We start from the raw sequence: 72,089 nt of genomic DNA, 5'->3' as shown, positions 1-72,089 counted from the left end.
TACACTAAAGGTTGTAGAGCCCACAGGGTAAAAAGAGCATCACATCTGGCGGAACATTCTAGAAACTATTACACTTACACCCTGGAAGGTGAATTGCCACATGTTGAAGGCTGCAACCTATCTCTGAAATGGGATTGAAAACTGGCATGGAGGGGTAATGAAGACATTGGAGATGTAAATGGGCAAAATCAACATCATTTGCATCCACATCTAGGAAAATATTACAAGTAAGTTACAACGTCAACAACAACTTGCATTTATATAGTGCCTTTAATGCACTGTCCCAAGCGGCTTCACAGGAGCATAATCAGACAAAAAAATTGACACCGAGCCGAAGAAGGAGACATTAGGACATGTGCCCAAAGGCTTGGTCAAAGAGGTAGGTTTTAAGGAGTGTCTTAAAGGAGGAAGGAGCGACGGAGAGGTTTAGGGAGGGAATTTCAGAGCTTAGGGCCTAGACAGTTGATGGTACGGCCGCCAATGGTGGGGTGAAAGAAGTGGAGAATACACAAGAGGCCAGAATTGAAGGAACGCAGAGTTCTCGGAGGGTTGCAGAGCTGGAGGAGATTACAGAGATAAGGATAGGCAAGGCCATGGAGGGATTTGAACACAAGGACAAGAGGCTTTGGTGGACTGCGAGCCAATGTAGATCAGTGAGCACAGGGGTGATGGGTGAATGGAACATGGTGCGAGTTAGGTTACAGGCAGCAGAATTTTGGGTGAGATCAAGTTTATGGAGGGTGGGCGATGGGCGGCTGGCCAGGAGAGCATTGGAATGGCCACATCTGGAGGTAATAAAAGCATGGATGAGGGTTTCAGCAACAGATGGGCTGAGGCTGAGCCGGAGAGAACTTGTGTTGTAAAACCCAAATATATATCTGTGGTTCTGTTCAGCACAGCCTGTGGTAATACTATATAAAAAAACAAGGCCCATGTTTCCTCTCATAGATATTTGAGGGTTTGGATTGCTTGCTAACAAATGTTTTTTGAACCCAGCTTTTATTAAGTCAGTTTTGTAGCACAACCAGCAGTAGACATAGATTTAAGGACCTGGCTGAAAATTGACATTTTTAGACTTCTCAATTAGCTGACAAGCTGCTTAACTAATACAAAATTCAGAAAATGGTTATTCCAGCTGTGTGGCGAGGAAACTGAGCTTTGATGCAATGGCTGAATGCAATAGATGAAGTGTAGACACTGTTGTAATGTAGGGAAAAGCACAGACAATTTGTGCACAGCAGGGTCCCACAAACAGCAATGAGATAGATGACCAAATATACTGTTTGTTTTAGTGATGTTGGTTGAAAGATAAATATTGCCCAGGACACCAGGGAAATTATGCTGCTCTTCTTCGAATAGTGTCATGGAATCTTTTACATCCACCTGAGAGGATAGATGGGACCACGTTTAACGTTTCATCTGAAAGACGGCACCTGACATCTGATTAATTGACCAGCACCCCTTCTGTTTGCCTCAGAACTCTGATATACATTTTGACAATGCTCTGCTTTCATTTCTGAATCTTGCCAGTCTTTCCATTAATGAATGCCAAATCTCAGTGCACTTTCAAAATGAAAAGTACTTTTATATTGTACTCCAATAGATCAATAATATTTTTCATGACATTTGCTTTTAACAAGATCTTCATAGCCATAAACAAACTGTTAGTGAGGTGTTTCTTTTTCATATTATTTTGGAAATTGTACTTTGAATAGCACTTCAAACCAAATTTGGGGCCTTTCAACAATTAAGTGTAGAATTCCTCAGCACCAGATTCTCTTAAAACTGAGGAAAATCGCGGCCAAGTGGCCCCAAAATTCCAAACCATTTTCAGCATTTCTGGAGTCTAAAATCAGGGCAACTCATGAGACTGACCAGGAAATTGAGACAGAAGCTACATATGCCCCAGAAACAATGCACCTTAATTTTCAAATGCAATCTGTCTACCAGGTCTCCAGTCACTTAATTTAAATATATTAAAATGATGGCCAGCTCTGAATTTCCTGGTAAGTTAGAATGAAAACTATAAAATGCAGCTGTCGCCAGGACCAGCTGAGACTGGCGGAAGTGAGGAAGGCTGCTGAAAGTTTGGTGAGTGATGGCTGCAGCTGGGAATGACTTTTTTTGGAGCGGTTTGTTTTTTGCTTTGAGTTTAGACAGCCTTGGACTTGCTTTTGACTGCCTGTGGGAGTGTGAGATCACTGGAAGATTTTGACCCGCGCCCCACCACCATCGTCAGGACTTCTCGGAAGCAGGTATGACATTCCATATAGGCATACCTTTGTATACCATTATCATGGAGGAGGAAGAGGGGAGGATAGAGGAAAGGACAGCGAGGCATCATTTAAGGAGAATGCACTCGACCAGATATTACCCGACCCCAAAGAAAATACTTGGAGAGCTATGAAACGATAAAAGAAAGTAATAAGAGGTGCAAAAAGGGAATATGAAACAAAAACTTGCAAGGGATATCAAAGCTAACAGCAAAAAATTCATAAATATATTAAGAGAAATAAAGAGGAATATAAGCCCATTAAAGACAGATGCAGGCAAGACTTGTTAAATGAATACTTTGTTCCGTTTCACAATGGAGAATGAAGACAAAATACCAGTGGTACAGGAAACCTAAAAATAAGTCAAGGGGAGGAACTTAATTCATTTAATATAAGTTTAAAAAATGGTAATGGAGAAAATAATGGGACTTAAGATAGACAAGTCTCCAGGGCCTGATGCTTTCTATGGCAGGGTATTAAAAGAAATAGGTAAGAAAATTGCAGATGTGTTAGTCATAATTTTCCAAAGCTCTCTAGATTCAGAAACTGTGCCTTTGGATTGGAAAATTGCAACTATCACTCCATTACTTAAGAAGGGAGAAATCAGGTAACTGCAGACCTGTCAGTTCAACATCAGTTGTGGGGGTGTTACTGGAATCTATTATCAGGGACAAAGTGACTGAGCACTTGGGCAAGTATAAGCTAATCAAAGAGAGTCAGCATGGGTTTGTGAAGGGTAGGTCAAGTCTGACTAATCTAGTTGAATTTTTTGAGGAGGTTACTGGCATGGTGGATAGGAGAGTGTCTATGGCTGTTGTCTATATGGACTTTCAGAAGGAATATCATAAGGTTCCACACAAAAGATTATCAAAAACGAAAGTGCATGGAATTGGAGGTAACCTTGTGATATAGGTTGGTAATTGATTGGGAGGTAGAAGACAGATTGGGAATAAAGGGAATGTTCTCTGATTGGTGGGATTTTATAAGTGATACTCTCCAGGGATCTGAACTGGGACCTCTGCTTTTCACCATATATATTAATGGCCCGAATGAAGGAATGGATATCCAAGCTGTATATCCAAGTTTGCAGATGACCCTAAGTTTGGAAGCACAGTGTAGATGGGAGCAGAAAGTTACAAAGGGACGTGGACAGAGTAAGTGAATGGGAAAAACTATGGCAGATGGAGTTCAATGTGGGGAAGTGTAAGGTTATCCACTGTGGATCTGAGAAAGACAAATTGGAATATTTTCTTAACGGTGAGAAACTAAGTGATGAGCGTCTGCTGCTGTGCCATGGCTGGGTTTGGCAGCAACTCCCCAAGCAGCAGTCTAAACACTGCTACAGTCTACCTCGAAGGAACCTGGTAAGCAGGTGGCACTGCTGTGCTAAGAAATAGGTAGAGGAACACAGGGATGTCAAATGTAGGTATAAAGAATGGTGCTACCGGAATAGGAGGTGGGTGCTGGATTGACTGTGAGACTAATCATTTTATTTCAGGTGGCATGGAGCCGTTGTACGGTCAGGAAGATGGGGAGTTTCCTACATTGATTAAGAAAAGATGTGTTTGTGGCTCAAGAGATGGTGGGTGAATTACTTCAGCAACTGTCAAGGGTGTTTTTGGTTGTTACCCTCGTCTGGTCCCCAAATAAGCCAAAGCCACATCACAACAGGCAGATGGCACAGCACTGAACACTGCCTCCCTCACTAAGCGTAAAATACTAAAAGCATTCTGTAGCAAGCACAGACGCAGCAAAACCATTTCTTAATCAAAAGACAAATACCAGCCTCTCCCTTAAGACAGATAGCACCTAAATGGCAGCTCTGGAATCAGTAATGCCATGTTTTTTCTGAGACCAGTTTGAGTGCAGACGTCTCCGATATTCACTTGCATGTAATTTACATTGCTGCCTCCTTTTCAGGTGCAGACACCAGAAAAGCCATAGAGAAAGTTTGTGCGCAGCACTTGTCAGGATCAAAATGGGAGTGAAGGATTAGTGTCCATTTTATCTCTAGTTTGCACCTATTTTGGGGCACCATTTGGGTCCAGGGCAGACAAAAATTGGTCCTCTTGAATTGAATCAGTTATTGTGGCCAACTTTGACAAGCAGAAATGAATTACAACTAAATGGCAGCCACCAGCTCACAGTCCTGTGACACTAAAGTCTGGCCCACCTTCAATTGAAGATAATCAGGATGAAGCTGAACAACGGTTGGATTTTCACTGCCGCTCTGTACGGAGTGTCACAGATCTCCATTGGCTTTTCTATATGAACAAACCACTTTGACAATATTTTTAATAAAGTTTGCCTGAACTGTACCTGGGAGCAGAGTTCGGCTGGTAATGGGAAGCTGATACAAGTTAAGCATTCTACCAGCGAGCAGCTATATAATCCATTGGTTCGGTAACACTGAGTATTGAAGTACCTGGAGCGTCTTTTCACAGACTCCTGAGGCCCATACTCCCAGCTTAAAGCATTTAAAAGAGAGAATCTTGCCCTGACATAAAACCTGAAAGGTGTTATTGTATATACTATATTGCACGGCCAGAATATTTGTTTCCGTTATGAAAGTAGAGGACTGCCAACTGAGTTGATCATGATGGCAAAACTACGGGATTTTTCCAAAGAGTGGCAACATTTCAAGGAGTGATGTGTGCCCCAGCTGCCATTCACATCGTGAGAACCAGTGATGCTAACTTTCAAGAGTTAATAAGTTCAAGTAATTTGAAGGAAAGCGCCCTTTAATGCTGTTGGCATCTGTCTCAATAATCCCAAAGGACTGCTGGGATCAATCTGCTTAAACCCAGAGAGCTGCTCAGATAGGTGGAATGAACCCAGGGCCTGAATCCGTGCTCCCTTGCACTGGTGATGCAGAGGGAGCAGAAAATGGGAATTTAATCCCTGGACTAGTTCTGTGCCTGCATCCTGGTTTTTTGCTGGTCCTACACCAGAGGCAAAGGGAAGCTTATACTGCTCCATGGCGTAAATCACATACTAATATGCATTAGGGGCCTTCCAGAGGTGTGTTGTGGCTTTGCAGGAAATGGTGCTACTCTGTACCATTGACTTCTCATTCTCTTGCACCATAATAATCTGGAGCAGAGGCCCGGTCTGTCGGTGCAGCAGTTATCGAGAACTCTTAAAAATGAACTTCTTGCCTTTGTATCTGACTTTCCTGAACTTGTTGCTTGTTCTGTGTTTAGCCACTTTTTGGGGCATTCCAAGACATCCAGCCACCTTGCCTATCTGAACCAACCTGAACCTCAAAATCCTTTAAGGATTCCATTGGTTCTTTATGTGATTTAGAGTGAGGAGGAAATGGCACAGCAGCACACAGGCATTGCAAAAGGGTGCAGTGCAGGAGGAATTATTCAAGGACTTGGTTTCCAGAGATGTCACAGGAGCTGTGACTCAGAAGACCCAGGTTTACTGGGGTGGGGGGTGGGGGGGAGTTGCTGAGCTTGGCTGTCTCTTACAGGAAGACTTGCAGACCACCTCCCGAACAGGCACTGCTCTGCTTGTGGTAGCTAAGGTAACAACATCATTGAGTTTTTATTATACTGGCTCCTTTCAAGGTGCCACAGGAGACATCTTTCAAATCAGCCAGTATGTGGTGCACCACTGCATCCATTAGGTCACTCAGGTATGATTAAAGCAGCTACTGACTTCTATAAGGAAGGTCATAAGCAACAGGAGAGAGCCTAGCACTTCCACAGGATGGCAGGAATCCGCCAGGTTCAAGATCTAATCAATGCCACTCATGTGACCGTTTGGGCTCCTTCCATTGATCCAGTGGCATTCACTAGCAGGAAGGGGTTCCACTCAATAAATGTCTAGTTTTCAGAAATGACAGGCAGGTTGATGCCAAATATCTAGAAAGCAGCCATGTCTCTTTCATTATATGAGTCAACAGTACCACCCTTGTTCATGGGGTGGTCAACCATGGAGAGATAGCTTCTGGGAGACCAGTCTAACCACTGGAGCTGCTGCCACCTATGCAAAACCCACAAACACCAGCAAAAAGAAGATTCAATAAGGCCCACTCTGCCACTAGGCCCAAACTGAGCATACCATCAGCCCTACATATATAGCTCAGCTACTTATTCCCCCTTTTTTACTGCAGCCAGATACAGCTAGTTTCTTAGATTTATGCACAATAATCCCTATTGTTCCATTGAACACATACTTACTTCCTTTTAATTCCTTGACCTCACACTAATTATTTTATACTAGTCTGGAAATCCATGCTGATGAAAGTGCTTACTTTGGTGCGAATTGCGTGAACATATGCCAAAAAATCATGAGTTTATGAACTTGCTCCCTTTCAACTCGCACTGGTTGCCTGCCAGCTGTGCCCTCTCTTGCACGGAATTCTATTTTGTGAGAGACTCATTAAACATTTAAATCCCAGGACAGAAAATGCTGCCTTGGTATAGTGATGAGGTCGGCTCATTTAAATGATAGCCGTCCGCTCCTAATGCACAGAGTACGTGATGCGCTGGGAGTGCAAACGGGCTAGAGGGTAGGATTTCAGGGAACAGCATCTCTTAAACCTCTTCTGCAAATGAAGTGGAGCAGAAATAGTAGCAACACCCCAAGCAATGTGACAGAGTTCTGTGCGCCCCGGAAACATCTGGAATGTACACATCTGGAGCGCTCAACAGGCCTCGGGTTTCAGCACCCCAAAATGTGAGCAGCAGGCACAGGCGGTATAGAGGTGCTATGGGCACCAAGGACTGAATGATTGCCCCCACCATGCAAAGCAGATATTAATTGGGGAGTCGGTAGTTTCTCTGAATTCTTGTACCACACGTGTGCAGTGCGTTAATCTTGCCCATTTCAATGGGTGTTAAAGGCCAATCAGGTTCTCACCTGTTGGGAAGGAGTGCCTCAAAGCTGCTCTGTTATTTTCTTTTTGCTGTTGACAGCCAGCAGCTCAGTTCAATCTCCTGAGAAGAGTTTCAAATAGAAAGGAAGTTTACTTATTGCAAGAAATAAAATTGTTGTAAAATATTGAAAACAAAAGCTGTATGGTGAAAGTAATGAATATGCTGTAGAATTGACCATTTCACGGTCAAATTATATTTGTGCTTTTCACAGAAAATAAACTTACCAGAATAATCTGGATCGCATGCTTTACACCTCACCACCCCATCTAAAAGACTGCTGTGCTGCCATGTTGTACGCAGAGAAGATACTTGCCCCTTGCAGCTGTATAATGCTTGATGGACAGAACCCAGACCAAGCGAAAGACTCTACAGCGAAGTAATGCCAGGACTAGGGATTTGAAGAGGAAAACAGGGCCTAATGTTTTCTTGCTGCATCACGACTTCCGATGTGCAGCAATGTGGCAGAACCATCCACTTGAGGTGTTCTGTGTAGAATGACAAATGCTAAGTTGTGCGAGATCCCAAGTTGGTTTTGCGCCAATATGCACATTAATGTCTGCATCACTTTGGAATTCCAATCCCACCCGGAAGGTGGGATTAGAATGGGCACCTGGTTGTTCTTTGAGCCGGCACGGACATGATGGGCCGAACGGCCCCCTTCTGTGCTGTCTCTTTTCTATGGTTCTACGGTTCTATTGCAAGCCCTAAACCAATGGGACTCTGTACATATCTGTAATGAATCCTAATAATCTCTTTATATCTTTGCCACTTGTGAAAAAATGAGTGACATCATCAGGAAGGTATGCAAATAAGGCCCCGGATTGTAATAATGTGACATGGTGACTGAGTGTCTTGATGTCAGAGGTGTAAAATGACAGGTAGCTTTTATCTACGATTGTGCAGGTTACAAAGATAGAAAGATAGTCAGCCTTATTGCAGCTCAACAAAATAGTTTCCATCTTATTGAGGTTTGAGCTCCTGCTTTGACTTTAACACACTTCAGCTGGGACCTCTGAAACAGCTTGTTATAATGAAAGGTTAACAGATTATTATAATAAGCTTCTTCCGTAAGAGAGCATAGAGCAGTAAAGGAACTTGACTGCGTCTATTATAATACACTTTGTCATTCATGTCCCTGGGGCAATATTTTATCAGTGTGTAATAGAAATGAATAAGCAAAATATCATAAAACAAATATTAGTCATTTGAGATTGGAATAAGATACACATTATGAAATGGATGTTTACTTCAGGCTTGAATCATGACATATGCATGCATAGGCATTGCTGCCAAATCAGGCTCTGGACTTTATATTGTGCAAACCTAGGTACAGCACCAGATATCAGGGACTACAACTTCTTCCAAAGAAAGTCCAGGCACAATTGTATATAATTGTACACAACAGCCTCACTTTTCCGATTGGACACAATCCCAATCGGACTAGGGCAAACCATGAATCATGCCCACATAATATCATGAGCACTAACACTGCTGAAGTCAGCCTGATTTTAATAATTTGGGTGAGTTCTAGGTGCCAGGAATGCCTCTGATGAGCTCACCCACTGCTGCTGCAACAGCTTAAAGGGGCAGGCATCATCGCAATTCCTTTTGTGGCACAGAAGAAATTTGGTTTTCGGGAAATGTTTGTCAGGTTAGCAGGAGGACAGAGATCCACAGATTCTTGGATGCAGCTGCAGAAGTGCTGTTGGAGGAAGTCGGGCTGAGGAAGAAGCTCTGTTTGGCATCAAGTGTCAGAGACCTCCAAAAAGAGATCCCCAGGGGCAGTGGAAGAAGGATTGAGTATAAACTCAACCCACACACCAGTACCCTGTGGCAGAAAATGACTGTACTAAGTTGGCACAGTAAAGAAGCCAGCCACAGCTTCCAAGAATACAATGGAATAAACATTTCAGCCACTTACATTGAACTTCTCATCATGCTTTATTAAGATGTTCAAATTTATTGCCATCAAAGCCCATGAGGCTGTGCAGTCCCTTTTCACCCCTGCCTTCACTTAGAAGTCTTCTTTAGCTCACATTCCTTGTTTACATTCCCCCTACAAAAACCCCGCCGAGTATGTAACTGCCTGTTGCATGCACATGGCATCACACCCATTATGGGCTACATGCTGAGGAATGCATATTACAGAATATCATTTGCCCTTTTAGCATTCCATTTCAAGAACAAGATAGCTCATAACAGCCTGGAGAGAGCTGCAACATGTGGTGGACCCCAAACCTCTTCTCTCTCACTCCTTATGAGGAGGTAGCGCTCTAAATATTGGGGAGGGAGGCCATAGAGGGTGTTGTAGATGAGGGAGTTGGAGGTAATGTGGAAGTTATAGGTTCATGATGGCAATTGGCTTCTCTTCTTTCTCATTTGATTGTGCCCCACAGTGAACCATATCATAAAATCCTCCATTTATTCCTTCTACTGTAAGTGATCCGTGATCTCCATTCTTCAGGAAACCGCTCTATCCTGTCTTCCTCTTTCCCTCCTCTAAATGTGCCGGAGAAAGAAGCATCCAGTATTTCCAGCATTTCTCAGCACACACCATCCCTCGCTCTATCCATCCCAAGCAGCAGCTCAGTGATATCCACCCATAGGAGCTAGAGAGGAGTAGATTGGGTGACACATGCAACACAAGTGAGCGGGAGCAGCTGCTGGTGACACATGAAGAGGAAGATGTTGTTATACAGAGGTCAGGAGGTGTCAGCTCTCAGCTGAATAGGCTACGGATCTAGATTTCACCAGTCCTGCATTTAAAAGAACAATCCTTGTGTTAATATCTGGTGCAGGTTTCACTTTATATTAATATCTGGTGTACGTTTTGCTTTATGTTACTATTTATGTATGCTTTTTCTTCTATTATTCTCTAGTGTACAGTTTGCTTTGTATTCTTTGATGTGCGCTTGCCGTTGTAGTAATATCTCTTTTATACTTGGGTTTATATTAATATCTGGTATATACTTAATTTTCTATTAATATTCATGTTTCTTTTGCTATTAATATCTGGTGTATGTTTCGCTTTATATTAACATTTGGTGTATCCTTCTCTTGCTTTTAATATCTGGTGTATGCTTCACTTCCTATTAACATCTGGTGTATCCTTCATGTTATATTAAAAGGAGAAAAGACTTGAAAAATTGGGTCTTTTTTCATTAGAACAATGCGGGTTATGGAGTGATATAATAGAAGTGTTTAATGTTATGAAAGGATGGGACAGGGTTGATAGTATTAGACTGTTTCCAGTAGTTGAAGGATCAAGAACAAGATTAAATGTAAAAGATTTAGAACAGAGGGCTGGAGAAACCTCTTTATACAGAGTTGTGAGGCTGTGGAATTCACTTCCAGGGTTGGTGGTTGAGGCAGAAACTATGTCAACATTCAAGATTAAATTGCATAAGTGGATGAAAGAGAAGGCAATGAAGGGATATGGGAACAGGGTGGGTAAATGCGATTAGAACTATTTGCTCGCAAGGAGGGTAAATGGACTGGTTGGACTGAATGGCCTGTTTCCATGTTGTAACTTCCATTTGCCTGACCATAATCAGGCATACCTAGAGCTGTAAACAGAGGAAAATCGGGTAGAAGGACCCAATATCAGGTCTTCACCGCAAAAACCTCCAGATGCATTTTTCTCCAACCCCGCTGGGGGTGGACATCTTGGACCACTGCATCCCTGCCTCGCTGTATGTAAATGGCAGCGGGTGGGTGGGATTTCCCTCAGTTACCACCCGTTGCTGCTGGCATTGGAGAATGAGTCAGGGGACAAGCATTGGTGGCTGCTTGTTGCTGGCCAGAGGAATTCCAAACCTGAAGCCATAGGGACACAGTAGGTAAATTTCTCATTAGTATTGTTCAAAGTTGGTTTTAATTATTTTAAGTTTTGAAATTTTTTTAAGCTTTCTTTAGAATTTCTTCAAGTATTTTTAAAGTATCTATAAGGATTGTTAAATTATTTTAAGTATTTTTACCATATTTGAAAGTTTAACGGTTGCTGACTGGCTGGAGGAATCAATGGGGTTTTTCTGTGCGCCCCTTGTTCTCCTCTGTGTTCCACCTCGAGGGAATTACGTTCATGACCCTAGCTCAAAGTCATGAATGATAGTCTATGTGACTGTGACCATTGTAACCTTCTCATCTTCCTCAATCTATCTGCAGCCTTAGGCAGGGTTGACCATATCATCCTCCTCTAACAACTCTCCTCCAATATGCAGTTCAGTGGGACTGCCCTAGATTGGTTCCACACTTACTAATCTGATCCTGGCCAGAGCATCTTAGTCAATGGCTTCTCTTCCCACTGCTGCACTGTCACCTTGGGAGACCCCTGAGGAACCATCCTTGGCCCTTCCTCTTCCTCATCTACATGCTGAACCTCCATGACACACCTGCAGATGAAATGCCTGCCATGGAGATCAGCAGGCTCCAGGCCATTCAACAGCCCCTAGCACATCTATTTGCCAATTATGCAGAACAACTACTTTAGATTGCTATAGGTCAGCAGGACAGAGCTTAGTCATCTCCAGCAAGGACACCAGCAGCAAACTTGCAAAATAGAGATGCTACTACCAGTGACTAGCAAGATCAGCATTTCCCACAATTGTTAGTGCCAGCCTTGGCTCTGTGGTAGAACACTTGCCTCTGAGTCCAAAGGTTGTGGGTTCAAGCCCCACTCCATGAGACTTGAGCACATAATCTAGGCTGGCACATCTGCTCTTTACTGAGGGAGTGCTGTCTTTCAGATGAGATGTTAAATAGACCCCTGGTCTATCTTCTCAGATGGATGTAAAAGATCCCATGGCACTATTTGAAGTAAAAGCAGGGAAGTTCTCCCAGTATCCTGGCCAACATTTATCCCTCAACCAACACCTAAAACAGATGATCTGGTCATTTATTTCATTGCTGTTTGAGGGTTCTTGATGTGCACCAACTGGCTGCCCCATTTCCCTACACTTCAAAAGTACTTTATTGGCTGAAAAGCACTTCGGGACTTGTCAAATCACAAAGTGTGCCACCTTCTCATCCAGATACAGTAGACAGCGTTGAGCTGGCTGCAAACTTTTACCAGGCATGACATACTGGTAAGTACTGGGCACAACTTGGGTGGGGGGGGAGGATTCTGCTACAAGGCCTTCTCACTCCACTGGGGGAACTCAGGGCCTTTACTGCTGCTTGCTGGGCGGGGCCTACCACCACTTTCCACATGGTGGCCTCAGGAAGTGGCAGTAAATGGGGTGAATGTGAGGGAAATCCGCCAGATACCTAGGCCCCATCACCAATTACATGTGGCAGGAAGGGAAGAAGTGACCAGCAGCGGTACCAGTGGGGGCGAGGGGAGGGAAATCCTGATCCCACCCAATTTCAAGGGCGATTGCAAAGGAGAATTTCCCCCAACAATTTTAGCAAGAAAGTTGTGACAGAACTGGGCCATCTCCTCCAGACAACATCCAACATTGGCAGACAAATGGGAAAGGAGCATTATTATCATTTCATTCTGATTACCCTACATTCTTTTGCTACTGTATAACCAACATAAAAAAACAGATTATCTGGTCATTTCATATTGCTGTTTGTGGGACCTTGCTGTACGCAAATTGGCTGCCGCGCTCCCTACATTACAACGGTGACTACACTTCAAAAGTATTTCATTGGCTGTAAAGCGCTTTGGGACTGCCTAAGGTCATTAAAGGTGCTATATAAATGCAAGTCTTTCTTTCTTTCTGCAATTAATTTGTAGTACACAAAGCCAAGCCAGAAAAATTACACAAACCCATCATTTTGATTTTTGATCTATTAAAACAGGTGAAATATGAACAATTAACACTTTATTCACCAAAAGAAAATAGCACCCTTAACTGTCCGTTCAAATTGCACCCTTCAATGAAATGCTTACACACATATAACCGGCCATTACACCAATCACTCTGGAGATTTGGATTTGGCATAATTCAACTTTATGAATTGTACTCTGAAAGACGTGCTCTGTATCAACTTCCAATAAGGTTTGGGGCTGACAAGTTGCGCTGCTGTTGGAATTACTTTCTGTTCCCTGATTTTCCAGTTCTTGGCTTTCTCCAACTGAAAGAATGAAACTCAGCTGCAGCAGTGAAACTAAATACGTAGAATGAAAGTACAGCTGACAGCGCAGCCTTCTAGTTCAAATATTCCTGAATCGTTAAGTGAAACAAATCGCTGAGATTGGGTCCAGAAACCTCATGATATTAAACAGTAGCATCATTGATCACTTTTTATCACTTTCATTAGGAACCCAACCATTCGAGTTTTAGCAAATGAATCCAAGTTTATTTTGTTCTTACCTCACATTATGTACTTGCCCCTCCCCCATCTTCAGCTATTGTCTAGTGCTGTGAATCTCCTCCCTCAGTTGACCAGGTCTACAACCACTATTGAGGCAACTGAGGCAGCCACCTCAGTAACTTTTTTTCTGTAACTTCCAACAGATCTATGTCCCGTTTGTACCCTCTACTCTTCTGACTCTTAACTACTGTACGCCACTGTCTCTCTCTGCTCCACCATCAGTGGCAGATCAGGAGACAGATATAGAACAGGAAAGAGAACAGATAGAGAACAGGAGACAGAGTGGATATAGCATAGGAGACGGAGCACAGAAGATACAGCACAGGAGATGGAAGAACATCCAGGTAGAGACAGACTGTGGATGGAGGCAGCGATGCTTCCTGACCTGCTGAGTATTTCCAGCACTTTCTGTTTTTATTATAGCAGTGATGATCAGTCTAATTACAGATTCCTGCTAGATGCCTTTTTTTGTTAAATGTTGAGTTTGAGCCTCCCAGCCCCATCAGCAATAACAAATGCATGTTGTGGTGCTGAGCCATACAGTGGCACAATCCTAGGTTTAATCCTGGTTTGTGCCATGTCATCTGATTTCAGCTGGGCCAATAATATTGGCTTCACCACCAATGGGGGGAGGAAGGAGATAAATCAGCTTAAGTTTGCACTGCTGATTGAGTGATCCCTACTGGATATTGTGCATGTGTAGCTGTTTGGTGAGGATAGGGCTGGGCTGAACTGTGAATTCTTTCTCCCAACACTGAATGTCAAAGTTCACACATGAAGAATGGCCACTTGGGTGAGGTATCAGAGGGTTGTCAGCTCTTGTGGAACCATAACCCAGCAAGATTCAGTGCCTTCAGGAGAGGAAAGAAGAATGTGGGAAAAATGTAGATTTACTCTGTATTTTTTTCATTGTAGTTTTGATAAACCTTGAGAAGTCCACGCTGTTGAATTAAGCAATGCAACTAATAGTGATTTTAACACGAACCAGACTAAATCAGATTTGTTCTGATTTTATTACACGTTGAATTTTATTTTGTTTAAGGTAAACAAGTACTGAAACATTCCTAAAATTCTGTGAGCTTCGTATAAGTGCTTCCAGAACATTGAATCATGTAGCACCTGGGCTTAATAATGGTTCTCTCTATACCCCCTCAACAATCTCATTTCCTGTTTCTTAGTCAGGCACAGGTCTGACGGCAAATAATGATCTCTGAGAGCTTTCCACCCCATATGACACATATTGCACATGCGTATCGGCAACCTGTGGGGAAAACTTGGGGAACAGTGAAAACATATTTTTGTTGAGAAACCAAGAAGAGCCAAGGCCCTTAGTACAGGACAATCATAAAGTTGAGAAGAGTAAAAGCGAATACAAGATACATCAGATTGTAGGAGGAAGGAGAGATTGAGGAAGGGAAACAATTCCGCAGTTTTGAAGTTCTGAGAAAGAATGAGTGGCAGACTGTGGAATGAGCATTGCCTTCAACAGAGTGCGGAAGGAAAGGGACGTATTGAGTGCCATATTTGCATCATGGGAGGAACAGAATAAGAAAGTTCAAAGGAGCACTGACTGCGCTAGTATGATCCTGAACGACCAGTTAGAAACAGACTTCCTATACGGTCCACAGAATGTTCAGGCTGTGATACAGTGATATTTACCTGACCAATCAGTAACCTTAGACAAAAGTACCTTTGTCAGTTGTACTTTTGTTCCATAATTGCTGGTTCTTCAAATGTCTGAAAGAAGTAAGAGACCAGAAATTTCCAACTGAAGCAAGGTCGACATGTCATAATGAGATCAAAGATCCAGATCTGGAACTGCATGGCTTGGATGTATTCTTTCAGGTGTTTTGTTGAATTGTTTTTAAGTAAAGTAAGCCTTTCATTACACGTCTAATAGAAGTCTTGAATTTTCTCCCAATGATCCTCCGCTATTCAGTCCCTTTATAGATTGATGCACTGGTAGTAGTGGCAACCCAATGGACATTTTGAAGACACCATTCTAAGGAGATTGGTGGGAGGGGTCACAACTTCACTCTTTTCTTATTACCATGTTTGGATAATGGGCTGGATACCACTGAGCGAGACAAGAGCAGTATACTAAGACAAAGAAACAGATTAACAACCATATAGCACAGAGTACTCGAACACACAAACAGGTTAACAAATCATACAGCAGCAAAGTACTGGAACACACAAACAGGTTAACAACTATATAGAAACAGAGTATGAGAACACACAAACAAGTTAACAACATACAGCAGCAGAGCACTAGAACACACAAACAAGTTAACAACCATATAGCAACAGATTAAGGCTCAAATCAAATAAAACCACTTTAATCAAACAAATCTTAAATTTCACTTGTGGTAATATTTTCAATTACTGGAATCAAACAATTTTGAGAATCTTGCTCAGTGGTCTCTTCAGGCTAGGCAATATTCATCTGTTAACAGTTAGACAAATATTCCTCTAGTGTGAGAAAGAGAGAGACACACTAATGGATCCAGAATCTGACACATTAAGGAAGAGGAGAGGTACTTGGTACATGTAAGGTACATGGATTGCATCTGAAATTACACATCAGGCTGTGCTGTGGTCTGTCAGTCAAAATAAACCAAGGCAGCCCACCATCACCTGGCCTTAGACTGGTTAGCTCCTAGACCCTCGGTGCCACAGTAATTGCTATGCAACAGCCTAATTATGAACCACAGGAACTTGGCTGTCCTCTGTGCTTCAATCCATCAGCAATATTTTCCCTGGCTTTCTCACATGGATAAACAGTCAAATTAATATCACAGTGATAAAATGAGGGTGATTGACATCCAAGTCCAACAGTTTCAGTTTGAAATATCTCTGAATGGTTGAAATCACAATGTGTGATATTATTTTAAACAGAGCAAAGCTTTCTTTAAAATAGCAGACAGAGGAATTTCATACACATGTGTCACCATGTTCATTACTGCGAGATTTCAACCCCTTTATGCTTTACAATCTTTAATATTTTCACCTGTCCTAACGTCTCCTTCTTTGGCTTGGTGTCAATTTTTGTCTGGTCATGCTCCTGTGAAGCACCTTGGAACGTTTAACTATGTTAAAGGCGCTATATAAATGCAAGTTGTTGTTGTTTACTTCACATAACACAATGCAATCTTACAGTTCTTATATTTTTAACTTTCTGAATCACCTAGCTCTCATGTAAATTATGAAATCATGTTTTTAAAAAATGCACTGAAACAAATCAGAATTCAAACCAAAGCCAATCCAGAACAGGATCAGACCCACAATATCTGGGTTTGCAGTTGGGAAGTGGATGGAAGTTGATTGCTGATTGGTCTGTCACTGGCTCGAATCATTACTCATGGTGGAAGAATATGGGGGCAGGTTTCTTCTGTGTGCTGAGTGTTACAAAATCAAGAACCGGTTCTTTATAAACGTGATTCCAGTTTTGTTTCACAGAGGAAGTCTCTGCCAGGTCAGTTTTCACAGAAGCCCACTGAAAAATTGAAGCCCAGAATCAATCAGTAGGGTTAGATCGTCGCTCCCTTGCTTTGATTCCAGGTGTTGCTGCTTAATCCTGAGCCAGCCGGCACTGTTTTACTGAATATCATTTACTGTAACAAAAAAAAACACTGGCTCCTGAAAGAAGGCTTTTATGTGCAATTTTTTGGCTCGATATCTAAAGATAATTTTTATGACATTTTCATTGACCTACACGTGCTTCTGATACAATTCATTCTTAAGAGCTGCTACAGCAGACTGGGCACTCTGAATTAACGACACTAAAGTAATTCAGGATTTCAGAGGCCAACTTTCCTACCCCTCCCCACTCCCCCCCCCACCCCCACCACTTCCATTTTGGCACAAGTAAAGCAGAACACATCTGAAATGCACTCCTCCTGACCTGACCTGAAACCGCTCTATTTGTGGGTGCAGGTCATTCAAATCAGCCCGCTTCTTGGCATAGGCTTGCACCTCAAAACGGGAGTGGAAATGCAACTGCTGCTGCAGGTCTGAGGGGCCTAGACTAATGGTTACCGGCTGTGGGGCTTCTGGCTGCTGTCCAAAATCACCAGCCAGAAAGCCTCCAGTCCCAAAGATAGTTTACGGTGCTCGATAAAAAAAGGTATTTAAATTTTTCCTGGCTACCTTCTTGTTGCCTGCCCCTTATAGGATGTTGTAATCCGAGTGGGGCTGGGCACAGGACCTAACACAGAGGTTCAAGTGTTCTGGTTGCTGCTCCAATTAGGCAACCGCCTGGAATACTGAAAGGTAATTGAGGTAAAAGGAGGCGGTGTTCCCTTCTCACTTAATCCGCATAGGAGCTCCATGCTTCTACCTGCTTCAGGCGGAAGCACTCTGTCCCCCGGGGAAGCTCCAGAACTCCTCCCCTCACTTCACCATCCATTCTCTCTCTCCCCTTGCCATCCATTCTTCCCTCTCCCTTCCCCTCATCTCATTTTCATTTGCTATCCATTTCCTCCTCTGCACTTGCCATCCATTTGCCTGCACCCACTCTTACCTGAGTCCAGTGGCTAAACACACCAGATAGATCAAGCCTCCTCCCAGGGCACTCCCAGCCCTAACAGCTACCTCTGTATACTGTAGGTAGGAATTTACACAAGAGTTCCCACCTACAGTACATACAGCAATCATGGCCATCAGGGCTTGGAGCACACTGAAAGAAGGCAAGGATCTGTCCACTGCATTGAGCCATCAGAGTCAGGAAGAGCAGGATAGGGAAACAGAGAGGTGACCGGTGCCATTTTTGACAGCAATCACTGACCCGCTGACCAGGACCCCAAAACAGTGAAATTCAGCATGAAAGTCCGACGGTCCACAAATATGTTTATGGTCAATTTTGTGCAGCAGAGTCTTCCCTAAGTTGCTTTTATTGTAATTAATTGTTTGCCTTATGAATTGAAATACCATTGAAATCTATTTTATTCTCTCTCCAGAAATGATTCTCCTCTCTCAGTGCTTTCTGTAAATTCTCCTCCCATGATGCCCTCTGCTAATTCTTTTCACTCGATGCTTTCTGTTAATTCTCCTCACACAATGTTCTCTTTTAATTCTCCTCTCTCGCTGCTCTCTGTTAATTCTCCTCTCTCGATGCTCTCTGCTAATTCTCCTCTCTCGGTGCTCTATGCTAATTCTCCTCACTCAATGTTCTCTTTTAATTCTCCTCTCTCGGTGCTCTCTGCTAATTCTCCTCTCTCGCTGCTCTCTGCTAATTCTCCTCTCTCGCTGCTCTCTGCTAATTCTCTTCTCTCGCTGCTCTCTGCTAATTCTCCTCTCTCGCTGCTCTCTGTTAATTCTCCTCTCTCGATGATCTCTTTTAATTCTCCTCTCTCGGTGCTCTCTGCTAATTCTCCTCTCTCGCTGCTCTCTGCTAATTCTCCTCTCTCGCTGCTCTCTGCTAATTCTCCTCTCTCGCTGCTCTCTGCTAATTCTCCTCTCTCGCTGCTCTCTGCTAATTCTCCTCTCTTGATGCTCTCTCTTAATTCTCCTCTCTCAGTGCCCTCTTAATTCTCCTCTCTCGATGCTCTCTGCTAATTCTCCTCACTCGATGCCCTCTGTTAATTCTCTTCACTCAGTGCTCTGTTAATTTTTCTCTCTCGATGCTCTGTTAATTCTCCTTTCTTGGTGTTTTTTAATCCTCTCTCAGTGCTCTCTGCTAATTCTCCTCACTTGGTACTATTTGTTAATCCCCATCTCTCAGTGAACTCTGTTATTCATTTTCTCTCAGTGATATTCTATTAATCCTTTCTATGGCTTCCATTATTCGTCCCAGGTCTATCTGGTTTTGGACTTGAGAAAAGTAGAAATCCTATTCTCTGGGTTTTCTCAATATCTGCACCTGAAACAGATACCGATCTTAGTACAGTCCTGATCAATTGTAGCCATCAGAACTAAATTCCAAAACTCTCAAATTTCATTCATAATACAACTGAATTCCAATAACTCCTGATGATTCTGCCAAGAAATGTTCTGCTCTGATTAAAATTCCTGCAAAATACCTAGAAAAGATTGCCAATTTCATAGTCAAAAGCCAAAACAATACAAAACACTGAACAAACACAAAGATTTGATACAAAGTGGTTCAGTTTCTGATATAGGCTGTGTGATGATAACATTTGGCGGCCGATCAGTGGGCTGAGAGTAACAAACACCAGTCTATTCCGGAAAATTTCCTCCTTGGGTCAGGATTTTGTATTTCAATATTATGCTTGGATCAAGGATTCTTTAGAAGGGGATCAATGGGAAGTGATATGGTCCCTCGGAATTAGCACTTGGATCAGGTCTTTGTTGATGTGGAGTGGATAAAATTACACTGCTGTCAGCAACTGGCGATGCTCTCACATGGGTTGCTTCAGCGCAACAAAGAAAACCTTGCAACTGCGCTTCTTTTATCTACAATACATTCAGGACTAAGCCTAATCCGCAGTCACTCCAGGCCTAACAGCCTCACTTCCAACACTTTTAATGATTTTGCCTCTACTGTTGCATCTGGCACATTGCTCCACTTATCGCTCTTTTGGTAAACAAATTCTTCCTAACCAGCAGATTTTCTGTGGAGTTGCTCACAGTGAGTTGGAGGATGCACAATTACTCCTTATAATGTACAATATAGTATCAGAACCATTGATTTATGATCACTAAGTTATACACAGAAAATGCCTTTCCCTGCTCTCAGCTTATCTTTTATACTCGATTGTGAATTAATCCTGTGTGGGATTTCTGACTGAATGTTGGCAAATCCTGACTTTTGTGTTAAGTGCCTTATCTGCACACCACTTGACATATGGTCCTGTTGGATGGCCTTAATGTGGGAGTTTTCTTAAGGTCTGCCATTTTCTTCTGCATTTGATCCCAAGTCCAGCAGGTACTGTACCTAGTATTGATCCTGGCTGCCACCTCCTGCCAGGCATGCTGCACTGCTCTCCTCTGGGGAGGTTGCCCTGTAGTACTAAACAGGGCAAACTTCCTTGTACCCCCTTCATGCAACAGCCTCTCCTCTTTACCATCTAACAAACAGAGGTAGGGGGAGCAGTTCCTGCACTGCTCTATCACTTGCTCACAAACTCTGTTTGCTGTCTCCAGTTTTTTGTTACCTCCGCATTTTTTTGATGCTACATGTTTTTCCCTCCAAATGTATTTTGTCCTCCACATTTAAATGTTTGCTTGCCTTTAAATGGCTGCTGAAACTTATAAGTAGCTGTAACAGCTCTGAAAAACTTGAGTAAGTGAATTTTGAGTATTAGAGCCAGTGGGTAAATTGTTGGTTGGGCATATCACCTGGGTAAAGAATAGAGTTGAAAACGTCTAGTGGGCAGGATTGGATGGCCAAACCAGAACCTGCCTGATTGTCCTTTCCTAAATGAATGGGTGAAAAATTGGGAGTGCTCTGTTATGAGCATGCAATCCTCCCCACCCAATTTTCCTCTCTGTGGTCCTTCCAAGCGATATTCTACATCCAGGCAGTACAGAGAATATTTTACCCCAGTGTTTTTGAAGTGCTGCTGGAACACTCCCACAGCAACATTCCTGCTGCCACCGGTTCACCCCTACAAGTGCAAGCAGAGTGGACCATGGACATTCCATTCCACTTGTCAATGGGAGTGTTGGATTTGAAAGAAAAAGAGGAATCCCTGAGGAGGCAAGAGAGGCTGGTGCAATGACATGGCAGATGTCTGCCATTCACCCACCCACAGGAGCCCAGGAAGTACATCGTATGACCCAGGCACTACGTCTTAGTCATGTCAGAAGATATGTCACCAAGTTGTGCCATATACTGGAGCATAGCCTACAGACAACATTCAGCTCAGAGAAACCTGTTGAGGTTAAAGTCACCACTGAACTGAATGTTTATGCAACCAGCTCATTTGAGAGATAAGTTGCAACAAGGGACTGGGAGAACTCTTGTGGAATTTCAGGGCCAATATCTCTATATTTGCACCGATATCCTTCAATCTCAATATGGTTGGAGTAGATCTTTTGCATCGTGTACCTAGGGATGGTGACTCTGTTTCCTTTGAGCAATATCTCATCTTGAGACTTGGGCTGTGTTTTGCAAAGGATGGATTACAGTAAATAAGTAATTACTGGATGACTCTAAAAGGTGAATTTGAAAGAAAGTTTGTATGTTAAAATATGAATAGTTTAAGTCAGCATGGGCTGGGGATTACCATTTCTACAGCTGCCAAGCCCACAATTTTATGTCCTTTCATTTTAATGGGTGGAAGATTGTGGGTCAGGGGCGGAAAACTCTGGAAAAATGTTTGTCCTTTTTTGAAAGGGAAATGTATTGATATTGGGATGATTGTATAATAAAGCAGAGGATAAAGGCCATTATGTTCTGGAATCATTATGTTCTGTCTAGCTGCTAAAATAGGTTATCTACATACATAATCAGTTAGAACCAGTTTTATAGTCAGTGTTTATCCTATTGTTTTGTAAGAAGCGTTATGCAGAAATAAAGATAACACGGAGAATAACCCACTCAGTGATTGAGGGATACCAGAGCCAATGTCTTGATTGAAGAGGAAACTGGTGTACGTTCTCTGCACTTTGGGAGCATCCATGCTGTTTGGCAGCCCATCCATATGAGATTCTGTGGGGTTGGGTTCCAAGCACAGCTGGAGTCTTGCAGTTAGGCCTACAGAAATGGAAGCTCGCAGCTCTAAAGGGATACGGCCACTTAAAGGTAAGAGGTCGAATGAAGGTGGAAAGGGGCAAAATTTCCTGAACCTTTTAGAAGGGATGAAAACAACATAAAAGCATTTGTCAGCCTTTTGGAAGACTGTATGAGGGGAAGAAGTGGCATTTGAAAAGTAAGGCATGGGCGAAGCCAATTTAAAGGCACAAAATAGATTCCATGGGCAACTGACGGAGTGGTACATCTTCTGATCTCCTGTTTGTTGGCTCATGAAGTGTACTGGTGTGAGTGAATAATTGTGTGTGTATCTCCACTTTTTACTAAGGCAGTGTAGGTGGAGATTGACATTGCATCTAACTCATGCAATCTCTGATTATGATGTAGGAATATAAAATGATGTGGAGATGCCGGTGATGGACTGGGGTTGACAAATGTAAGGAATCTTACAACACCAGGTTATAGTCCAACTGTTTTATTTGAAAATCACAAGCTTTCGGAGGCTTTCTCCTTTGTCAGGTGAGTGTGGGACCACACTCACTCACCTGACGAAGGAGAAAGCCTCCAAAAGCTTGTGATTTTCAAATAAAACAGTTGGACTATAAGCTGGTGTTGTAAGATGCCTTACAATATCAAATGGACAGTGTAGTGCAAGCTTTCCCTTTCTTCTAACCTATTCAATAGCTGACCTGGAGTACTTGCTGTGGCAGTGTTGATGCAAGTTTTATTTTGTATCCAATGCAACTCTACCAGACCTAGCAATGCTTGGTAGAACAGTGTTAATGGAACTTTAACCATGGAAGTGATTGGAGGGTCTGATTTTTGGTTGAGGCAGCAGGAATTCTTGTTAAAAGCTTGGTAAGAAGTTATTGAGGTGACAGGTTATTGGGCAAGTACAGAACTTCAGAATTGTCACATTTCAGAATTTTTTATCTTTTTTTTCACGGAAAGATTTGGGAATGAGTTATGTTTAAGTGGTAAAACAAAGTGAATTTGCACAGGTTTAAAAAGCCACAGGCTACAGTCTCTGAGATAGAGGGAAGCTTTGAGGTGTTAATGAGCCAGACATTGTAATAGTTTCCACAACAACTGGGGACATTAAGAAATCTCTCTCAGATAGCCTTAGAAAACATCATATTATGCTGGGGATAATTCTATTCGGTGGGAGCTCAGCACTCAGTGCCTGCAGAGAATATACTCTTGAGAAATGCGGCAGCTGATTTGACTGACAAGCCTACTAGTAAGTCCCTAAATGTAGGAAATGGGTTACTGTACTGCCCCTATACCTCCTGTGAATGCAGGGAGAGAAAAGTGACAAGTGGGCAATCAGTCTGGTATTAAACGGGAGACTGCAAAGGACAGCCTAGGCCTGGAATCTAAGACGCTGGAGGTCAGTTTTTTGCTGTTAAACATTTCCTAGAAATAAAAGTGATGCCAAAATCCAGCAAGTCAGCCCAGGAAAAGGACAGGGCACGTAGTTTATTATTTTCCTCATTTTTGAGGTGAGAAGTGAAATTGAGTGGTGAGGTTTGTCTACGACTGTTACTTTGTATGTTCATTTACTGTCTAAAATATGGCAGCTTAATGATTTGTATCCGGCCTCTTCTCACTAAAATGTTTTGAGTCCACCCATTGAAAGATGGGAGAGGTTCACATGAGAGCAGATGCGAAAGACACAATTTCCAGTTCAGATCACAAGGAGTCCTATTGTTACATCGCTGGGTTATGCTACGCTATAATTAGATAATGGGCAGTATGGCCACACTCCTGCACATAACAAGCTCGGACTATTTACAGCAGTGACCAGCACTGCTGTACCCAAAAGAATATCTAAGGCAGACCCAAAATTTGTAACCAGAACATTCACCAACATACAGTTTGAAATATTGACAGTTCCCAGAATATATTGTTCTGAAAAATCCTCAAATAAATGTAAGTTATTGAGGTGACAGGCACCTCTTTCCCAGTTTGCTCTTTTCTCTGTCTCTCGACTTGTCCATTCGATGGACAAACTGCTGTCTGGCTTCTGCCAATGCTGCTGCGTAAGCAGCCACTGTGAAAAAACCCAGGTCTGATTCACTTACCCACTGGGGGAAATGCCTGGTTCTGTGACTGAGACCAGAAACTCAGTCTGTGGCTTCCCTGGACTCCATTGTGCAACACATTACAACATATAGAGACAGCGGTTTTGTGAGCAAATGAACATTTACAGAAATAAAATTTAGAAATAGAGGAAAGGGAAAAGAAACCTGAGCCAAATAAAATAATATTTAAACCGAAGAAAAGTAAAAGAGAAAAAAATCTAATGACATTTAAAGAAATCCATGGGAACAGAGCAAACAAAATGGTGCAATGAGCTATAGGACTAGAGTGTGAGCGGCATTAACAGGACCAGCAGGAGATCATAGTGGAATGGACCACGATCAGAGTGCAAGAGAATAATAAAATCAATGACTGGCAACTGGATACAAGGAGTCACGCAAACCTGGATGGCAAAGAGAACCCAATATACAATGTCAGAATGTTTACAAAGATTCGTTCATGCAATCCACCACTCTTAATTACAACATTCTGACATGCACTTGGAAGCTAAGGAGAGATGCAGTCAGATGTTGCTTCTCGTAAATGGCCTGTTCTCAGCAAATCCACGAATGACTGAAAAGCAACAATCCCAGGAAACTGTACAATTGCACTTTCCAGCTTCACATCACAGCTGTTATTCAAAGTCCCACCAGCTCTGAGCATCCATCTCAGACCTCACAATCAGATACCAGAATTCAGAGTTGCCCCAACTGTCACTCCCGGTCAGACCACAATGTCTTACACTTTTCAATTGAAGAATGCTGTGTCCTTCCCATTATATCTTTCAGATTAAATCTGTTTTTCTTCAAATGGATCTTGTTTCCAAAATGTTGAATTTTATAATTAGAATATACTGCAGAAATAACAGACTCAAGAACCAATCCTTGACCCACAGAAGATAACCTTTCCCCCCACCCCCCAAACCCAGGAGTCTCACAGATTCCAAAAAGGGGCCTGTTAAATTCTAACAGGCTTATTTGCAGTTTCCATTCACTCCCACGTTCTGTTTACTTTATGCAGCCTGAGGCACTGAGGAGCAGAAGGGTCATTGAAGATGTATTTCTATGGCTGCTCTGAGTGCTGTGCTGTTTTGTTAATAGATGCCAGGAAGCTTTTATAACATATGTATATATACACAAGGCTGTGCACCTCTAATACACTTAACCGTTAGTATGCCTGCCAAAATGTAACTCTACACCCTGACCTTAATTCTCAGTCTCAGCTGTACAATGGTATATGCTTAATGCAAACCAAATACTCCAGACCCGAGGACAAGCTGTAATTTCGATAATGGAATACATACAGTTCTCCATCGTATGCAATTGGTTCCCACTGAGGTGGATTTCAGCTAGTCACGTGACCAGAGGCCTGGTAGTGGGGGGGCTTAGATTATCAGCCTACATGATTCCAGTCTAGCCTACATTTGATCTTAGTCTCCTGGAGGTGAGCTGAATTGTTTTCAGGGCTGCTGATGGCTGCAGGGGACATGGGGAAGCAGTGTAATTCTGCATTGCTTTTGTACATTAACCCTCAACAGGTTTAATTGTTTGTTTTCAACTCCCTCAGGAGATGATTACTTTTCTGCATTTTTACTTGATGGTAGTTTGATCCTCACTGCTATAATCTAATCATTTTGCTTTACTGGAGCTGTTTGTTACGCTGGGATTCCACACAGTTACTGTTTAATATGCTGCACATGCATGTACAAGCATTGCCTTCTTACATCATACACAGCTGTGAAATCTTTTGTATACTCTTCTCACTTGCGTAATAACATGTTGCTTTTAAATGAGTGCAGCATATGAAAAGTCCACCTTCATCACACTGATTCATCTCTGTTCAAATTACAAGTGTAACTTAAACAATTGTTCAGTTTCTATTTGACACATAACCTTTGTGGGGCTGACAATTTGCAATCCGATCGTATTGAGGGGGTTAAAGACCCATGGCATGAAATCACTGCGCACTACACGACCAGGATGTAGGGGATACCACACATTACTGTGAGGGAGGGGGCACAGCTATGTGACTACGGTGTAGGGTATGCCACACATCATAGATGTCAGCTTTGGCTCAGTGGTAGCACTCTCACCTCTGAGTCAGGTGGTTATGGATTTAATCCCCACTCCCAGAGACATGAGCACATAATCTAGGCTGATGCTTCAGTGTAGCAGAGCATTATTGGAGGTGCCATCTTTTATATGAGATACTAAACTGCTCAGGTGCATAACACTATATGATGGGCAGGGGAGTTGTACTGGCCAACATTTGTCCCTCAACCAACACTATCAAAACACATTATCTGCTTATTTATCTCATTGTTGTTTGTGGGACCTTGCTGTGTACAAATTGACTTGTGTTTGCCTACAACAGTGATCACACTTCACAAATATTTCATTGACTGAAGTACTTGGGACGTCGAGAACATGAAAATTCTTTCTTCTGTCATTGTGAAGTCGATAAGAGAGCTGCAGAACCAGGGTTCTAAGGTACACACACATCAATGTGTGGGCATACAGTCTCCACCCATTTTTTAAAAATTATTTTTAGCTCATCTTTGGAACTCTCTCCCTAAACCCTCCACCTTGCTACCTCTATCTGCACCTTCAAAAGCCTCCCTAAAATCTACATCTCATAGAAATTGTTACTGATTCATCAACCAGCGGAAACAATCTTTTCCTATTTATTTTCTCAAAGCAGCTCTTAATTTTGAACCCCCTCCCTTTATCTACTCTATCCCAGTGAAAAAGGGCCAATTTGTCAATTTTTTTTAATAACTATAACTTCTTATTCCTGGTATCAATCTAGTGAATCTTTTCTGTACTCTGTACCATAGCTCTAATATCCTTCCTATAATTGGGTGCCCAGAATTGCATTCAATATTCCATATGAGGCCTAACGAGTGGTGTGCTAATTCAACATCATTTCTTTGCTTTTATATTCAATATCCCCAAGTACGAAACCAGAATCCTGTTACCTTTTTTCAAGAATAACCTTATCTACCTGCACTCACCTTTAAAAATCTGTACTCCCACATTTCCATTTTTCTACTCTTAAGAATGTAACCGTGTAGGGTATACGTCCTTTCACTGTTGTTCTTCCTAAAATGTACTACTTCACATTTCTCTGAATTGAACTGCATCTACCACCTACCTGCCCACACTGCTAAGCTATCTACACCCTCCTGGAATTGTCTACATTTGTTCTGTTTGCCTTGCCCATTAATTTGGTATCATCAGCAAACTTCAATATCATTCCTCTTTTTTCTACGTCCAAGTTATTTATACGAATGGAAGAAGAAAGGTCCTTGATGCACGCCAGTACTCACATCTTGCCAATCTCAAAAACACCCATTTACCTCTACACTTTGCTTTCGTTCCCCTAGTCACCTATCCATGCAGTTACATTCCCCTTAAAACTATATGCCTTAATTTTCAGAACAAGTCTCTAATGTGGCACCTCATCAAATATCTTTAACCATTCCTTCAGTCACTTCCCCCAACGCTTCTGCTACTCTTGGCATCTAGGATGTTTTACATCATAAATGCACATTGTTATTGGGAATGCATCCTTTTGATAGTGACAGGAGTGGAGAACATGCTTCACTCAGCAGCACTGATATCCTTTACCTGGATGATCACAAAAAATACATATTTTTAATCATAGAAAGTCAGAGCAAAGGTTCAGATATATCTAAGGGAGGGAAGCAAAAGGTGGTAAAAAAAAACTTAGCAAGCTCAAGGGTCAGACAATAGAAAACAGAAGGAACCAGACAGGAGGTCAGAGATATTTTGACTATCAATATCCACAGGCTTTGCTCAATAAACTGATCAATAGTAACAAGCTAAGAAGAAATTAGTAATGAAATCCTGTGCTTTTCTTCAAATGAGTAGCTATCACTGATAAACTATTACAAGCAAACTCTTTAGTCAGCAGCGCTACTGTTACCCACACAGCTGTTATTAATGACGGCACGGTATGATGATTTTTTTACCTCTTGGTTTCACGTGAACAGATCATGGCAGTAAATTAGCATGATCTTAGGAAAAACAAACACAATGAGATTCCACACATGTGCCACAGACATCACTCCTCCACCCTGCAGCCTCTGCAAACAATTAGGAGTACTGGCTTGTAACAGGCTTTGGGTGGGGGAGTCAAAAAACCTGACAACATTCAGCAGGCTGAGCTTTGTAAGCTTGTTTTATTTGCTGCAAAACAGGCCTTACCGTCAGGATTACAACTGACAAAATTCCAGGGACAAATGGAAAGAGGCATCTCAATGGTCCAGGAGGTAAAAGCATCAAGCTGGCTGACACTGAGCCATATAAGCAAAGAACATCCCAGGTTTGCTCCCTGCTCTGTGGTAAATTAACTGACCTCTTCAACATCAATCCCAAAGGTGACTCTGAGGTAGCAAATGTAAACAGTAGGGGTCTCTCTCGATCACTATCCAAAGGCCTCTGCTAGAAAGCAGGCGTGAGGAAATTGTCAAACCCAGCATCTTTCTTTCTTCAGTATTTACTATCTAGATTTTTTTCAAGGCCATCTCTGCTCCCTAACACCCCAACCAAGCACACAGCAGCAGAGGCCTACAATCAGGCCTGCCAGTGTGCTTAAACACTTCTTCCCTAAGAGCGGCAGAGATTTGCCTGTTCATGCAAGTGACAAGTAGCTAGATGCAAAATCAATGAGCTGGTATCTTAGGCAGGAATGTTAGATAAGAGGAGACCACGATGAGGAAATTATAATCTTTTTATATATTTAAGTATAATCTTACCTCAAACCTAATTTAAAAAAAGGTTTTGAGACATCAGAGTTTTGAAGTGAATATTCTTCTTGCTTTTTTCAAGATTCTCCCAGCTCATATCATCCCAAACCAGCTGCAAGGAATTCCATACAGCACAGCAAATAACTTTCTCTGTTTTTAATGCACCCCCACACTTTCCCTTTCAAATTGTTGTATCTAGTCAGTTCAGACTCAGTTCATATTGAACTGGATCGATGCCTTCAGGAAGCAGCAGCACAAATGCCCTCTGCTAACTGCAATCTGATTTTTGAGTGTAGCGGTCCCTGGCTTCATATCGATTCACCTATTCATTTGGGCAATCCTGAACACTTCTAGGGTCAGAGCACTTTTTCTATATTTTCGTCAGCCCATTTCACTTTTATGTATACTCCTATAAACCTGGCTGGAGCTCTTAATATCTGGGTGAATAAAGCCTCAGCTTCTGCCAGAATGGACCTATCAAGTCTTATTAGTCATTACAGTAATGCTGGATAAGATCTCTCTGGAAGTGCCAACACTGGAGCTGTTTTACCCATTTACTTCCAAGGCCTAATCCAGTTTTACTTTATGACTTCACTTGACTTTATGGCCCAGAAAATCAACAGAGGATGCAGCTCAGTCCAAGTGCCGAGATGCACCTGCCTGGGACCTCTGTTGCTGACCCCAAAGTTCACAGGGATCAAGGTTCCTTAATTTAAGTGGCAGCGGTGGGTGCTTGTGCTGGTAGATCAGTTCTGAAACTAGGCCAGAAAATCTTTAGCAACCCACTGCAGTCACCTTTGTAGGTGGGTCTATTCTGGAACCAGGCCTCAATCCCAGCCTGATCCCTTGGACCCTCATGTGGTGCCAACTTCCACCCATGGGAGGTAGGTATGTCTGGACCTCTATCAACCATACACCAGGTCCCTTTGAAGCCCTGAGCCACAGGAAATCTCAAGCAGAGGCTCTGCCCCAAACAAGGTCATCCATGTTCTTCAGTACAAGATCTGGAGCTAGTATATCCAGGTCCAGCCAGCCATTCCAGACTCCTGCTGCGGTTATAGCAGGAGCACACTGGAACAGCCATGGATTTTTGCAGCCTAAATTTGGAAAGCACCAGCCACCTTCAATCAAAGATGCAGGCACTGAGCACCTCACCACAATTTTAGCAGCTGCTAAAAGGTCTCACAATAGTCATCAGAAGTCTTTATTATATACATCACTCTAGTACATCTTCACAGTTGGATCCTAGCTATACCCATTTTGGCATTATGGGGAAGCCAGTGAGCCTGTTCACATATTCTGAAGTGATAGCTAGGAAAGCCAAGTCCACATTTGGGATAATTATTAAGTGAAATCTCCTTCAAACTCATTCAGCATAGTCTGGCTGATTCAACCTTCTAAACACTGCTCCACAATGCATTCTTGTTTTGGGGCACGAGAGAATGCTGAAATCCAGATGGCTGTGAAAATTGCCCACTTATTACATAATTACACACATACAGCTAAATTTCCTTAAAGTATGAGCTTTCTTTCTGCGGTTCACCATACACAGCATTCCATCAGCTGTAGACGTAGTTTGGCAATTAGGAACAGGAGTAGGGCATTTAGCCCCTCCAGCCTGTTCCACCATTCAATGAGATCATGGCTAACTCCATATACTTTAGTACCTTTGGTTAACAAACCTATCAATCTCAGATTTAAAATTAACAATTGAGCTAGTATCAACTGCTGTTTGCACAAGAGAGTTCCAAACTTCTACCACCCTTTGTATGTAGAAGTGTTTCCTAACTTCACTCCTGAAAGTCCTGGCTCTAATTTTTAGGCTATGTGCTCTGGTCCTAGACTCCCAAACCTAGAAATAGTTTCTATTTACCCTCAGTTCCCCTTAATAACTTGAAAACTTCAATCAAATCGCCCCTTAATCTTCTAAGTTCCAGGGAATACAAACCTAATTTGTGTAATCTCTCCTCGTACTTTAACCCTTGGAGTCCAGGTATCATTCTAGTAAATCTACGCTGCACTCCCACCACAGCCAATATGTCCTTCCTAAAGGGCAATGCCCAGAACTAAACACAGTACCTCCAGGTGTGGTCTAACCAGGGCTTGGTATAGCCGTAGCATAATTCTACCCCCTTGCACTTTAGACCTCTAGATATAAAGGCCAGTATTCCATTAGCAGGCAAAAACCCAGTAAGGCAGCTGGAAGCATGGTGACAGTCATATCTGCATTCTCCCCCAATCCACTGCAGCCTAGAACAACCTTCGTTGTTTTTTTGTGGACAGAGTACAAACAAGCCACTATTTTACTGTGTTTGACAAGGATTTAAATGCACTAAATTTAAACTTTATGGGGACCATGTATATAAAATTAAATATAGCAATATAATTGACAGCAATTATTGGCTTATTTACAATACATTGTTTCAGAAACAATTTTATGTGCAAATTTTACAGCTGAAAAAATGCTAGCTTCAAAACAAAAAGCAACTAATTTCTAAACAGCATCAAAATAAATATACTGTAGAAGGCTGCAGTTAACCCAACACAACAATCTTTAATAAACACTAATTATCTTCTGTTTGGCTGCTGAAGGGAGATTCTACAACTTGCATTTATAATAACACCTTTAACATAGAAAAATGTCCCAGTCTAGGTGACAGCCCCAGCCCAGCCACTGCCATGAGGGGTCTTAGTTAATAATGCTAAGCCAACAGCATTAGATTTAACCATCAGGTCTTCATACTGTCTAATGCCATGGTCAATGAAACACACAATACATAATCAGCTCACAACTCAAAAGATATCCAAGAGAAAAAAAATCAAAGGGACCGAGAGTGGAAGCGTCATAGCTAGTTTCACTCATTCAAGCGCCTGGGATTCTGCTTTAAATGCAACACTGATATGTACTTGGCTGTATTTGAAGTGACACTGTGCAGCAGAATTTACATTAGTTTTATTGGACAAGGTACATTATATTACAATAGTTTGCTGTGCTTCCGCTGTTTTCAGAGTCTGGGAGGTCCTGATATACGCCAGCCTTCCATCTTGCCCATCTTTGTGAGAGCTGCAAGTATGCCAAGAGACAGGCAGGCTGAGGTGCCAGTCATATAGCTGTGAGCTGTGGAAAAAGACAGTATTCTAGTGTTAAAACAATGACAGTCCAGTTCCCATATTATTGAAACAAATGCTACAGCAGGAAACGTTCAGTACCTGCTCAGGAGAGATTGCCTCATGCCATGAAACACTGTGCCTGCACCACAGTATGGAGATCAACATATACATGAAACCTGTAGCATTCCCATCAAAAATGCTCAGTGCGCATACGAGAGATCATTACATCAACACATAATAGAAGCATTTAGAAAGCACACTGGGACATAGGAATCAGCATGCAGAGTTTCATATGTTACTTGTTAAATCACAAAGCATGTGTAATAAGCTTGTGTGAGGACATTACAATGTGTGGGCCTTAAAGTTTTCATTAAAACTATCTATCTGGTGCTATCTAGTGGACAACACTAGGAACAGCAGCACCCACAATAACTAGTCATTCAACATATCAGGACCCTTCAGAAGCATTAATCAGGATAGACTTGAAGAGGATATAGACAGGCTGGTGACATGGGCATACACATGGCAGATGAAATTTAACGCAGAAAAATGCAAAGTGAGACATTTCGGTACAAAAGGGGTACAGGAGCAAAGAGCGCTGGGGCATGTGTGCACAAATCGTTGAAGGCGGCAGGGCAGGCTGAGAAAGCGGTTAAAAAAGCACACAGAATCCTGGGCTTTAAGTAGCGGCATTCAGTATAAAAGTATGGAAGTCATGATGAACCTTTATAAAACACTGGTTCAGCCACAACTGGAGTATTGTGTCCAGTTCTGGGCACCGCACTTTAGGAAATATGTGAAGGCTTTAGAGAGGGTGCAGAAGAGATTTACTAGAATGATTCCAGGGATGAGTAACTTTAGTTACATGGATAGACTGGAGAAGCTGGTGGTGTTCTCCTTGGAACAGAGACGGTTACGAGGAGATTTGATAGAGGTATTCAAAATCATGAAGGGTCTAGACAGTAGATAGAGAGAAACTGTTCCCATTGGCAGAAGGGTCAAGAATCAGAGGTCATAGATTTAAGGGGATTGGCAAAAGAACCAAAGGTGACGAGGAAAAACTTTTTTTTTAAAAAAAACACAGCGAGTGGTTAGGATCTGGAATGCACTGCCCGAGGGGGTGGTGGAGGCAGATTCAATCATGGCCTTCAAAAGGGAACTGGATAAGTGCTTGAAAAGGAAAAAATTTGCAGGGCTACAGGGATTGGCTGGGAGGGGGGGGGGGGGAAGTGGGACTAGCTGGATTGCTCTTGCATAGAGCCGGCATGGACTTGATGGGCCAAATGACCTCTTTCCATACTGTAACAAAAGAAAAGGATCCTTCAGATGCCACCCAGTCTAGCTCAAGGTACATGGCTCTCAAATCCAAACTGGGGGAGGAGGGTAGGGTAAACTGTTAATTTAGATTTTCTTCTAACTTGTATTACTGGTGACTTTTTAAATAAACCAATGGATTATTGAGGATTATCACAGGAGCTGAGGATCTCCCAATTCCACATCCGTCACTGCATGGAACCTCTGCAATGCATGTTAAAAGTGCCATGATTTCAAGTTATTATTAGAAAATTTGCTACTCTGCTGGCTACTGTATATAAAATTGTTCAAGAACCTCAAGACCCCCTCCACTAGCAACAACCTTAAAAAGGGTAAAATTCTGAGGCCAGTACCTCAAACATGTCAATCAGCCCACAACATCCCCCAATCATTCCAGCAATTCAACTAATGTCTTAGCCAGGAGTATTCAATTAGCTTGACAGGAGGTCCACTTAACAAAATTGTTAGTGAGCCTGGGGACCACAATTCAATTAGTGATCAATATTACTGTAAGTATTAAATCAACATGTTTAATTCTTTCATACATTTAGGCCAAGTGAAATTTGAGTAACCGTCAGAGGCTTGTTCACACACTCAGACATACACTTAAAGAATTAGTTCAATTCAAGCAGAAATATCTATGCTTATTACTGAAAGGGCAGAGTAGACTATTAGTTTCAAAGATCTCACTGCAGATGAATAAACTTGCTTCACTGATTTATTTAATGCAACATCTTGCATACTTGGACGATACTACAAAGATGTGAAAAAATAATTTTAAAGAATTGCTGAGGCCTGGCAGAAAACCAGGCCATCACACTTAAAAGCACTAATGTTTGGCTCCAAGTGGGTGAACAATTGTATTAGCGATGGCAAGGCTTTTTCAGTTATCTTAAAAATCTCAGCAAAGACCATGTTAGTCCAGTGTGGGATGTGTCAGGGAAGATTAGGTACAAAGATAAAAGCAGGGCTGATGAGTTAAAGACCATACATCAGTTTTCACTTCTGAAGACAATGTCACGGTCCCAGTGTTACAGAATGGATGTGGGTCTAAAATTGTTTCATTAGAAGCAACCACAAAATGGTTTTAGCCAAGATTAGCGCACTTTAGACGAACAGTGCTACAGGACCCCAGAGTGCTCGGGAAAATGAGCAGCCAATGACTGATATTCAATAGCTCACTGAGACCCAGGTTCAGACACTAGAAATTATAGGTGAACGAGTTTGACTTTGGTAGTATTAAAGCTGTTGGAAAGCATTAGATGTGCGAGATATATGATCACAGAGCAATCAGTAGTTATTAGCGCTGCCCAACATGACGCTAGGGAACTTGCGTCTTTCTTTGCTGAGTTCTTTGAAGAAGTAGCCAGAATGGTGACTGAAGATAGTTCAGTTTAGGCAATATACCTTGACTCTCAAAGTCTTTGATTAAGTACCAGACAGGTAATTGGAAAAAAATAGATTTCATGGGGCCATAAGACAGTTACTACACTAGGTTGATAGCTGGTTGAAACTATGTAAGCAGAGTGCTGTTGTTAATGGCAGTAGATTGGATTGGGACCCATTTACAAGTGGAGCTCCAATGGACTTTGTATTGGGACCATTGTTGTTCATCACTTTCATTGCCTGTCAACCAGAATACCCTGGAATGCAGATAATTATAGTAGCTTGACTGTCTCCATGTTATCCACAAATGTTTTCCCTAACAGAGTTGCATGCTTATCTGAACTTATCCCACTTGCAGGGGGATGAACTTGGCCAAATGAGCTAATAAGTTATCATCCTCAGAGGATGCAGTGCATGTACATCCATGCCACAGATTTGCAGCTTTTTCGGTACAGTGTTCTGAAAGACCAAAGAAAATTTGCCCGAAATTCAGAAATTGATGTCTATGCATCCTTCCTCTTAGATTGAGAAGTTAAGAACCTCCTCAACATCTTATGAAAGGCACTTGCTTTCACCAATACCAGTTTCAAAGGCAAGTGCCTCAAATTGAAATCGGACACTTGCTACTATGGTTTCAATTCGTATTTCCAATCAAGATGCTCTGCCAACAGCCAGATGAATCAGTATAGCCATATGGAGAGCTTACAGCACAAAAAGAAAAAATATCCAGTCTTGGATGAGTCAGTCAATAAGAGACTAAACGTCATTGGATCTACTGTAACTAGTTGAGGTACCAGGTCCAAAGCAAAGAGCATGCTGGCTGCCAACTATCTGCTTCGAGTAGTGATCCAAGTACTTTACTGATCTGATAAAAGACAGCCATGATGTTGCCTAAAAAGTATGCCAAAAAATTGGCAATCTTTCCACTTCCCACAGTGCAAGGTCCTGACAATAAACACACCTGTGAACATCAGGAGATCCAAGTCGGAGAAAATACCAACTCAGATACAGTGAAGAAGCATAACCGACATCAATAGAGTGTCAATATACCAAGTGATCCACTGTTTTATGTAAATTGAATTTTGTCAGTATTGTGCTTTACAATTCCCCAGATGAAGTTGAGCATTCACAGAATTATCAGGACTGGGTCCTGCAGTGGACCAGCAAAATCTCAATCACTGGATCTAGGGTTCCACTAAGGCTGGATTTCCAAACTTTGAGCTGAAGGGCAGAAACAATGGCAAATCCAGAAAGTGGGTCATATATGATTAGGCAATAATGCAAGCACCACACACAAAAAAGGGAGATTCCCATTCACAGAAAATAAGACTCCCTCCATCCTCCTTTCCCCTCCCCCTCATTTCCCTATTCTCCAAAGTCTGAAAGCTTGGATGCTTTAGCAATTTCAAGTTACCAGGCCTGGAAAACTGCTCCTCGAGTGATGAATTTTCAACAATTAATCTGGGAGTAGCCTTTTCCAGTCATCCAAGCTCAAGAATTTCAGAGTGGAAGTCTAAAACTGTTGAAAGAGCTTGCACACAAGCATAAAAAAGGTGACAAACTGCTTTGCAGTGGATCAAAGGAATATGCAATGCACAGGCTGCTGCTGGGACATCCTGAATTAAGGTAGCTTTACATTACTTTTAACCCATGCTATATCTGAACTGGGAGTGCTTAAGTAGACAGTAGGTGATAAAACTGGAAAAGGGGTTCCATTTCCTAGTGCTGACATCCTTTATCCACAGAAGCATAAATATCACCTTCCCCCAAAAAACACAACCTCCTTATTTCTGTTGCTAACGACAATGAGTTCATTGCAATGGTTAGCTTCCTTTAAGAGAAATATTATTTTTGACTGCAGCTCTTTCTGGAACCTGTACCAGAAATTTCTAGGAGAATTCAAGCACCATCGCACAGCTGTAACGAGCACTCACTTCGCACTCCGAGGAAGACTCCCGAAGCACAACCTCCAATGAAATAATTCAATGGATCATCTTTGGTTCCTCGGATATGCGCAGTTAGGCAGGTGGTTACTCCAAAAATGGCACCAAGTGTAGCTGAAAGGCAAGCAAATGGACACGGGCTCATTACATTCCTCTATACCGAGCCATCAAAATAAAGCAAGATCAAGAACATGAGGTAGCTGCTAATTACCCACAGTGGCTGATTTCAAATCAAATGGCACCTGTAGAAATTAGTCAGATTGATATCTGTTGGGAAGCAAGATTATATACTTAACATAGCCTGATTTCTTTCAGGGGAGGTCAGCGAAGAAAATTAGTGCCCCCTAAAATAGGAGATCCACAGCCAATGTAGGACAGCATTCCATGATAAATAACCGTACAATGACTCTGGCTGAAATGCTTTTTCTCTCTTTGGATTTTATATTTTTAGGTATGTTAGAAAAACCCCATCTGTTGCAACAAAAGTTTTCCCTCCCATCATTGCATCTACTTGTATTTTAAATTATCCCAATGTTTTTGTCTTTATTACTTTGCTTGGTAAACCAATAAGAATATTCATCACACTTTAAAAGTTTCCTGATATTGCCCTAAATGTAATTTACACTCATTTCCATCCATGTCCCTTGATCTTATTTTCTTGGTGGACTTTTAATAACCTTAGTCTACTTTATTTATCTATACCATTTAATAATTGATATACTTAAATGTAGTCCTCCCCTTAACCTGTGGTAGTGATTCCGGGCTCAAATGCATCCTGTTTCTCCAGTTCCCCTCGGGCCTCAACACACATCTCCAACAAAATTGACCACCTGCTCCCCAATCCTCTTCTGTCTCAGCTCCTAATTACAATACTTCACCTCTGCTGTCCCAAACTTTGGCATCAACCGCTGGTCTCTTTCCTGCAGCACTGTCCCCACTTCCTTCAGGGACACCGTCTTCATCTCCTTCGTTCTCATAACAGCATTACTGGTGCATGTCTCCCGATACCTGTTTTAACATTTACCAGTCGTTCCCTTGCTGTCTCACTGCCTAAACCGGCACTCATGTGTCAGCACCACTTTGTAGGCATATGGGAAGTCAGCGAAACTAGTGAAGCTATCAGAAGTGGAGGCCCCATTTATAGGCCACAGTTCAAAAAATGCAGCTTGTATGTAGTCAATGTAGTGCTCCCAGCTCCTTTAATATTTTAACTGTTTATCTTTAACTTCACTACCACTTTTATATTTGAGAGTTAAAACTTTCTCTTTACCTGTTCTTTTATTGTTGTGATACCATAGTGCCCCACAGAAGACCACAATAACCCTAGGATCCAAGCACCACTGACAGGGTCACAATCTCCTAAGGATTCAAGCACCCCAATAAAGCCATATTCCCTTGGGTCGCAAGCATCCAGAGTAGCCACAGTGCAGAAGTAATGGAAGTTCCTATTAAATTGATTCTCCCGAGAAACACGCTGAGCAAAGCAAGTTGCTTTGCAAATAATATCGGACTGGACTGTACCATACACAAAAATGTCCTTACCCATAGTTAAGGTGCCATTGGCTGCTCTCTGCAGGGCATCAACAACTTTAAAAGGTGGAAATGCAACAATATGATAGGCTGAGCCAACAAGGCCTATAAAGAGAAATTACAAGAATAAGATAAATCACAGCAAGGTTTGGTATTCTGTAGAGAATGACTTTCTTTAAGACTATACAAGAGTTTTACCTCCACAGGAATCTAGTTACTATATCCTCTCTGAACAACTTAGAAAATAGAAACAGAATAAAAGGTGGCACACCTGACTGCACAGACCACAACAATGCCCAAATGTTACCCACTAATCTACATGTGATAATATCCACAACACATGATCATTTTGAAGTTTTACCTCCCTTTCAGATGCACATAATCATATGGTTAACTAACCGGTCAATACAATTGGAAATTTAAAAAAAATCAGGAGACAGAGTTCTTCCCTTAGAGAAAATTAGAGGCAATATATCCTGGACCTCCTGGAGGCTAGTTACAAATGGAAATGGTAGGAGCAGCCAACTGGGAAATTGTGTGGGTTATATGCCCTGGGCAAGGGTATAACAATAGCCCAGTTCTGATCCCACAACACTTCACAATTTCTGCCCGATTTCCTCCCAGCTCCAAGCAGAGTCATCACTTTCACGACACTCCCCACCCCCCACCCCACTTCTGCTCTTGAACCCCTCCCAACTCAGCTCATGACCAGTCCACCATTTGACCTAATGGTCAGTGGCATCATCAACTACTCCCTCTCCTCAAGCAATGTTTCATCCCACTTTCCATTTCACACACCAACCAACTTGTGGCCCGAGATTGCTAATTAGTGCCAAATTATGGACAGTTTGGTGGTTAGCCCATGCCCACTCGGAACTAGTACTTTTAATGTTGAAAAATGACCTAAAGCACTTAACAGAGCTGTAATCAAAAAAATGGACACTGACCCAAAGAAGGAGATAAGAACTGACCAAAAGCTTGGTCAAAGAGATACGTTTTGTGGAGTCATAAAAGAGAGGAGAGGAGATGGGGTTTGAGGACAGAATTACAGAGCAAGGGACTTAGGTAGAGAGGGTGGGAGGGGTAAGGCCATGAAAGGATTGAAACAGGAGGATAAGAATTTTAAGTGAGGTGTTGGGGACCAGGAGCCAATGTTGATCAGGGTGATATGCAAGCAGGTCCACAAATGAAATAGGATACAAGGCAGAGTTTTGGATGAGCTAAAGTTTATTGAGAATGGTGGATGGCCAGGAGAGCTCTGGAATAGTTGCATCTGGATGTAACAAAAGGCACAGACATGGGTTTCAGTGGAAGATGGGCTGAGGTCGGCAATGTTACAGAGGAGGAAGTAGACAGCCTTTGTGATGGACAGGATATTGGATCGGAATGAGGTTGGGCTTGAACATGATGCCGAGATTGCAAAGAGTCTGGGTCAGCCTGAGACAGTGGCAGCAGGGGCATGGAATCAGTGGTAAAGGTACAGAGTTTGTGACAGGGCTGAAGGACGATGGCTTCAGCTTCTCAATGTTTAGCTAGAGGAAACAGTGATTCATCCACGACTGGATGTTGGACAAGCAGACGGATAGTACAAAGGCAGCGGAGGGTCGAGAGATCCCACAGAAAGAGCTGGGAGTCATTAGCCAAGAGGCAGCATGTCGACGAGGCAGAGGTCCAAGGATGAAGCAGTAATGGTGCAGGGGTCAGGAAGAGAAGCCATTGCAGGGAATGGTCTATCTACGATGGGACAGGTAAGAGTGGAACCAAGCAAGTACAGTTCTCACTGAGGGGTGACCTGGTAGAGGTCTTTAAGATAATGAAACGGTTTGATAGGGTAGACGTAGAGAAAATATTTCCACTTGTATGGTTGGGAGAGGGGGAGAAGGCCACTAATAAATCCAATAGGGAAATCAGGAGAAACTTCTTTACCCAAAGAGTGTTAAGAAGTAGCTGAGGCAAACAGCATAGATACATTTAAGGGGAAGCTGGATAAGTACATGAGGAAGAAAGGAACAAAAGGATATGCTGATAGGGTTAGATGAAGTAGGGAGGGTGGAGGCTCATGTGAGGCATAAACCAGTTGTGCCAAATGCGTTTCTGCGCTGGAAAAGAGGCAATGCATTAGAGGAGGATGACATGGTCCACCATGTCAAAGGCTGTAGAAAGGTTGAGGAGAGATGTTGCACAGCAGACGACGTGATATTTGGCCACTAGTCCTGACCGCTGTTGTTACTACCATTGCCCCTTTATCACTCAGCTCAACTGAACTGCACAAAAACACTATTTTATCACACTGCTGCTTGTGCATCTCAAATGCTGCTTTTGTATTAGGGGCAGAGGAGTGAGAGAGTTCAGACATACAAAATGCAAGTTGAAAGAGCAAGAGAGAGGGGCCAGACACATATACAAAGAAAACATATCCACGTTGTTAGAGAACCAGCGATATGTATAGAGACAGTAGAAAACCACTGCTACACACCAGGCCAGATATTTGTTTTGCTCACTTACTATCACAGATTGATCTGTTAAGTGAGCGAATTATCTGAGAACACACTTACAAAACACAAAAAGAAAACCATTTTGCTCCAAAGCCTCAATAAAATTAAGTGTACCCAACCCATTAAGAGCCACCAAGTGCTTCGCGTATTCCCCTTTTTGATACAAAAACGGAAAATGCTGGAAACTCACAGATCAATCAACTGCTGCGAAGTCAGAACCATACAGCAAGGGAGGCCATTCGGCCCATCGTGCCCCACGCAGGCTCTTTGAAGGAGTTATCCAGTTAGTCCCACTCTCCTGCTCTTTCCTCATTACCCTGCAAATCCCCCCCCTCCCCCTTCAACGTATTTATCCGATTCCCTTTTGAAAGTTATGATGTGGAGATTCCCTTTTGAAAGTTGTTATTGAACCTGCTTCCACCACCATTTTAGGCAGGCAGCGCATTCCAGATCATAACAACTCGCTCTGTAAAAAAAACCCTCTTCATCTCCTCCCTGGTTCTTTTACCAATTACCTTAAAAGGTTAAAACGTTTCAGATGTAGCCCTTCCACCGAGCTCGGTGTCCTTGCGGCTTTATCTTCTCATCTCCCCCCTCTCTCTTATTTACAAGCCACATCCTTCAATGGCGTTTGTGACTGTCTCTGTCCTTTGGCCTGCCGGTCCCGAACCCGAACCCGAACCCGCTGTGCCTGGGTTTTACCCTAGGCCTTTACTTACCGAGGCCCGCCCCGGCCCGCATAGTCTCCCAGGTTTTGCTCGGACACTCATCTCCATCTTCTGCGTCCCAGTAACCCATAACCGCGCTCTCAAGGACACCGTCACTCGGGAAACCACTCGAACACCGCGAGATTATAGCACCCACCGCGAGATTACGGCCACGTGATCAAGTTTTTAAAAATTCTAAGACGTCATCTGCGTAGTGTAGATGGTACAGCGCAAGCGCGGGGTTACCCTCAGTCATAGAAAAGGTTTTAATGTAAAGAACTATCCAGTAGTAACTAAATGAATGATGTGAATGTGCAAGCTCAGGCCACTGAATAAAGTGTGTGTTCTTTACTACTCATAGGCCCAACATGTGGATTGTTCATTGCGTGCTTCACCATTTACCAAACTTTGGTATTTAGAATGAACTGAGGCACAAACAGGGTCAACGCAAGGGACTTCCTCGTGGGTCTGCTCCTGGGCCTGGCCAAGGTGGCCATCCACAGGTCCAGGTTGGACGTAGTCCGTGCGGGTGGTCGCTCCGGCTCCCTGCCTCTCTTCCCCAGCTTTTTTGGTGCCCGTGTGGCCCTGGAGAAGGAGCACGCGGTGTCCGCCAGTACGCTTGAGTCTTTCCGTGACCGGTGGGCACCACGGGGATTGGAGTGTATAGCGGATAGGGACAATAACATGATTATTTAATTTGATAAGTTTCCTTTCTCTTTTGTATCAGCTGTGGTGTCAGCCGTGGCTCAGTTGGTAGCACTCTCGCGTCCTGAGTTAAGGCAGGCTGTGGGTTCAAGTCCCACTGCAGAGACTTGAGCACAAAATCTAGGCTGACACTCCAGTGCAGTACTGAGGGAGTGCTGCATTGTTGGAGGTGCCAGATGAGATGTTAAACCAAGGCCCCGTCTGCCCTCTCAGATGGACGTAAAAGATCCCATGGCACTATTTTGAAGAAGGGGAGTTATCCCTGGTGTCCTAGCCAATGTTTATCCCTCAACCAACATCACTAAAACAGATTATCTGGTCATTATCAAATTGCTGTGCACAAATTGGCTGCTGTGTTTCCTACATTACAACAGGGACTACACTTCAAAAATACTTCATTAGCTGTAAAGTGCTTTGGGACATTCTAAAGGTCGTGAAAAGCACTATATAAATGTAACTCTTGTATGGTTTGGGTGCTTGTTTTTTGTGCCAGCTCAGAAAAGGGGGCACTTGTGTTAGTTTTCTTTAATTTGGCCTGATGTCATTGGGGAAACCCAGTGTCTCCTTACAACAAAAAAAACAGGGTCAACTCACCACCTGCTCTAGCTCGGCAACTTGTTCCCTGGTGCTTACCCCAGAAAGTTCCATCTGTATTTCCACAGTGCCTATCATAGAATCATAGAAATATACGGCACAGAAGGAGGCCATTCAGCCCATCATGTCTGTGCCAGCCGAAAAAGAGCTATAATGCCTAATCCCACTTTCCAGCATTTGGTCCGTAGCCTTGTAGGTTATGGCACTTCAAGTGCATATCCAAGTACTTTTTAAATGTGATGAGGGTTTCTTCCTCTACCATCCTTTCAGGCAGTGAGTTCCAGACCCCCACAACTCCCGGTTGAAAAAATTTCTCCTCAGCTCCCTTCTAATCCTTCTACCAATCATTTTAGATCTATGCCCCCTGGTGATTGACCTATTTGTTAAGGGAAATAGGTCCTTCCTTTCAACTCTATCCACACCCCTCGTAATTTTATACACTTCAATTAAATCTCCCCTCAGCCTCCTTTGTTCCAAAGAAAACAACCCCAGTCTAACCAATCTTTTCTCATAGCTAAAATTCTCCAGTCCTGGCAACATCCTCGTAAATCTCCTATGTACCCTCTCTTGTGCAATCACATCTTTCCTGTAATGTGGTGACCAGAATTGCACGCAGTACTCAAGCTGTGACCTAACCAAAGTTTTATACAGTTCTAACTTCCCTGCTCTTACATTCTATGCCTCGGTTAATAAATGAAAGTATACCGTATGCCTTCTTAAGCACCTTATTTACCTGTCCTGCTCCTTTCAGGGATCTGTGGACATGCACTCCAACGCCCCTCTGTTCCTCTACACCTCTCAGTATCCTCCCATTTATTGTATATTCCCTTACCTTGTTTGCCCTCCCCAAATGCGTTACCTCACACTTCTCCGGATTGAATTCCATTTGGCACTTTTCTGCCCACCTGACCAGTCCATTGATATCTTCCTACATTCTACAGCTTTCTTCCTCACTATCAACCACACGGCCAATTTTTGTATCATCTGCAAACTTCTTAATCATGCCCCCTACACCATCCCGACTTGGAAATATATCGCCGTTCCTTCATCGTCGCTGGGTCAAAATCCTGGAACTCCCTTCCTAACAGCACTGTGGGAGAACCTTTACCACAGGGACTGCAGCAGTTCAAGAAGGCGGCTCACCACCACTCAAGGGCAATTAGGGATGGGCAATAAATGCTGGCCTCACCAGCAACACCCACATCTCATGAACGAAAAAAAAAATCTAAATCATTAATATATACCACAAAAAGCAAGGGGCCTAGTACTGAGCCTTGCGGGACCCCACTGGATACAGCCTCCCAGTTACAAAAACACCCATTGACCATTATCCTTCGCCTCTTGCCACTGAGCCAATTTTGAATCCAACTTGCCACTTTTCCTTGGATCCCATGTGCTTTTACTTTTTTGACCAGTTTGCCATGTGGGACCTTGTCAAAAACCTTGCTAAAATCCATGTAGACTACATCAAATGCGTTACCCTCATCAACCCTCCTTGCGACCTCCTCAAAAAATTCAAGTAAGTTAGAGACTAAGAAGATAACCTATGTGTGGAGGCGGAAGATGTGGGTATGGTTCTTAATGAATACTTTGCGTTTGCTTCACAAAAGATGGGGACAAATCCATGCTGGCTGTCCTTGATTAATCCGTGCCTTTCTAAATGACGATTAATATTGTGCTTCAGAATTGTTTCCAATAATTTGCCCACCACTGAGGTTAGACTGACTGGCCTGTAATTACTCGGTCTATCCCTTTCTCCCTTTTAAACAGCGGTACAATGTTAGCAGTCCTCCAATCCTCCGGCACCACGCCTGTGGCCAAGGAGGAATGGAAAATGATGGTCAGAGCCTCCGATATTTCCTCCCTTCTCTTAACAGCCTGGGAAACATTTCATCCAGGCTTGGCGATTTATCTACGAAATCCCTTAATACTTCCTCTCTCACTATATTTATCACATCCAATATTTCACACTCCTCCTCCTTAACTACAATGTCTGCATCGTCCCCATCTTTTGTGAAGACATCCGCGAAGTATTCATTAAGAACCATACCCACATCTTCCGCCTCCACACATAGGTTACCTTCTTAGTCTCTAATAGGCCCTACTTTTTCCTTAGTTATCCTCTTGCTCTTTATGTATTTATAAAACATCTTTGGGTTTTCCTTGATTTTACTTGCCTGTATTTTTACATACCCTCTCTTTGCTTTCCTATTGTCCTTTTTAATTTCAACCCTACATTTTCTATATTCCTCTAGGTTTTCTGCAATATTGAGCTCTCGGTATCTGACATAAACTTTCCTTTTCTGCCTTATCTTACCCTGTCTGCTCCTTGACATCCAGGGGGCTCTAGATTTGGCAGTCCCACCCTTTTTCTTTGTGGGAACATATTTGCTCTGAACCCTCACTATCTCCCCCTTGAATGCCTCCCATTGCTATGGCACTGATTTACCTTCAAGTAGCTGTTTCCAGTCCATTTTTGCTAAATCACTTCTCAGCTTTTCCCCAATTGAGAACTTTTACTGCTGTCCTTTCTTTGTCCTTTTCCATAACTATACTAATTCTAACTGAATTATGATCACTACCACCAAAATGCTCACCCACTGATTCTCCTTCCACCTGCCCAGCTTCATTCCCTAAAACTAAATCCAGAACTGGCTCCTCTCTTGTTGGGCTTGCTACGTGCTGGTTAAAAAAGTTCTTCTGAATGCATTTTAAGAATTCTGCACCCTCTGCACCTTTTACACTGATTATTATATCCCAGTTAATATTAGTGTAGTTGAAATATTACTGCCCTATTGTTTTTGCACTTCTCAGAAATTTGCCTACATATTTGCTCTTCTATCTCCCTCTGACTGTTTAGGGATCTGTAGTACAGTACCAGCAGTGTGATTGCTCCTTTTTTTGTTCTTTAGCTCAACCCATATGGCCTCATTTGATGGTCCTTCTAACATACCATCCCTCCTTACAGCTGTAATTGTTTCTTTAACCAATATTGCCACCCCACCCCCCCCCCTCCTTTTTTATCCCCCTCTCTATCTTGTCTGAAAACCTTGCTTATCACTGGCTGTTCTTCTGTTATTGAAATTTGGAGAGAAATGCCTATTCCATATCTTAAAGCCCGAAAATTCCTCTAGAAATCACCTTGTGAGAACACCCTCCTAGTAAAGTCTTGTTTAAATTTCAGATTTCCAGCAGTTATAGTTTCTCCTTTATATTTCATTGTTTGATTCATTGTAATTTCTCTTCTAGAAATGCCAACCTTGAAGAAATTCTGTGCATGTCTTTGTCACGATTTATGTTTTCTCTTTTTTCATGTTCACCTTCATATTAGCCCTTTCCCTTTTTGTTGACTGTATTTGCCAAGACCCATTTTACCCCTCTGTGACTGGAGTATATGTTTTTTTCCCTCCCCTTTTTTCCAATTCCAATAAAATATGTTTTTAACTTTCAGGTTTCAGTTGTGAAGAAGGGTTATTCCCAAAACATTAACTTGTCTCTTTCTTTCTACAGATACTGACTGGCCTGCCACCACATCGTACAGTACAATTGTGCTACATTGTAAGCAGAGCTGTCACATTGGACAAATCTTAGGTGTGAGATTTTCAGTTGTTGCTTTGTTTTTTAAAATTTCTCCATTACCAATTACCTCCTTAAACCCCTCTTCCTTGCCCCATGACCTTGACCTCTAACTACAAGCGTGAGGAGCTTATAGACTTCTTTGTCACCAAGACAGAGATCATCCATTCAGCTGCTGCTTCCCCTTGCTCACCAAGCCAAACCACGACCCAAGCCCCCTTACCTTGGTCCTGGACCCCCATCTCTGTCTCCTGTGCCCTCCCTGAGCTTATCTAGTTGTGAGACCTACCTCCTGCTCCCTTGACCTGTTTCCCACTAACCTGTTGACAACCCAACTTCCCTTCCTAGGCCCTATGCAGGCTGATAAAATTATAAATGGTTGCCTCTCCTCAGGCACTATCTCCCTCCCTTTCAAAACTGTGATCACAATGTCTCCTCAAAATACTCAAATTGGACCCCTCTGTTCTTGTAAACTAGCACCCCATCTCCAATCTCCTTTTCTGTTCCAAATGTGTTGTCATCTCCTAGATCCCTGCAACTCTCTGTTTGAATCTCTCCAATCAGGCTTCTGCCCCTGCCACAACACCAAAAGGCCCTCACCAAATCACATATGGCACTCTCTGTGATTGTGACCGTGGTGTATTATCCTTCCTTGTCCTCTCTGCAGTCTTTGACATAGTTGACCACACCAATCTCTTCCAACACCTCTCCGCCCAGCTTGGTGGGATTGCCCTCGCTTAGTTCCACTCTTAACTATCCAAACATAGCCAGAGGATCTCCAGCAACGGCTTCTCGTCCCGTCCCTGCACCTTTACTCCAGAGTCCCCCCCCCTCAAGGATGCATCCTTAATCCCCTCCTCTTCCTCATCTACATGTTCCCCCTTGGTGACATCATACACAGATATGGAGTGCTTGTCTGACATCCAACCTTGAACATGTTGCAATTTCCTGCAGCTAAACATTGAGAAGATCAAAGCCATTATCTTCAGCCCTGCCACAAACTCTGTCCCCTCTCCACCAACTCTATCCTCCTCTCCGGCCACTGTCTCAGGCTGAACTAGACTACTACAACCTCAGCATCCTGTTCAACCCCGCATTGAGTTTCCAACCCCACATCCTCTCCATGACAAAGGCTACTTCCACCTCTGTAACATTGCCTGCTTGCACTCCTGCCTCAGCCCATTTGCTGCTGAAACACTTATCGATCCCTTTGTCACCTCCAGACTCAACTGTTCCAATGCTTTCCTGGGCTGCCTCCCATCATCCACCCTTCACCAAACTTCAGCTCATGCAAAGCTCTGCTGTGCCCATATCCTATCCCAAACCAAGTCCTGCGAGCTCATCATTCTTGTCATTGCTGATCTTCAACAACAACAATAACAACTTGCATTTAGTAGTAAAACATCCCAAGGCGCTTCACAGGAACGTATATCAGACAAAATTTGACACCGTGCCATATAAAGAGATATTAGGACAGGTGAGGTAGGTTTTAACAACCGTTTTAAATGAGAGAGAGGTAGAGAGGCGGAGAGGTTTAAGGAGGGAATTCCAGAACTTAGGGTCTAGGCAGCTGAAGGCACGGCCCCCAATGGTGGGGCGATGGAAATCAGGGATGCGCAAGAGACCAGAATTGGAGGAGTGCAGAGATCTCGGAGGGTTGTAGGGCTGGAGGAGATTACAGAGATAGGGAGGGGCAAGGCCATGGAGGGATTTGAACACAAGGATTAAAATTTTAAACTTGAGGCGTTGCTGGACCAGGAGCCAATGTAGGTAAGTGAACACAGGGGTGATGGATGAACGGGGCTTGGTACGAGTTAAGATATGGGCACCAGAGTTTTGGATGAGCTGCAGTTTACAGAGGGTGGAAGGTGGGAGGCCGGCCAGGAAAGCATTGGAATAGTCAAGTCTAGAGGTAACAAAGACATGGATGAGGCTTTTAGCAGCAGATGGGCTGAGGCAGAGGAGGAGATGGGCGATATTACAGGGGTGGAAGTAGGCGGTCTTGGTGATAAAATAGGACAAACAGTCTGGTTTAGTCTCAGCCACTTGCCAGGGAGGGGGATGGAGTCAGTGAATAGGGAGTTTGTGGCGGGGACCGAAGACAATAGCCCTGATATTTACGGGGAAGTGGGGAGAGAGGGGGGGGTCGACTTGTAGCGGCCGGAAAACCCGGAAGTACGAGGAACACGGAGGTCCTGCTGAATTTAACTACAGGACCTCATTTGAATTTTTTTCTCCGTTTCCCAGCCAGCAGCCAGCCAGATTGAGAGGCTGGCTGGCTTTGGACAGGAAGGCCTGCGGTACAAAGCCACAGCCAGGGACCAGAGAGGAGGGAGGCAGGGAGAGATTGCAGGGTGGGGGTGGGGGGAGGGGAGCGGCAGAGATCCCGGGAGAGGGGGGGGGGAGACATCCGGGAAGGAAGAAGAAATCGTGGGTCTGCCTGAAGATCGAGATGGGGGGATCGTTGGATGATGGGGAGGGGGTCTGGAGATCATGCAAAGGGAGGGCGATCACAGCAGGTTTGCTTGGGGGTCCCGGGGGAAGCACTCCTGTTCCTCCTGGCCCACAAACCATGCTGGAAAAGGATCTACCTGCTGGATCTGGCAGTTCTTGCCCCTCTTCAGCTACCGAGCCCTGGGAAACCTGCCCCGCAGCTGTTCAGTCTAAATGGCTGCTAAAATCTGAGGGAGGCAGCCTCAAAAATATATTTAAATTACTGACCCACCTCTCAAGAGCAGGTTACTCACCCGCCCCCAACCCGCCCCGGTTAGATTGGAAGTAGGCCCGTTTGCAGTGGGCTGGGATCGAGTTTCACATTTTTAAGACTTTAACCCCGCCCCTGTCCCGCCCATCCTGGGAGGTTAAAATTCCCCCCCAATGACTTCGGTCTTCCCAATATTTACTTGGAGGAAATTTCTATTCAACCAATACTGGATGTCAGACAAGCAGTGTGGCAGTGTAAGGGTCGAGACAGATGGTGGTGAGGTAGAGCTGTGTGCCACCAGCGTACATATGGAATCTGTTGTGGGCTCGATATTAGGAGGGCGGGGGGGTCTATTGGGCGCGTGGGTAATGCGCCCAGTGAAATCAGTCTGTCCCAAGCGCGATCGCAGGGTAATTGGATCCACTTACCTGTTGGTCCGGGTTCCCCGCTGCTGAGCTGCGCGTCAGGCTGACTGCGCATGCGCAGTAAGGTCTGTCAGCTGGAGGAGCTCTATTTAAAGGGGCAGTCCTCCACTGACTGATGCTGCAAGAAATAGGAAAAATTACAGCATGGAGCAGCCCGGGGGGAAGGCTGCTCCCAGGTTTAATGAAGCCTCACTCCAGGTATCATTGGATGGGGTGAGGAGGAGGGGGAGGTCAGAGATCTTCCCCCCCGGCGGGCGGGAGGAAGCGGCCTGCCTCTGGCACCAAGAAGGCCTGGCTCAAGGTGGCAGAGGAGGTCACCTGCACCACCAGCATATCGCGCACCTGCATACAGTGCGGGAGGCGCTGCAATGACCTAAGTAGGTCAGCCAAAGTGAGTACACTTACTCATTCCCCTACACTCCGTCTGCCACATCACCGCCCCCACGCCACATCTCCTTCTGCACTGCCAACACTACTCTGTCACATCACCCCTCACACCCACTCAAAGCTCATCCTCATCTTACCTGCACTTACTCACCTCGCCAGTACTCATCCCGCCACTACCACTCAACCCAATCCTCATACAATCTCATGGCTCTATCTCATACTCACCCTCTCATGCATCTCTTTCACGGTCAGCCTCGCTCAACCTGCCACTACCTGTGCTGCAGCCACAGGGCATGCATCACATATGCGCAGTAGGCAGCGTAAGGCAAACGTGTTGTGAGCATGAAGGGGATGCACAAGGGTGTTTGAGGCTTTGTCATGGTTTTTACTTATATTTAATTTCTGACCAACTCACATCACATATTATATTAGCACCACTACTGCCACGTCTTTGCGAATCTTGTCTGGTTTGTGCAATAATGCCCTTTCCTGAGGATCACTATGAAGACCCACACCTGATGCCACCCATTGTGTCACTGCAGAGTGGGTGTAGGTGTATTTGCAGGGCTCTTTTGTGCAGACGACTGAGAGACGTCGGCGATGTCCCCGGTGGCACCCTGGAAGGATGCGGAGGAGAAGTTGTTGAGGGCAGTGGTCACTTTGACAGCGACAGGTAAGAAGATGGTGCTCGGGCCAGCCGGGAGCAGCTCGGCATGAAGGAGGCTGCAGATGTCCACGACTACATGTCGAGTGACTCTGAGCCTCCGTGTGCACTGCTGCTCAGAGAGGTCCAGGAAGCTGAGCCTCGGTCTGTGGACCCTGTGGCGAGGGTAGTGCCCTCTGCGACGCATCTCTCTCTGCGGTTGCCCTCCCTCCTGCTGTGCAGGTGGATGTGTCACAGCACTGTGTTGTGGGGCTCCACTTGTCAGAGGTGGACGGCGTGGCCGGCGAGGCTGGTGATGCTGTTCGCCCTCCGAGGAGGTCATGACTGCAGCTACGGCGGCCCCCATTCGGAAGATGTACATCTGAGGGGGTCCGCAAGGTAGGTACATGTGTCTGGACCCCGGGGTAAGTGTGCAAGTTTGTGAATTTGATTGTTAGGAGGAGGGTGGTGGAGGCCAAACTTTGTCCAAGGTGACAGAGTGGCCTCCTGCAATGAGTGAGGGTCTCCCCACCCCACCTGTCAAATGGACCTTTGCAGCTGCCACAAGCTGATAGCTGCAACACGTCCATTTCAACTGGGAGTGTTTCCCCCAGTACGGGAAACAGTCCCAATTGTTTGTAAGATCCCACCCCTCCTGAAATATTCCCTTAATCAGGTCTGTTAACGACCTGAAATACCAGAATAAATACTGTTAAGTGGCACCCCGCTGGCTTTAATTGCCTGCGGGAGTCCCACTTGCGGGGGCTGCGCGCGCACATCAGTGCATCTGTGGCGAACCCGGAAGTGGGCGGGTTGGAGCCGGGCTCCCGACCCGCTCCGGGATTCCCTGATTTTTGGAGCCCCCCCTGCCAGGAACGCACCCGATAGCGGGTGCTAATATCGAGCCCAGTGTTTTAAGATGACGTTGCCGAACGGCAGCATGTAGATGAGAACTAGAAATAGAAATCTTCATTGGCTACTGGTGCCCCAATGCCTCAGATTTAAAATTCGTATCCTCATGTTTAAATCCCTACATGAATAGCTGGCTTTTCTTCATGAGTTGCGGAGGTGGAGGGTTGTTCACCAGCCCCCTGCTCAGAGTTCAAAAGGTAGTGACTTTGATTGACAGCTACTTCCGAGTCCTTTGAAAGAGGTTCAGGGCCCCGATTGGCTGGAGCCATTTGTGAATGACAAGTTGGTGATCAGAGAATTCATCTCCCAGACTGATGTTGGCACTTTTCACAATCAGGGGGAAGAAAGCATTCAGCGTGTTTCAAACCCTCAGTCACCAGCTGTAATGCTGAGTAATTTAAAATTCCTTACCAGCCTGTCAATGAAATCAGGTCAGTCTGAGGTTGTGGTAAATATAGTCCGAGGTTTAGAAAGAAAGCATGTTATGTATTTATTATTTTACATATCAAGGACTGTAGTCTCACTGTGAAAATTGTGTTTTGTTCATTCATCTGTGTGAAAAGGTGGTGGAAGCAGATTCAATATTAACTTTCAAAAGGAATTTAATAAATACTTGAAAAGGAAAAGTTTGCAGGCCTGTGGGGAAAGAGCAGCGTAGTGGGACTAATTGGCTAGTTCTTTCAAAGAGCTGGCACAGGCACAATAAGTCGAATGGCCTCCTTCTGTGCTGTATGATTCTATGATCTATCTCGTAAATAAAACCATTTGTTCACTCAAAGCCTGTGTTAACATTTGGTAAGAGTGCTTATCCAGTCTGGCTTCTGTCAATAGAGGAGAATTCATGTTGTGGCATGTGATACATTCCAGGAGCTGGGGTATGGAGCAAGGGTTCTCTGTTCTGATTCCTGGGTCATGCTAATCATTAATCTAGAAATTGGGCAGAAAAGATGCATTCTGGATTACGGGGACATGAGATCTGTTTACTGGGATGACCGGTGATGCAGATATCTAGTGTAAAAACCCCTAAATTGTGACAGTAAGGAAATGCAGCAGCCAATTTGCACACAGCAATATCACACAAACAGCAAATGATTTGAATAACCAGTTACTCTATTTTTTCTGGTGTTAGTTGAGGTGGGGTGTTGGCCAGTATACTGGGAGAACTCCATACCTCCCTCAAATAGTGCTACGGAATCTTTTATATCCACCCAAACAGGCAGACAAGGCCGGAGTTTAATAACAAAGCAGCACCCACTCAGTTCTGCACTGAGGTATCGCCTAGGTGACGTGCTCTTGTAATATTATTACTGTGCACTCCTGAACTGTTTTGTTACTTGTAAGATTATGGAATGGTAAATCTATAAAATATGTAAGGAATATCAGTCGAAGGATAGTAGGTGAGCCATTTCCCCTTTTCAGCACTTTCACGTCAGAGCTTGCCTTTGAATCATCTTACACTATCCAGTCCAAATTTTATTAACAGGTACACAAGCCCAAACCCATCACAACCAGAACCCTACAAATTCTTCCACTTGCAAGACGTCACTCATATAGTCAAACACAGAGATGCATTAACTAACTCCACTTTAATTAATTAAACAATACCTATTATAATACAACTAATGCCACCATAAAGTTAAGCATGGACAATTACAATAAATACTTGATTCTTAAATGTATCTCAGCTTTAGCTGGTTTTTTACTAAATGACAGTATTACAGAGCTATATTTAATATCCAAGATTGCAATTCAGTTAGCAAGGTTAAGCTTACAGTTTACATTCAACGTGACACTATCAAATCCAGGCTATTCCAGCATGAAAAGATAAACATATGACCTCTTTGTTTAGTAGGCTAGCTAATGTGGTTTTTAACAACATAAGAACATAAGAAATAGGAGCAAGAGTAGGCCATTTCCTGCCCGATCCCCATATCCCTTGATCTCCCTAGAGTCCAAAAATCTATCTATCTCAGCCTTGAACATATTCAACAACTCAGCATCCACATTTCCTCTGGGGTAGAGCATTCCAAAGATTCACAACCCTCTGAGTGAAGAAATTCCTCCTCATCTCAGTCTTAAATGGCCGACCCCTTATCCTGCCACTATGCCCCCTATTTCTAGATTCTCCAGCCTGGGGAAACACCTAACTGGTCCTGGTGAGTTGCCGTCCATGGTCATTGTCACCATCCGTGGTTGTTGTCTCCTTTCTTTGGTCATCATGTTCTTGACCCCACTTAAGTAACTTGGCATACACTTTATCTCATTATAAGTCATTAACCATTAGCTATGATATACATTACCGATTTTATTTCTGTTCAATTAAACTTTTAACTTTACCTTTTTTCAGAAATGCTTCAAAAATGCTTTACAATTTTTTTCTCTAACTTTCAACTAGATTTCCTGGAATCCTCTTGAAATATTTTTCTCTACTCTCTAGTTTTGCACTGGTCTCTAGAGACTAAATCTATCTGTGGTCCAAATCTCTCTGATCAAAATCTCTCCAGTCTAAGTTTCTCTCCAATCTAAATTAATAATGAGAGGGGGGATGTATTGTTGTATATGTAAATTCTTACTAAGTCGAGCTCACTTGCAGGACCAAAACCTGGCATTCTTATTTTCCTGTGCAAACTTGATAACAGCAAAATGGGTGTCATGCCAACTCTGGACTATAACATTGTGGGGGGCAAGATAGAAGAGACTGCAGTGAGGAGCACATAGAGTGCTCAGCATTGTGGGAAACACATAACTCAGAGGGAGGCACTTTTGTGCAAACCACAGCTACCTGGAAATGACTGACAAATTGTGTCTGATAAGGCTGAGGGTGAGCAAAGAAGTTATGCTGTGCGATGCGAAATGTTCTGCAATCAGCGAAAGTAGGACTGAGGTGACTGACGATTCTGCCACCTATGGTGGGGCCGAAAGGGGCAATGAACGGGAATCCAGAGTTAAGCGACAATAACTGTCGGTGCTGTTGCAATTAGTTCAGAAGCCACATTGTGCTGTTGGAACTGATTTGCGAGCAGCTAACTGAGAAGCATTCGTGAATATTTTCCTGGCTATCAAAATCAACAAAATTCCATGATAATTGCTGCAGTTGATCTTCTCTCCCTTCTGTTTATAGATAGTAAGAATTGTCATATCTTTTAAATCTTGTGAGTCAATGCCATTTCTCCAAATGGTTTTGAAGACTGTATAGCTGGTCAGCAAGAGCCATGCCACCACATTTGTAAATCTCTCCAGAGATCCAATTTGGACCAGCCTTCAACACCATGCTAGTTTTGCTAACCTCTGCAATTATGTGGATCTTATCTTGTGTTGTAATGTTGCGGCTGCTGTGCGACTCTGTTGAAGGCTTTGTCCTTAATGAAGGGCTGTCTATTCAGTAGTTCATTAAAAACTCATGCCATGCCTGTGATGATAGAACCATCCGCACTCTTCAGAGCTGCAGTATTGGTATACTTAGGGCTGTATACCTCATTTAGTGCATCATGGAAAGAAATGCTTTGTCATTCTGGTCTGCATGTGATTGGATTTCATCAGCTTTTTTATCCCATCAATGATATTTCATTTGCCACAACTTAGCTTGGATCAGAGCCCTAACATTTTTGTGATGTGCTTTCTTTGCAGTTGAGTTTATCATCTGCAGATGCTACACTTCAGGCAAGTTCTGTAGTGATAGTACTGGGCAGTTCCTGTTTGGTGTTTGGGTCCACCAGCATCATCATATCTAAGTGCCTAATGGACTTTGAGACAGTTCTGCGACAATATGGTTGACCTGCTGGCAGTAGTTTGAAGCATACCATGTGGTAGTCAGTCCAGCATCCTGCTCCATGGCTTTGGTCATTCTTAGATGCTGCAAATTACATTGCCGGATGATGATGTAATCAATAAGAAGCCACATCTTTGTTAGAAAATGCATCCCGGATGTTTCATGTCTGTCTATCGGGAAGAAGATTGCACTAGGGAAAGAAAGAACTTGCGTTTATTAGTGATGCCCAGTACATGCTTGACATATCTTGTCATGAGAAGTAGATAATTACTATTGGCCTTCCTGATATCATTGGGGCCAATGATACAATACCAGCAGTGGCATCCTCATTTTGAAGTCTTCCATTAATTGCAATGATCACATCATCTTGATTTCTATCAAGCTGCTCCTCCGCCTTGACATCATTCATAATTGGTGCAAAGGCAGAAATTATAATGGCATAACATCTGGCACTTCCTGGCAGTTACTGGTGCCTTTTAACAGATTATCTAACTTTGCAGTGATATTGCAAATCCTATACCGGCAAGTACATGGCAACTCATCTCCCTGGCCACTCCAGAGAAGATAGACCAGTGCCATCTTCCACCAAATATCTCGCCCAGTGCAGCAATAGTGTTGTCATAACAAGCCAGTTTTCAAGCTACCGATGCAGTTCTCTGTTCTATTCTTTCAGTGTTTTGCCTGTCAAGAAAAGTTCTGATGTTGCATGGAGCCAATGTCAAGTTCTGGTTTTTATTGTCAGTTTTATGACTGTTGTTTAAAAGTTAGCCTACTAGCCATAGTTAATTGGCCTAGCAGTTAAGAGGCTGGCAATGTTGCATGTAGGTGAGCAGCATAAACCCTAAAAAAGGCTTCTCAGTAATCTGGGATGCTGCTAAATGTTGCTGCATTCTTAAATATACATCGCAAAATGAGCAGAATCCCTACTTGCAAGTCTGCAGTTAATGCTTCCAGCATCACCGTGCCTGCTGCTCTAAGAGTCACCGATCGCAGCAGGGCTTTTTCCCTATCTGCCCTACAAAAAACTTGCATAGAAATGGATTTAAGTGAAAGTGTATTGTACTGAGCCATTCTTACCTTTCTTGTCCCGTAGTTTGTGATACAATGGCAAGCAGAAAAATGAAACAGTTGGCGAACTTTCGAATGCAGTCCATTAACATCGACGTACATATATTTGAGCACTTTGCACTTCCCTTTAAGCCATGGGACACTGCTGTAGCTACAGGCTGAGGATCCACTATTCTCATGGCAGTAAATTAGAGCCATGAAATGATCAGATTGTACTTGAGCAGTGACTAGGCTCTTAATAGCATGACCACTTGTCCAGCCTCTGCACTTTAACCTTCTCAGCATGAGTGGCCCTACCAATAGCAGGGCTACAGCTGGGGTATAGGTTTTAAGTTCATGAAGGCTGGCAAGCCCCTTCACCTTCCTTCTTCACGGCAACCTATAGATGGAGTTGTGTGATGGGTAGAAGGAAGAGAGGGCGGAGCAGAAGGAAGAAAAAGGTGCTGAAGGACCACCAGCAGAAGATTAGGTACTGTAGACTGGGAGTGAGGTGTTAAAGGCAGCCTATCCCCCTTTTTAGAAGGCCTGCAAATAATTCCCCACTTCATTCTCACATCTTTTTTGGCTAAAATTCTGAAACATAGGAGAATGAACCATTCCAGTTGTTAAGCAAATGAAAACATTTGCAGCACTGAGGGAGTGCTACATTGTTGGAGGTGCTACCTTCCAATGGGATGTTACATCAAAGTCCCATCTGCCGACTTGGCTGGTTCAAGTGGACATTAAAGATCGTATAGCATTACCTGAAGAAGAGCAGGGAATTATCCTGGTGTCCTAACCAACATTCATCCCTCAACTAAATCAAAAGTTACTACGACTTGTCATTAATCTCATTGTTGTTTGCTATATTTGCATACATAACAACAGTCACTGCACTTCAAAGTGCAACATTTGAAAGGCTTTGCAGTGCTTCTGAGAGAAGTTCTAATATTTCTTTAGGTGCTTTTGCATGGGTGTTTGTTTAATTTGGATTGTGGCAGACAGTGCTTATGCACACCCATTCACACTGCTAAATCTAGCTCTCTTATCCCAGTGGTAGAATCATACACCCACTTTTTCTATTTTACCTGTGAAGAATAAAAAACTTTATTTACCTTTTAAAAAAAAATCTTGTTTGTAAAGATGCGAGTCCCCATTTTTAATCATTGACTTAATTTTAAGTTGAGTTTATTTACCCAGAATGTATCCACCCAGTAATTTCTTTGTATATCTACTGGAATTCTTATAACATGTGAGGCCTTGTGGGAAAAATCAACATTTCCTCAATTTTCATAGGCCCATTATGCACAGTGTCTACACAGGTCTGGAATACCAAACTTTTTGTGACTATTTACCATGTGAGACCTGTTAATTACAGTTGCGTCATGAGTTGTACTCGTCATTCCTGTTGACCACATAGTATTTAACAAAATTGCCCGTTTAAAAATCAAGTGCACCTGCTATTTTGTTAGTGGCCATAAAAGTCTCTGAAGAATGGTTGTTAACCTGCTTTACAAAGATGGGGGGGGAGAATGTAGCCCCAGATGAGCTCCACAAGTTACTGGATGGCATTGTAAACTTTTGCTAAGTTCTAGGAGCTGCTTTGAGCCAGCTCAGACTACGCTGCAGGATAAAGGTTCATCTCCCGAACTCCGTTCAAAATACCCAGCAACCACGTTTCCAGAAAACAGCTTTCCTTTCTATTTTTCACCAGTTTATGCTTTAAACCATCTAATTTATCGTATGAAGTGTGAATTAGATTATTACTTGGACCAGTATTGTACCTTTAGCTTTTTTACAAACAGCATAAACAGATGTACAACCAACCATTAAAAGAGTCATCAGTTCTTTAAAGCCTTCAAACAATGAGGTGGTGTTTGACTGGGAAAAGTTTCTTCATACACCCTGCCTCATTAGCCATGTCCATCTTTGGCAGTGGCAGTTTCTAGTGCTGTAATGCCTCCTACCTTGCTGCAATGTTGTTGGTGTTGTACTGAGTTTACAGAATCAGACACATCCTTGTGCTCTGTCCATGTGCTCCGAAACTCCTCTTGCTGCTTTCATGCAATCTGGTGTCTGCAGGGCAGTTGTTCACCATGACAGGACCTTCTGGATAGCATCTCTTTTGGCTCCGGTGGAGAATGATGCGGTAAGTCCCAGTAATGGGACTTTGGGAGTCCCAATTATGGTTATTGCAGATGTGTTCCTCTGTGATTCCCAAGCACCTCAATGCTTTCTTCACCTCCCTTTCCTCTTCATTTAGAGATACAGAGCTGGCTAGGTGGGCTGGGTCCAAGTGGAATGGTTGGTATGGTTCTGGACATTCCATCCCTCTCAGCCATGGACTGTCCAGGATGTTGGCCAGGGTGTAGCGGTTTGTCGGGATGATTTGAAGAATACCATAGATTAGTTTCTGGCAGGGATCTGATACATAGGCTGGAATTGTGTATGATCCTGCTGAAATGCACTTTCTCAGCTTCTTGACAGTGTCTGCACGGAAGGGCATGGTTGCTGTCACCATGAAATACAGTAGGATGCCCAGAGCCCAGATGTCCACATAGGTTCCAATGTAGCTCTTGTGTCTGAATAACTCTGGGGCTGAATATGGAGGGGAGCCACAAGAAGTCCTTAAGGGTTCATTCACAGAACACAGAGCACTGAAGCCAAAGTCGCCCACCTTCACACAGTTACTAGTTGTGTAGAACACATTCTGTGCCTTGAGATCCCGATGGACCACATCGTTTTCATGCTGAAAAGGAAATGGAAAGTTAAGCCGGCAAAATATGGAGTAATCAGGATGAGAAGGAAGAAGGAGTTGGAATAAATGGACTAGGAGCACCAGTACCACCAATATCAGGGCTACCATCAGCACCAGCCCAGTACTGACCTTTCCCCAGAGCATAGCCAGGATTAACATTTTTAATAGTATCATCCCTTTTTTTTACTTCTGCAACACTATTTTCCCGGTCTTCTACCAATGCTGCTCCTAAATCTCTACCAGTATGGCTCCCTGGCCTTTGTCGCTACTACTCCTTTGCTTCTATCAATGCTGCTCCAAAACCACTATCAACACTGTTCCCACTGCCCATTGGCTAATCAGAGATTGCAAGTAATAACCTATGATGACTTGTCTTTTTTATTTTCCCTCATTCTGCAAATATCTGAATGTGCTTGGAATCTCGTCAGGAATGCAGAGTGATTCCATCCTCTACACTCAACCTCAATCGCTGGATTACAAATCCCTAGCTATGGATTAGGAGGTCTGAGAAAGTGGTCAGGTGCAACAATTCGACCTTGATCAAGGTCTGATCAAGTTCTTCAACATGCAATCCACCACTGAAAACCACGCTGACAATAATATATACAACAATGCAGTAACACGTCCTAAGACACCGAGCATTAGTAGAAGAGTGAAAGGAGGTGAACAATTGTAAAGGGTGGAGTGACAGCGCCTGAGGAAACAAAACTATTGATGCTATCAACAAGCATTGAGCAAAGACGAGGTAGTTGCACGCTCAGGGGTTGGATTGCCATCAAAGGCACAGGAGGTTCCTCACACAGGGGAAATAAGCCAGAAGAGGGTGGCGGTAGGGAGATGGGGGAGATCCTAAAGTGATTGGTGCAGCCAAAGTGCAATGGTGTTGGAGGGGATGGAATTTGAGTCCAAAGACATTAACATGAATAGAAAATTCTGTGTTTCTACATTGGTTTTAAATTTTTTAGACCTTATCCCTCTGGGAGTCTGCTCTTACCTCAGCAGCTTTCCTCTCAGAGTATGAGAGGGGATTTTGTCCAATTATGGATCCCTGCCCCCTCCCGCTCATTCTGTGAAACTCCTTGGCTGTGTTTGGCTCTCTGGGGCTTCTTTATCTGAATAAACTACAAGTACCTCTTGTATACCTCCCTGAATGCCAGAAGTGAATGGGTCTAATTCAACAGCTCACCAGCAGTTTGACCATCTTCTCCCCAATTCCATTTGCTCACTCCTTTCTGTTGGACCTGCCCTGTAGGTTCTTTTACCTCAGGAAGACAATTGGAAAGCATATTCTAACCATTCTAACAGGTGGAAGGAAAAAAGCAACAGTGATACACTCCTCCCAATCAAGTTTGCCTAACATTTTTGATGTTTTCGAGTATTGGACGGCCATGGTTTAAATATGATTGTCCTGTTTTGAATCTCATAAAGCTTACCTTCATTTGCCTTTGGTTGTTCTTTCTTCCTTTCTCTGGTTCAATGCTAAGGAAGTTTGGGGGAGGACCCACAGAAGGAACTCCTGGTCTCAGAGTAGACAAATCCTATGAGGTTACTTGGATCACTGCAGATCTCCTCTACATAGCTCCAGCTATTGATTTTCCAGGTAGTCAACCATCACTGGAAGATCCCATGTCCATTGTGAGTCCCAACAGCTACATCTTGGGCTAACAGTGCTTTTGCAGCGCAGGTACAGATCCTCTGACACCATTGAGCTAGTTTCTTACATTACATGCAATGGCAATAGCCTTTCAGACTTCCTCAGAGCGGGCTTTGTTGAATACCTTTAAGTAGGATCATAGCCCATTGCCCAGAGAACCTGCTTTGGTAATTGGCTTGGCTACAAATTTCAGAATACTCACAGGGATTGCAGCAAAGATGTGTTTGATGAAAAAAGGTGGGGGAACTGTTTGATGGCTACAAACATCACCAACAGATCTTTAGAGCCATTCCGGGTATGGTACCAAAGTTTAGAGCTAACCATTGTGGGTCAGGCTGATCAATTAACAAGCTGATGTAGGGACAACAACAGCAGTCTTTTTGTTGCTTAGGCCAGGATAACAGAACCCATGCCAATGTCTAGATTGCTCTACACCGGGACACGGTCAAAAGCGAGAGCTACCTGTAGGTCTTTTCATGATCCACCCACCCGGTTGTGACGCCTTACTTCTCAACCCACCTTGGATCTGAGTGGAAGGCTACATACATCATTTCTTGGTTGCTGAGGAGAGGATCAGGTCTGGTGCTTGGGTTCAGAGTATCAGCAGAGATTATCCTCTTTACTTTGTTTTTCAGAGATTCTATGTTCTGACAATATTGACCACCCTCATCTGATATCTCAACTGGCAGTTGAGCCAGATCATCTTTTGTCATCTGTGGAAGTGCAGCAGGTTCTTTCACACCAGGAGACAGCCTCAGGATAGTAACCCTGCCTCTGATCCTTCAAACTGTTTGTCCAGGAAACTGGCTAACCGATGTCTACTTTCACATCGCCATTCCATCTGGTTATTGCAGGTATCTCAGATTCAATTTTCAGGGTCACAGTACAAGGGTGTCTCTCTCTCCCCCCACCCGCTCCCCACCCCCACCATCCTCATGGTGGATCAGAGATCTGTCCTATTTAATATGATAACAATCCCTACAGTATATATTCTTGTAAGAAATTTATGGCTTTGCTATGTGGTGGCCATTTTAAATTGGTTACTACAACTGCATGCTGGGAGTGATGCCTATGAACTTTACTTTAATTGTCAGTTTTGAAAGATATCTTTTGGCCTTCCTTTTTCACCATATAGACTTCAAAGGGTAGAGAAGCATACAATAAGGCTAGTAGTCTGAGTACTTTCAATCCATTTTCACTCTACTGCTGCTTCAGTCAAGGCAAACAGAGTGCTCCATAGAGATAATTTTATGAGTCTGCGCTGTCAGTGGCTGAGCCTCTCTGCTACGAGGATATGTAGCTGGAGTGTACCCAAATTGTTAACAGGCATATTTTTACCACCCAGCGTATTCGTGAAAGATGCATCCATTGTTGCAGTTCAAATGAGGTTGCAGCACCTACATGTCTGTCCTTGTTTAAATGTCTGGCTTGGGATGGCTGTTTGTCAGCAAGTTCCTCAACTTATTCCAGAAGCTCGACTTCCTCATTTCAAGAAGTCTCATCTGGGGCGATGGCAGGACACGATTTTTAGACAATCCTGCTTTTCAGTCCTCCAATGTGACTGATGCCCCCTTCACACAGAGGACAATAACATAGCAGATCACTACCTACTTGTAACCAGGCTGACTGTAGCGTAGTCCCATGCACAGTATTGTTCATGTGATGCCTGCATTTGAACCTGCTTCATCAGCATTCTCACAACAGATGTCTATTGTCCCAGTTGCTGGAGACAGATGAGGATTACTGAGGAATTAATATTCCTCAGAGAATTTGCTAACAAACACACCTCCATCATTGACCTTAGTCATGGATGCTTCCCTACTGAGGTGAGGAGACCGAGGTCAGGAGGCATGGACACAAGGCCAGTTGATTATGCAGAGTCTACCTGCCACATAAACAACTGAGCAGGACAGACAACTCCAATTCACTTTAGTGAAGGATAAGTCCGTTAAGATATCAATGGTAAATGGAAGAGGGCAGAAGAAAAGAATTACCTAACTTCTAGGTTCTTCTTCATTCTCTGAATGCTGTGGCATCCTCTACATTATGCTGCTAACTGGCCATTCCGTAAGATCTTTGGAGTATATAAAATTAATACTGCTTTCTTCCTCTCACAATATCCACTGGAAGTCAAAATGAAATGTAATCTTGTGGATATATCAGGCTTTATATATGCTGCAGGAACGGAAAGATTATATGGGCAACCTAGCAACATTTGAAAAATACCTTAAAGCATTTTGTCCTTAAAAGGAGATTGTTCCTCAGGTGACTTTCCCCAGGGTGAATGTATGGGACCAGTCCAATTCAGTGGTGTGTAGAGAAGGCCATATCAATTTAAAGACAAGGCAGACAATTTATTTTTTCACCAAGACTGCATTTCACACTTACCATGTGTTTGACTGCTGATACAATCTGAACAAATATAAATTTACTCTCATATTCCAAGAGCGGTCCCTGACTGTGGATCTTGGTGAACAGATCCCCTCTTTCCGCATACTCCAAGACCAGGTGCAGCCAACATTGTGTCTCCAGCACCTCGTACAGCCGGATGATATTCGGATGATGAAGTCGCTCCATACTCAGAACTTCACTTGTATACAGTTTCCGTGTCTTAAAGGCCAGACTCTTTTTATTCATGATCTTAATCGCTACCTTTTCTACAAATTAAAAGGAGAAAGATGCTGGTTAATTTTTATTATTAATGACAATGTACTGGGTGTAGTCTCTGCACTTCTATAATGCAGTCAATGGAAGCAGTAGATTATATTATATCTGAGTGTATGTGTATGTGCTCCATCATTCAGATGAACGTATGTGTAGATGTAGTGTGCTTCAGAGCACTGTACGTATCAGGCTGGCATGTATTGGGATACTATCAAAGTCCTATATTTACTGGAGATACTGTGTGTTGACATACCAGAGTAATCCAAGCAGCTTGTAGCCTTTACGTGTTTTTAAGCTTCTTTAATGTGGCCCCTCTCAGTTTGATCACAGTTGGTAATCTCCCTAAGGACAATCTTATGCCACTTCTGTGAACCTAATATAATCATAGGAAAATGAGCATTGACAGACCAATGTTTCTTTATGATGATATGAATTTATAGCTAATGTTGCCATGTGGTCGAGAGGACAATTCAGAGCACAATGATACAAGAATGTTGCCAGTAACAGGAAACAAAGGGTAAAAGTTGATGGATGTCTTTGCGAATGGAAATCCATTTCCAGTGGTGTGCCACAGGGCTCAGTGTTGGGTCCCTTGCTGTTTGTGGTACATATTAATGATTTGGACTTGAATGTAGGGGGCATGATTGGCAAATTTGCAGACGACACAAAAATTGGCCATGTAGTTGATAGTGAAGAGGATAGCTGTGGACTCCAAGAAGATATCAATGGATTGGTGGTGTGGGCGGAAAAGTGGCAAATGGAGTTCAACCCGGAGAAGTGTGAGGTAATGCACTTAGGGAGGGCAAACAGTAAAAGGGAATACGCAGTAAACGGGAATATATTGAGAGGGGTAGGGGAAGTGAGAGATCTTGGAGTGCATGTGCACAGGTCTCTGAAGGTGGCAGTACAGGTAGATAAGGTTGTGAAGAAGGCATATGGAATGCTCTCCGTTATTAGCCAAGGTATAGAATACAAAAGCAGGGATGTAATGATGGAACTGTATAAAACGCTGGTAAGGCCACAGCTGGAGTATTGTGCGCAGTTCTGGTCACCACATTACAGGAAGGACATAATTGCTCTGGAGAGAGTGCAGAGAAGATTTACAAGAATGTTGCCGGGGCTTGAAAATTGCAGCTACAAGGAGAGATTGGATAGACTGTTTTCCTTGGAGCAGAGGAGGCTGAGGGGTGACTTGATTGAGGTGTACAAAATTATGAGGGGCCCAGATAGAGTAGACAGGAAGTACCTGGTTCCCCTTGCGGAGAGTTCAAGAACTAGAGGACATAGATTTAAGCTGATTGGCGGAAGGATTAGAGGGGACATGAGGAAAAACTTTTTTACTCAGAGGGTGGTGGGTGTATGGAATTCGCTGCCCGAACTGGTGGTAGAGGCAGGGACCCTCACCTCTTTTTAAAAGTACCTGGACCTGCACCTAAAGTGCTGTATAGCTGCAGGGCTACGGACCGGGTGCTGGAAGGTGGGATTAGAATGGGTTGTTCTACAAGCCAGCGCGGACACGATGGGCCGAATGGCCCCCTTCTGTGCAGTATCTTTTCTATGGTTCTATGATTCTAACGTATTCATAGGATTCACCTAAGAGTGCCTATTGTCAATTTCCATGGTAAAATGGTTATTCATGGATCCCATACTTTCCCTTGTATTGGTATTACTCATTTGAATTCACTACCATTCAGATACAAGCCTGGTACTCTAGCAACTGAGTATCCCACCCTTCAAACAGTGTATCGTAAATTGATGTGGTCTTGGGACCAATAGGATGTGAACACCTATCCTGGATGTGAAAAATTTACATGTCATTCCATGAAAATACAAGTATCTTTAGTAGTGAGTAAAATTGAGAAATTCAGAGAAATATCTATCCCTTTAAGAAACTGTTCAACAGGCCCATTGGAAAAAGTAGGTTCAATGGGCTGAGGGGCCCTTTCTCTTCCATACCTTCTATTGTTCTTAACCCACATGACCGTCCCTTACGGCACCTGCCTCCTTTATACATCTGCTTCACTTTCTCCAGCAGAGCAAATATAAGTGCAAAGTTTTGTGATAACATTGTTAAGACCCATTTAGAAAGACTGTGCTCACCTCCAGCCTTCAACTTTTTCAAAGTTGATCTAATTTTCTAGATTACTGACAGCATCGCCTTTGCCTGGGCATCTTGGGCTGAGCCATAATTTTAGTGATTATGTATTAGCGACTCGGGGTGGGGGGTGGAGGAGAGATTCTGAGCCTTGCTGAATGTAAACCCTGAAGACCACTGTCCCAGTATCCTAACATGAGATTTGGAGTAAAATATGGCCAATACTAATTATTTATATCTCACTCAATGGATGGTTCTGGCCTGAATCATTAAATTTCTGTTCTGATCCCAGCAGCAAACAAATATATCTTGACCGAGCTCAGCCTTCTTCGATAGTCCTTTCTTCATAAATTCTGATGGCGCTGGGATTTATGAATCTGTTTCATGGAACATAGGAACAGGACTGGCATTCAGCTCCTCGAGCCTGTTCCGCTATTCAATTAGATCATGGCTGATCTGTATCTTAACTCCCATCTATCCACCTTGGTTGTGTAATCCTTAATGCCCTTGCCTAACAAAAATCTATCAATCTCAGTTTTTAAATTTTCAATTGATCTGCCCTCAACAGCTTTTTGGTGGAGAAAGTTCCAGATTTCCCCTACCCTTTGAGTGAAGAAGTACTTTCTGACATCACCCAGAACAGCCTTGCTGTAATTTTAAGGCTATGTCCCCTTGTTCTGGACTCCACCACCAGGGGAAATAGTTTCTCTCTATTTACCCAATCAACTCCTTTGATCATCTTAAACACCTCAATTAGATGATCCCTTAATCAAATGATTTTGTGTCTTATCAAATTTCAGACCTCATTGATATTACTGGTAATGGGTATTTTGCAATTGCAGCTGGCATCACCATTTGAGAACTGCTACTGCACAATGCTTCTGTGCATCGGGTACCAGGTCCCTGCATTGTGAGGCACTGAGAGGCCCACAGAGCACCCTTTGCACAAAGCGCTTCATAACTCGACCCGATAGTGCTTCAGGTAATTGGAGCCTGCATGCCTGTTAGGTGCCAGATTCATTAAAAGCCATGATCCAATGGCAAATTATGGAAGCTTTCAAAATAATGAAGAGATTTGATAAAGTGAATTGGGAAAGACAATATCCTCTGGCTGTGGAGTCAGTGATGTGGGGTCATCAATTTAAAGTTGTCACTAAGAAAGTGAGGAGATGGGTTGGGGCAATTTATATTATATTAATGATTTGGATGAGAATTTAGGAGGCATGGTTAGTAAGTTTGCAGATGACACCAAGATTGGTGGCATTGTGGACAGTGAAGAAGGTTATCTAGGATTGCAACGGGATCTTGATAAATTGGGCCAGTGGGCCGATGAATGGCAGATGGAGTTTAATTTAGATAAATGTGAGGTGATGCATTTTGGTAGATCGAATTGGGCCAGGACCTACTCCGTTAATGGTAGGGCGTTGGGGAGAGTTATAGAACAAAGAGATCTAGGAGTGCAGGTTCATAGCACCTTGAAAGTGGAGTCACAGGTGGATAGGGTGGTGAAGAAGGCATTCGGCATGCTTGGTTTCATTGGTCAGAACATTGAATACAGGAGTTGGGATGTCTTGTTGAAGTTGTACAAGACATTAGTAAGGCCACACTTGGAATACTGTGTACAGTTCTGGTCACCCTATTATAGAAAGGATATTATTAAACTAGAAAGAGTGCAGAAAAGATTTACTAGGATGCCAACGGGACTTGATGGTTTGACTTATAGGGAGAGGTTAGATAGACTGGGACTTTTTTCCCTGGAGAGTAGGAGGTTAAGGGGTGATCTTATAGAAGTCTATAAAATAATGAGGGGCATAGATAAGGTCGATAGTCAAAATCTTTTCCCAAAGGTAGGGGAGTCTATAACGAGGGGACATAGATTTAAGGTGAGAGGGGAGAGATACAAAAGGGTCCAGAGGGGCAATTTTTTCATTCAAAGGGTGGTGAGTGTCTGGAACGAGCTGCCAGAGGCAGTAGTAGAGGCGGGTACAATTTTGTCTTTTAAAAAGCATTTGGACAGTTACATGGGTAAGATGGGTATAGAGGGATATGGGCCAAGTGCAGGAAATTGGGACTAGCTTAGTGGTATAAACTGGGCGACATGGACATGTTGGGCCGAAGGGCCTGTTTCCATGTTGTAACTTCTATGATTCTATGATTCTATTTTTACACAGAGGGTTGTTGCAGCATGGAATGCTTTGCTACAGGAAGTGGTTGAGACAGAACGATTGCATCTTCAGGAAAAATATAATCAATATTTGAAGCAGAGGAAGATGCAAGGATATCGGGAGCAGTGCGATTACCTTATGGATTGTTCAAGCATAGTGCCGGCACAGACACGATGAAATCAATGGCTTCCTTCTGCGCTGTAAACTTCTACGGTTCTATATGTTACAAATTTCAGGTTTGCACTGGATATTCTTTCAGGTTCAGCATCACTGGTCACTCCTGTAAGCGCACTTTGCATCCCCTACAACCTGGATTAGCTTTACTACCCAATATCAAGGTAAGCGATAGCATGCTAAAACAACAGCAAGCATTTATATCGTGATTTAATGGAGAAAAACATTCCTAACTACTTCACAAAGGCACAGTCAGAAAAGAGGTAGACGCCGAGCCAAAGAAGGAGATATTAGGAGGGGTGACCAAATGCTTGATCAAAGAGGTGGGTTTTAAGGAAGGTCTTAAAGGAGGAGAGGTGAGAGATTTTGAAAGTGTAATTGTAAATGACTTGGGAGAGGAGTTTAATGTAGGGACAAGACTGAAGGGTTATAACTTGTGATACTGCATTTGCCTGTCACTTAAAGGAATTTAATCTGTTTTATAGAAAGAGGCTGTTGCCACTTAGACTCCAAATGGAATAAATACTTAAATAATAACGTAACATTTGTTTATTTTTTTTCAACTGGAATTGTCCCAAATAGACTGGAACACAATTGTTTTGCTGGCTTAACAAGTCTGGATGAAGAAAGGCTTGATAGCCTGGCAGTGTAATAACATCACCTTGATTAACAACATCCCACTTGGGAACACCAATAAAAGAACAGCTAAGTGCCCTCAATATAGAAAATACATTGGGCTCAATTTTAAACTTAAATTATGGGTGTGTTGGGGGCTGCGAAAATTGCAAAAATGCAGAGTGGGTTCGAAAGCCGGCTCCAACCCGCCGACTTCCGAGTTCCCCACAGACGTACCTGCCTGCGCACGTGCTTCCTGAATCTGGCAATTAAAGCCGGCAGGATTATAGTTAAAGAACCAAATGTACCTCATTGGTACTTAAGGTACTTTACTTGTGACATATTAGGTAGTTACAACGATTTTTAACCTTCCCATGGCTTTCTGGTGAAATCAGGTCTGAAGGGCTGGATCAGGCAAAAATAAACGAAATAAATTAAATAAAAAACCATTGCACAAAGTTAAAACATAACATCAACCTACCTTTCCACCCTGCTCTGATGTCCAATGTCCCTCTCAGCCCCCCATGTCTCCCTCTCTGATTTCAGCCTCTTCCCCCGATGTCCCTCTCAGCCCCCCATGTCCCTCTCCGATCTCCCCCTCTTTTCCCCCCCCGATGTTTCTCCAATCTTCTCCCCTCTCCCCCCCCAATGTCCCCCTGAACTTCCTCTCTCAACCCCGATGTCCCTCTCCGATCTCCCCCTCTTCTCCCCAGATGTCCCTCCGATCTTCCCTTCTCCCCCGAAGCCCCCCGAGCTTCCCCTCTCCCCCCGATTTTCCGCCCTCCCCCCGATATCCCCCCAATCTTCCCCTCTCCTCCCCGATGTCCCCCCGATCTTCTCCTCTCTCCCCCTGATGTCCCCCCAATCTTCCCCTCTCCCCCCGATGTCCCCCCTGATCTTCCCCCTCTCCCTTTCCCCCCCGATCATCCCCTCTCCCTCCCCCCAATGTCTCCCCCAATTTTCCCCTCTCCCCCCCCCCCGATCTTCCACTCTCCCCCCTGATCTATCCCTCTCCGTTCCTCCCCCCCAGATCTTCTGTTCCAGTGCCGGATGACGTCTCGCTCTCATTCTCTCCCCCCACCTCGGCGTTGCAGCTCCTGTCGGCAGCCAGCTGTCAATCAGGCTGGCTGCAGAGCACGAAACCCAGAAAGAACATTAATCACCATCAATTACATCGCGATCACGTCAGAAAAGGTAAGTTTTTTTTAATCGGTTTTGCCATGCGCACCTTCAACCCCCCCTCCCCCCGCTGCCAACCCGCCACCATTTCAAAATTGAGCGCATTGACTCTGCCAATTTGAAAATTTCAAGATTTTAAACTCCGGCATAGACCAGTTGGGCCGAATGGCCTGTTTCTGTGCTGTAATTTCTATGCAATTCTATGCAATTTTTATAAATAAAACAGCTCATTGCCCCAAATGTGACTAAAAAAAAGTGATAAGCTGTGGGCTTTGTTCTCAATGCTGGTATACTGGTGCCTTAAAAAGGCCATGTTTCAAATTGTCTGTTTAACAATGTCTAAGATGGTTGCTGACTGTCCCTGATATTTTCTTCTATTAGTTTTAAGTAATCCCTAAATGTGTTGTTTATAGATGCATTTCTTGATACATTGAGGTGTGTTCTATTTCATAATGTCTAGTTTAAAATACAATTTCACCATTACATCATTGTAAAATATCAGAATCACAATGTGGCACCACCTTGGATATTGTAGGGCAGACAGATAGTTGTTTCTAATTCTGATACCAGTCTGAGCTGTCCCCAAAGCCCTGCATCTTGGTTTTCTTCCTCTTTTCCTGCAACAATAGATAACCTCTTTAAATAACCTCTCAACTGATATGTTTACAATATCTCTTAATCAGCCAGACGCCTCAAAATTCTGGGCAGGATTAGGTAGGGTTGACATACCTTTCGTCAAGCTGTGTATTCCAAGCTTCACCTTTGAGAAGTTCCCAGCACCAATCTCCCCACGGAGATGGTAAAATCCAATCCTTTTTCCAAGCATCATTTCATGTTTCACTTTCTCGTTGTTTCTCATGTCATAAATAACTTTTTCAAAGGGTGTGAGTACTATATTTTCCTTCTCTCCCTCCTCATCATCATCCATCTTGTGTTGCACCAACTGCTTAACCTCTTGTGTTGGGCTGGTGTGATTGCAGCAATCCCTCAAATCCTCATTGTTAACAGAAGGATTCACTACAGCCATCATTAAGGTTCACAGTTTGTATCCGAGAGACTGGAACTGCTTCACCATTAATTAAAAAAAATGTCAGTCAGAGCCCACAAGGAGATACTCCCCTCTCAAAGAAATGCCTCTCATTGAAATAGCTGCTCCTAGTGGAGTCTCATCTCAACACGATCACAGCTCCAAATAGTCTCCTTTCTCAAAGACGCTTTCCAGACCTTGAGACAACAGTTACATTCCTTAGTCTCTGTGCTTCAAAAAGCCCAGATCTAAAGATCCTGCCACAGAACACTGCCACTGTCAGTGAGATTGGTGTATTGCTATTTAACTTCATAATCAGTTGACTGCAGGTTGAACGACATTCACTTTAGCTTCTACTGAACGGCTGCGTAACTTCTGGATGGTGGGAGCACCTTCTTCAACTTCTACATAATGCCTGAAGATTCTTTGAGATGACACTGGAGGATCAGGCACAGAAAAATTTAACTTAATTTCAGTAATGGTGCAGTAAGCAGATCTGTGCAGAGTGCCTAACGCGATAAGATGAAGAGGTGAATGGAGCCATGAAAATCTACTCTACAGCTTATAAAATAGCAAGAGATCAACCACAGGCAGAAATATTTTGTGTTTTGTCTGTTTGTGTGTCACTGGCAATCTCAGGCTGGAGTGTCTGTGTTCAACAACTCGCACTTGTACCAAAGCACTTCACGGGAGAAAATAGACTGAGCATTAGCTGGAGAAACATTATCAAGGTCACAAATGACATCCTATGTGACTGTGACCATGGTGCGCTATCCCTCCTCATCCTTCTCAACCTGTCTGCAGCCTTTGACACGATTGACCACAGCATCCTCCTCCAACGCCTCTCCTCCGTTGTCCAGCTTAGTGGGACTGCCCTCGCCTGATTCCATTCTTTGCTATCCAGTCATAGACAGAGAATCTCCTGCATTGGCTTTTCTTCCAGCTCCCGCAAAGTTACCTCTGGAGTCCCCCAAGAATCCATCCTTGACCCCCTCCTATTTCTCATCAAATGCTGCCCCTCGGCGACATCATCTGAAAACACAATGTCAGATTCCATATGTACGCTGACGACACCCAGCTCTACCTCACAACCACCTCTCTCGACCCCTCCACTGCCTATGATTTGTCACACTGCTTGTCCGACATCCAGTATTGGATGAGCAGAAATTTCCTCTCATTAAATATAGGGAAGACTGAAGCCATTGTCTTCGGCTCCCGCCACAAACTCCGTTCCCTAACTACCGATTCCACCCCCCTCCGTGGCCCCTGTCTGAGGCTGAACTAGAATGTTTGGAACCTCGACATCCTATTTCACCCTGAGCTGAATTTCCGCCCCCATACCTTCTCCATCACGAAGACCGCCTACTTCCACCTCCGTAACATCTCCCGTCTCCGCCCTTGCCTCAGCCCATCTGCTGCTGAAACCCTCATCCATGCCTTCAATGCTCTCCTGACTGACCTCCATGTTGCACCCTCCATAAACTTGAGCTCATCCAAAACTCTGCTGCCTGTAACCTA

General features: G+C 43.4%; 2 protein-coding genes across 2 annotated transcripts; both read right to left on the bottom strand.

The window, feature by feature from the left end:
* Positions 1–31,928: 31,928 nt before the first annotated feature.
* Positions 31,929–41,633, bottom strand: ndufa11 (NADH:ubiquinone oxidoreductase subunit A11). Its single transcript, XM_067968208.1, has 4 exons — positions 41,491–41,633; positions 38,289–38,381; positions 36,738–36,860; positions 31,929–32,110 (listed from the first exon to the last, which is right to left on the bottom strand). The coding sequence occupies exons 1-4, from the start codon at positions 41,567–41,569 to the stop codon at positions 31,998–32,000; spliced, it is 408 nt and encodes a 135-aa protein (XP_067824309.1). The 5' UTR covers positions 41,570–41,633; the 3' UTR covers positions 31,929–31,997.
* A 16,606-nt stretch (positions 41,634–58,239) lies between these two features.
* LOC137299750 (serine/threonine-protein kinase NIM1-like) lies at positions 58,240–70,590 on the bottom strand. The gene is made up of 3 exons (XM_067968689.1): positions 70,274–70,590; positions 63,041–63,309; positions 58,240–58,989 (listed from the first exon to the last, which is right to left on the bottom strand). Exons 1-3 carry the CDS (start codon positions 70,572–70,574, stop codon positions 58,240–58,242), a joined length of 1,320 nt encoding a protein of 439 aa, XP_067824790.1. The 5' UTR covers positions 70,575–70,590.
* Between the last annotated feature and the right edge of the window lie 1,499 nt (positions 70,591–72,089).

The sequence above is a fragment of the Heptranchias perlo genome, chromosome 29 (assembly GCF_035084215.1).
Source record: "Heptranchias perlo isolate sHepPer1 chromosome 29, sHepPer1.hap1, whole genome shotgun sequence".
NCBI classification, from domain to species: domain Eukaryota; kingdom Metazoa; phylum Chordata; class Chondrichthyes; order Hexanchiformes; family Hexanchidae; genus Heptranchias; species Heptranchias perlo.
Note: the sequence above shows the minus strand (reverse complement) of the source record. Positions and strands in the feature narration are given on the sequence as shown.

What these genes read in the sequence shown, in the direction of transcription:
- ndufa11 (XM_067968208.1), bottom strand. Translation starts at nt 41,569, where the DNA reads ATGGGTTACTGGGACGCAGAAGATGGAGATGAGTGTCCGAGCAAAACC. An exon ending in GCGGGCCGGGGCGGGCCTCG is followed by an intron (nt 38,382 to 41,490) that starts GTAAGTAAAGGC and finishes TTCTCTTTATAG; the next exon opens with GCCTTGTTGGCTCAGCCTAT. An exon ending in CAATGGCACCTTAACTATGG is followed by an intron (nt 36,861 to 38,288) that starts GTAAGGACATTT and finishes CTTGCCTTTCAG; the next exon opens with CTACACTTGGTGCCATTTTT.
- LOC137299750 (XM_067968689.1), bottom strand. Translation starts at nt 70,574, where the DNA reads ATGATGGCTGTAGTGAATCCTTCTGTTAACAATGAGGATTTGAGGGAT. An exon ending in AATACACAGCTTGACGAAAG is followed by an intron (nt 63,310 to 70,273) that starts GTATGTCAACCC and finishes TTTAATTTGTAG; the next exon opens with AAAAGGTAGCGATTAAGATC. An exon ending in TATCAGCAGTCAAACACATG is followed by an intron (nt 58,990 to 63,040) that starts GTAAGTGTGAAA and finishes TTTCCTTTTCAG; the next exon opens with CATGAAAACGATGTGGTCCA.